General features: G+C 44.9%; 1 protein-coding gene across 2 annotated transcripts; it reads right to left on the bottom strand.

The window, feature by feature from the left end:
• Positions 1-5,474: 5,474 nt before the first annotated feature.
• Positions 5,475-19,788, bottom strand: LOC311310317 (synaptobrevin homolog YKT6-like). 2 transcript variants are annotated; one of them, XM_084439751.1, is made up of 8 exons: positions 19,748-19,788; positions 19,092-19,273; positions 18,527-18,609; positions 17,946-18,046; positions 17,142-17,246; positions 16,903-16,968; positions 5,843-5,944; positions 5,475-5,620 (listed from the first exon to the last, which is right to left on the bottom strand). In XM_084439751.1, the coding sequence occupies exons 2-8, from the start codon at positions 19,193-19,195 to the stop codon at positions 5,585-5,587; spliced, it is 597 nt and encodes a 198-aa protein (XP_084295877.1). In that variant the 5' UTR covers positions 19,196-19,273; positions 19,748-19,788; the 3' UTR covers positions 5,475-5,584. The 2 variants fall into 2 exon arrangements, 1 of the variants encoding a protein (XP_084295877.1); XR_014630492.1 differs by having other exon boundaries at positions 5,480-5,620; positions 5,843-5,939.
• Positions 19,789-59,365: the final 39,577 nt, after the last annotated feature.

The following is a 59,365-nucleotide window of genomic DNA, read 5'->3' as shown; positions in this document are numbered from 1 at the left end:
TCTTATTTTAAAATTTTATTTTATCTTATTTTAACCGTTTTTCAAAAAATTAAAAATGGTGGAAAATCTACATAACCGAAAGTTATGGGTTCTTGAGGCAGATTTGTTCCTCATGAGGAGAGACGTGTGTGTTTCATGCCTGTACGTCAAGCGGGGCATGAGATATGCCTGTTCAAAGTTAGCCATTTCGAAAAAAAGTTGGCCAACGTCATTAAACATTATTTCCCTTAAACTATCCAATCAGAGGCAGAGTAGGGCGGGTCTTCCTATGGTGACGTGTTTTCCGCCGAGTTCGCAGGATTCGTGCCCAGCATCCAAGGTTCATTCACAGCATATTTCTAAAATGGGCTCGATACAGGTATTGGTGGCTTCAAAAAAGAAAATAAAATGGAGGGAAAAGTTAATATTTATTAGATTGGTCTCTGATGCTGAATGATACCCAGAAACATTTTTGTTTTCCTTTTCTAGCCTATCTATTATAATCCACAAATCATTGGAGATAAGGCTTTTGGGCCGCATGCCGTCACGTGACTTGCAATACCGAGCTTGGCCTCAAAGCCCATGATGACTTCAAAGCGCAGAGCTGATCCTGGGGGCTTGGCTGGCTAGCAGGCTAGCATAATTTAAAGGACAATGCTCGTTTTTGACAACCTGGACCTTATTTACGACATATTATAAGACGTTTGACTCACCGAGATAACTTTGGTGTAGTTCGGAGGCATGTAGAAGAAATTTAAAATCCAGCGCGAGCCAGTATATCCATGTAATGGCGGTGGTCGGGGCACTTAGAATGCAGTTTCTAAAAATCTATTTTCTGCCGCGAAACGGTTGTTTTCATCAATCTGTCTTGATGAATCGCTAGTTGTGCTTACATAGAGCATAGGCCTGTTGTGTTGTTTTTCACATGCCTCTGTAATATGATCTTTAGAAACGTCTTTAGACACGAAATAGCTTCCTCACTTGCTCCAGCACGCATGCGCACAGCGTGCTGGAGCAACGATTGCGCGCTGTGCGAATGCGTGCTGGAGCAAGTGAGGAAGCTATTTCGTTTCGAAAGACGTTTCGAAAGATCATGGCATGTGAAAACCACAACAGGCCTATGCTCTATGTAAGCACAACTAGCGATTCATCAAGACAGATTGATGAAAATGTGGTATCTTTCAGTTCTTAACTTTTGGGTCAAAAGTACTTCAGGAGAAAAATGCGGTCAAATCAACAATTTATTGAGCACGCCTCACAGGTCAAATCTTCGGCAATACTAAGTTCTTTTACGAGGTGGCGAGCTTATATCTTGGCTTCAGGCCAAGTATCACATGACAAACAAATTTGCATACAAGGGATGTACATTAACACAGATCTGATCAACTAGTCTTGTAATTGGTCAACAGGTCACTGAGCCCTGCCCCCCTCCGGACATGGGGCAAGTTTGGGTTCTTCCTGTGTCCTCCTAAGATCACGTTACAACTGTAGACTCCCGAGGTGTTATCTTTATTGACCCAGGGACAAAGGAATGTTGACTCAGGACAGGACATATGTTGTCATCTAGATGTTAAACTACTTAAGTTAACAAAGTTCTACCTAAAGTGAAGTTTATTCATTATTCTTAGTAAATTGATTACTACATGAGAGTAATACAAATGTATTGATGTAATACAGTATAATACAGTATAAAAATATACTACAAAAACAACCGTTTCGCGGCAGAAAATAGATTTTTAGAAACTGCATTCTAAGTGCCCCGACCACCGCCATTACATGGATATACTGGCTTGCGCTGGATTTTAAATTTCTTCTACATACCTCCGAACTACACCAAAGTGATCTCGGTGAGTCAAACGTATTAATATGTCGTAAATAAGGTCCAGGTTGTCAAAAACGAGCATTGTCCTTTAAGCACTCGGAGAGCACAGGGATCCGCCCATTAATGCATTTTGCTGGTGAGTAATCGAGTTGAAATGGTTAAACTCAGGATATTCTTGTAGACAACCTGTAGTGACTACAACATTTTAGTTCTTATTGTGCGTAGATCACCCTGGGTCTGGCTGGGTAGGCTATAGTAGACACTTGCAGAAAAACGGAATGTCCAGATGAGGGTTGCAATAAAAATGTTCTTGATTTATTGTTCCAGGTTGATGTTCAAAATGAAAGCATACTGTTCACGTTATGAAAATAATAAGCATATATAACACTGGCAAGCAAGTATTGTATTAACAGCTGCAAGGTCTAAAGACTGTGTGCTTTCCCAACCAAAAGCCACACTACTAGGCCTTGGCACTTCCTTTAAGGGGCATCCTCGCCTGCAGAGGGAGCACACACACTAAACAGAAATTAACGTCACACCAATGAACAATTAACATCACAAAAAGGATAACATAAAGAATTGGCTCCTACACAACCTAATGCAATTCTGTATGTAGTGATGACAAGTTAAGGGGTGTGTGTGTGTGTGTGTGTGTGTGGGGGGGGGGGGGTTATATGTATATGTGGATGTTATATTTTGTATGTTGGTTAAGAAATAATACAAAATTATTAATCATAAAAAAAGAAATGGTTAAACTCGCTTAGGCCTAGCTATCTGGAACAGGCTGTTCAGTATAGCATGTGTGCTTGTAATGTAATCATACAAGGATTTGAATTCAAATTGGTTCTGTCCTTAATCTAATCTGTGCCATTTTCAGGTCTTTGAGATCAGATGCAGGGAGGCACTGATAGAAGATTCCTTCACTAAGGGCAGCTGATCAAGACAACACTTCTGTTGTTACCGGGGAGAAAACAAAACCCATAGCTCCTCTTTGTACCTCCCACAAAATCTCCAAACTTTCTTTTCTTTGTGTACAACTTGAGAAAAATCATATTTTGTTCATGCTTTATTGCGGTCTTCAGTGTTTTATATAGGTGCTTTGCTTTTATCATGTGCATATTCATATCACATACTGTACATTCATATCACATACTGTACATTCATATCACATACTGTACCTCTATCTGGACCCAGGCACATTCACGCACACACATACACCAGTGTTTGCCATGTCTCTCCTATGATGTTTTTAGCCTCTCTTACTCTGAAAATGTAATTTAATGTAATTTATTGCTTTATAAAATGTTCTTAGCCGGTAGACAAACATACTCCAGGAGCTTGCTCGATCGCCTTGTTGAGAGGGGTCAGGGAAGAATTTTTACAGCTCACTTATCTGGCCCCCGTTTTTTTTTGCTTCCCTCTGGAATATGTATGCCCACCTCCCTTGTTCTCTGTAAAGCGCATTGTGTTGCCTCTGGGTATGAAATGCGCTATACAAATAAAGCTTTGATTGATACATTAACTTAGCCATAGTTCTGAGTATCAGAAAAGGACAGCAGATTGACACAGCTACAAAGGTTTTTGATTTTATTTTTCTAGACAAGATTACACGTTTTGTAAACAGTTAGTGTTTCAGCGACAGAAAGTAAAAATAAAATAAAAAGTGAATACATTATGTTCACCATTTGCTTGAAATATTTTACAGTAAAAACAATGAAACAATGAATTCCATTACAGTTCTTTAATCATGATCAACACATTACATCAACATTGTGTGTGTGTGTGTGTGTGTGTGTGAAGGGGGGGGGGGGTGTTTAAACACATTTGTATCTTCAGCACAACACTAAAAATTGAAGAGCAGAACAATGAAGAGCTCCTAGACATAATGTCTCACCCTGATCCATAGGTGAAAGGTCATACTACATTTCCCACTGCTTTCCTCAAATTAACTGACACATCCGATAGAGAACATTATTGCACACACAACACTATTGCACACACACATCAATAACAACTGTTGCCCTCTCCGCACACAGTCAACACACACAACCCACACAGATATTCAACACAAGCTGAGGTCACACACACACACACACACACACACAGCAGAAAAAAAGCAGCGATACATCTAAAATACAAAGGCATCTTCAATAGATGAACAACTCCTGTCCTCTACTGTAGGTGAGGATTATCAATAGATGAACAACTCCTGTCCTCCTTCAGCTGATCAAAACCATCTGGATGTTAGATAATACTGAGAATAAAGAGAGATGACTGAGCTTAGAGAGGTAGCTAACTAACTACCGCTGCAGGGAGAGCTTCTGGCAACTCTGATTACCAACTATAACAGGGGTTGGTGTGTGGGGATTGTGTTCTGCTCGGTGACGGCCGGTGAGAGATTACGTTTGTGTTTATAATCCAGCGCCTCCGCCTTCCATAGCATGTACTGGTGCCACAGGTGGGGAATACAGTCTATAGCCCTGGTCACCTAGACATTGCATATTAGCAACACCCTGCTCCAGTGATGTAGTGGAGGATATACGGAGGTATACAGAGTATACGCCCACAGTATATACCCACTTCTTTATCCATGAGCCCACAGTATACCCACTTCTTTATCCATGAGCCCACAGTATACCCACTTCTTTATCCATGAGCCCACAGTATACCCACTTCTTTATCCATGAGCCCACAGTATACCCACTTCTTTATCCATGAGCCCACAGTATACCCGCTTCTTTAAACAGCACTAAGTGTAACATTTCTGCTACAGTATACCCACTTTAGTCAGAGTACACCCACTACTTAAGTCACCACTACACCCCTCTGTCCTGCTCCATTCTGCATAGACACTAAACCCAACCACCACTATATCAAATAATACATTTTTACCCTGGGAATGTTTAAAGTGTTCACCTGTTCATGAAAATAAAATAATAGTAATAATAATAAAGTTACCTAAGCCACTCCTCGTCAGCCTACTTGGCGGAAACTTTGCATATGAGAATCAGTAGAGGGTTTGACCCAGGAGTACAGTGGTCACAAGCCCAGTCACACAACCGACAAATACAGTACACAGCTTGTTATGCAAGGGAGACATTCCAGTCTGTTGGAACCATTAAATCATTTAAATGCACAATTACACAACCTGGAACTACAAAAGCACCCCCTGGTGGGCAGAATGAGATTACACCACCTTTACTACGGATGGGCACCGTAAGACCAGCTGATATATTTCTCTGTGGGTCTGCAGGGTCCTATACCTGATGCTGCCACCTCCCCCGGACTGGCAGCCTAGAGAGGAGACTGGCACAACCATCTCTCTGCTCAACTTTCCAAACGTACACTAACCCGATCACATTTACATCAGAGTCAAGTCCGATCGCAGGAAATTATAGATTTTAAGACAATTTTTAAAACATAAAACCCAAATCTTCAAAGATACAACGTCACACCATCATGTCCACGGCTGGGTACAACCATGTGCAGTCAAAGCCAGTTACCCCACCGAAATGTAAAACAATGTGAATAAGTGTTTCTTTGTTTCCTGACCAGCCCCTCCTCCAACATGCCCCCCCCCAATCCCCCCTCCAAAGTAGACATATTATGGATGTAGAGACCACCCCCAGAGACCACCCCACCATCCCGCCCCTGTGCCCTCCCCTGGGCTGTCCAGAGGTCATTCTGTTCCGAGAGCCGGACGCTGGTGCATGATGGGAGTTGTAGGAAAACAGCAGAAAGGCAAAGAGAGGCGAGTCCAGCAGAGATGGCAGTGCAGCGACGTCACATGATCTCACAGCATGAATTCTGCTTCCGCGCCTGTGGGATTCAAAACAGAGAAAAAAAACACGCACACACACACGCGCGCACACACAGCACACACAAACACGCACGCACGCCGAACACGCGCAAGGGTGTTATGTCCGGGATATAATCCCATGAATATTATAGATGTGTAAACTGTGGAGCAGTCAGTTTAGGTGGGCTCCATTCATTGGCTGGAGGGGAGGGGAGGACTCCATTGATTGGTTGGTCACTCACGGTCTTGTAGAAGGCTTTGGACTGGTTCCCTAGGTGTTCAGACTTCTGGACCAGGTCATCCAGCTTCTCCCCTCTCTCCAGCAGACTCTCCATGGTGCTGTGCTGAGGACAGAGTCGCATCACACCGGTCAGACAAACACGCATCGCACACCCATCTCTCTCTCTCTCTCTCTCTCTCTCTCTCTCTCTCTCTCTCTCTCTCTCTCTCTCTCTCTCTCTCTCTCTCTCTCTCTCTCTCTCTCTCTCTCTCTCTCTCTCTCTCTCTCTCTCTCTCTCTCTCTCTCTCTCTCTCTCTCTCTCTCTCTCTCTCTCTCTCTCTCTCTCTCTCTCTCTCTCTCTCTCTCTCTCTCTCACATCCATGGGGGGGGGGGGGGGGGGGGACTCACTCAACACAACACGCGAGGGGCGAGGGTAACTCATTTTTTTTTTTTTTTTATATATATTTTTATTGAATAACAGGTCTTTGAAAATCAATGTACATTCAGGGTCCACATTTTTCCCCTTTTTCTCCCCCCCCCCCCCCCCCACCCCACCCCGGTCCTACACACAATTTCTAATACATTTACATTGAAAACAGGCATCGAAACAAAGCACAATTATTCACCATCACACATCATAAAAGAAAAAAGACATAAAAAAAAGAAATCAAAGACAGAAGCAACAGCCCTTCCTCAATGTAGTGGAAACAACATTCAGTGTTACAGAAAAAGCGAAACAGCCCTGTAGGTAGCTTGCAGTGTTCAGTGTCATCATCAAATTGGACATTAGAATGAGTACCTTAATTGTCCTGTAGCGTCTTTAGTTTAGTCATGTAATTAGTCACAGGGCCCCATACAGATTCAAATTTCCCTGGTGATCCCCTCAGGTCATACTTAATTTTCTCCAAGTGTAAGAACATCATGAGGTCTTTGAGCCACAGAGCAGCTTTGGGGGCATATGAAGATTTCCAATCTAACAATATTCTTCTACGTGCCAATAGTGATGCGAAGGCAATGCTGTCAGAAGTGTTCCTCCTAGTAGTTAGTTGATGGTCTGGTAATACCCCAAAAATGGCAGTTTCCGCACACGGTTTCAGCACCACACCCAAGGCCTCAGCAAGGTGTTTGAAAATATTTGCCCAATAGCTCCGTAGGTGAGGGCAGGACCAAAACATGTGTGTCATATCTGCGGGAGACATACGACATCTATTACAGGCATCCGTGACATTGGGGTATATTTTAGATAATCTAGAGTTGGTATAATAAATACGATGGACAACCTTAAATTGTATCAAACTGAGCCTGGCACAAGATGTGCTGTTATTCACCCGAGCCAATGCTCGATCCCATACACCCTCATCTATATCTTGACCGAGTTCATCTTCCCAAGCCAGTTTAATTTTATCTAGAGAGTTTCCTGTGAGAGGGGAAATCAAGGTGTATATTTTGGAAACAAGACCTTTTTGGGACGTGGGGATGTCTAAGATTAAATCAACTACCGAGTCAGGGGGTCTATCGGGGAAAGAGGGGTTATTCAGTTTGGCCCAGTTACGTACCTGGAAGTACCGGAATAGCTGTGTTTTGGGGAGACTAAATTTTTCACACAATTGACTGAAGCTACAAAAAACATTATTTATATACAGGTCTTTTAGTCTGACAAGCCCTAACCCCTGCCACATAGAAAATGCTACAGATGTGGGAACATAAGAATGTAACTTGACCCGCGGTATTCTAACAGGCGCTTTACGTCATTCCGCACCACCGCTCGCCTGCCCATAGGGGCGCAGTAATACCACTCATTGACCCATTGCTGGCTCGCACATTAGATGAGCCTACCGTTCTCAAACTCCTTGTTGTCTGTCTGGTTGTAATTTAATTATTACGAACAAAGCCTATCTATTTATAGTTTCTATCTCTGTAACTGTCGCCGGGTCTATATCTGTTAACTGTCGGGACAAGTAGAAGTTTAATACATTAGGCTGAGTGTTCTCATATGGAACATGGCATCAGGACGAGTAAGATGGCTAACGGAGATGACCAGAGATGTGTTTGAAATGGTTCACTCACTCCCTATTCCCTATTACCATGGATGTATTGAGTGCGACTCATAGTGAACTACATGGGGAATGATTTAACAGTTTTGGGACACTACATGGAATATAACTGCGTAAGATATTCATGACTCAAACAAGCAGACGCGCCGATCACTGATGGCAGCAGGTTGAAATATCAGGTAGTATTCAGGTTCCATGTTTAGTTGAATGATAAATCCCATATAAATGGTTGGAATTCTAATGATGTGCAAGTGTGATTTTGTCAACTTAATGCTGTCTGCTAATAGCAGGCTGTGAAGCTGCACGATAAGACCGTGATAGCACGTTAGCTCACGACAGCAGCTTCCATAATATTAACGGTAGCTGTCGGTGGCTAAAAAGCAGATAGCTAACTTTACAACGTTGATTCCTGTAGCTATTTTGATGCTATAAGTTCAACTTCTGTTTCTCGGGCAGGAACGGAGACGAACTCGCATTAGCAAAGCAGCTACAGGAATGATCGCGCGGTCTCTTTAGCCCTGAGACCATCAGGCAGGCAGCAGGAGGTCGTTGAAGGCTTTATATATTATTATGATATTATGTCTAATAATACATTCGTTGAAAGTACACAGGCTGATCTACTATACGGAATTGGACCGAGGAGTGTTCTCATATGGAACTAGGCTGCGCGCCCGCCCGCGACAAGAGCTGAATTGTAGTCAGCTTTCCCCGCTGCGCGCAGGACGCGTGCGTCCCCCGCTGATCCCAGCGAGAACGCAGGCGGAATGTCGCTCCCAGTCTGAAACGGCCTTGACTCCTGGAATCCCAAGGTCTTTCATATTGAAATTCTCTTGATGGCCTGGGGATGCGAGACGTGTTAAGGGAGTGCATCAGTCGTGATCCTTGACAGTAGGCTACCAGCCTGCGCTGCGCTCAGAACAAAGTTGGATGAATGGATGGACTTTTTGGAATCCTGGAAAATGTTTATTGCGCTCTAAAATCATGAAAGCATAAATGTAAAAATGCAGCAACAGAAGTAGTCTAGATGAGATGGTGGTTTAAATGAATGGCAACACATAAATTGAGACATAAATTGAGACTGGTGATAATGCTGATAATCTACAGTAGGGCCTACCTCTGGCTGAGTTCATGCTTACAGCCATTCATCTCTTACACTTGGGCCTATACAATACTTGCACAATCTACTTTGGACGTTAATCCATCAATCTATCAATCAAACTAGCGAATTCAATGGCCTGTCATGGCAAAGCACCCGCTAACGCAGGCTACCCCCCTCCCACGATCCAGGGCTAGGAAACCGGTTCATCCAGTTTATTTGAATATAAAAGAATTTGGGGGGGGGGGTTACAATAGTCTAGTCCAGGTTCGCTGGAGGACCTGTATTTTCAGTGTATGCTGGTAGCGGACTGCATCGATCAATGCAATGACTCTCCATGTTTTCCAGTTTTACCCTTTTCATCAATAAAACATCATTTTTACAACCATGTCTCATTGATTGTGAAGGCATTTAGAGCTGCCGGTCTATTAGCCTACATTCGGACTCAGGATGACTTAACTGTTTATTGAGAAACAATTGGCTATATAAAGAAATACCACAATGCATGTAGTCTAGATATATTACATTATGGTTATACACTTTATGGTAGACTGCCCTCTCGCTCGCTAAGCAGGCTACATTGTGGCTGTTTTGTTCATCGCCTATAGGCTACACATTAGAAAAATGTTTTTTTTTTATATAGACCTAGAAGGAATCAGAATATGTGGAAATTTAACTTTAGCCTATTTTAATACAATTCAAATTCTGCTTAGAGGGAATTATTTTCAACGGACATTATGACCAGAGCATAATTAATAATTATCTAAGTTAATATAGGCCTATGAGAACGCAACGCTTTTTACGATAGGCTAGGCCTATGCGTCTTGTGATTGTACTGTAGCCTAGGCTACAACTTAAGGCTTGCCCTATTGAATTCATTTTATAGCCTACTAGGCTACTCATTATTATCGAATTATCTAGTTGATATATGAATAAAACAATAAGCCGTTTTTAATGGCTATGGGCTACTAGTTGTAGCTATATGATGCGCTCTGCTCTTATACGCACGGTTGAGGCGGCAGCTCAAATACACAGCCAACTGGAGATGTCGCGTCTGGGGAGGCTCTGTGTCTCTCCACCATTCCCCAGCGAGTCCAAGCTCCCTCAATGAATAATACTTAGGCCTATTTATAATAGCCTACATAGCGCGAAACTGTTCATATAATAGGCTGTAGCCAGCGCGAAACTGCGCATTCCCTATAGCCGTTCACTGAACAGCTGGCGGCCGGTATAAATAAATAAAAACATACACGATATTTTGTTATTTGAATGATCTTGAATATATATATTCAAGATCATTCAAATAACAAAATATTGTGTATGTTTTTTTCATTTATAATTTAACAATAGGGGGTGCAACAGAACACAATTTTAGGGAAAGTCATTGACAGGCGGACTTCAATGTTTTATTAAAATATAGTTATGTGCAAATGAAAACCCACAATCGTCCTATGGACCTTACCCCGATTTTGGAAATCAGATAAAGGCGTTCACAAGACCATTTCAATAATCGCATTATTACAATTATCGGTTGATGTCTCACTGTCAAACCTGCCGCTATGCACAAGATAGTTAATGTCCGGATATGATTGGCAATGAGTGATCTTTACTCATGGCGACTATTTCAATTTTGTATGGATCCACACCTCCGATCAAGCTTATTTTTTCTTTGTATCGTGCTGAAGCCATATAGCCTAATGCACTCAGACTTGGCTACATTAGCTGGTGCCCTGTCTTCAAATTTACTTCCGGGGTTTACGAGTAGCCTACCAGTTGAATGCCTTCCAGAAACAAAACGCAAAACCCTCACGTTCACCACATCTTTACTAACAAATATATTTACAATACTGTTATTTTGCGCATTTGACTTAACAGACACCACGTCTTGACCCGACGTCAGTTGCCGAGATAGATAGGCTACTGTAGGCCTAGATATATTATAGGTGTTCGTAATAATTAAATTACATCGAGATGGATAAAACATGTGTTTGAGAACAAGGTAATAATAACAATTAAACGTTATTTGTATAGCCCCTTTCATACAGATACCTTCAGCTCAAAGTGCTTTACAACAGACCATTTAAATTAAAGAATGTGAAATTTAATGATGCTTCATTCGTAGACTATAGGAGAAAAACACTGAGCCCAGCCTGCTAAATCTACTCAAAGACGCCACCTGGCGGTGGTGCATCACTAAAACGAAATAACACCCGTCTGAAATCCCACGAGATTTCCAACGGGATTTCCCTGCCAAATACCGCGACGTGAAATGCTGCAGCAAGTTACATTTCTAACTTCCCACATCTGTATATCAGTATAGGGAGGTAGGAAGAGGTGGTTCTTGCAAATGGGGCTATTAATAGATGGCCCTTGGTATCCATAAGCACGTCTAAATTGGTACCATATTCTTAAACTTGAAACAACAATTGGATTGTTGGAGAATTGAGTAGGTCGAATGGGCAGTTGAGACGAAAGCAACGCCAAAAGAGAGGTAGACGGGCAGGATTTGGCTTCAAGTTCACACCAACTTAGTGTTGGTTCTCTAACCCATAGAATCATTTTGTGGATGTTGGCTGCCCAGTAATAGTTTTGTAAGTGAGGCAACGCCAATCCACCATCAGATCTATGCCTTTGTAGGAACTCTCTCTTTATCCTGGGAGTCTTGCCTTGCCATATGAAAGAGGAGATCAATGAATTAATTGTACAAAAAAATGACTTGGGTAAGAAGACAGGCAGACATTGAAAAAGGTACAAAAAACGGGGAAGCACGTTCATTTTTATGCAATTGACCCTCCCAGCAATTGTTAGATGCAACCTATTCCACCTTTCCAGGTCCACTTTAAGCCTTTCGATCAGGGGCGGGAAGTTGTCCTTGTAAAGATCTGACAATTTTCGACAGATATTCACACCTAGATATTTAAATGTATTCCTCGACAGTTTAAATGGGAAGCTACCTTCAGTGATCCGAAGGGCTAAATTGTTCACAGGAAAGCATTCGCTCTTAGAATAGTTCAATTTATAACCTGAAAAGGTTCCAAATCTATTCAATAATTCAACTGTTTGCGGAATCGTAGTCATGGGATCCGAGACAAGCAACAATAAATCATCCGCGTACAATGAAAGTATGTGTTCTGAGCCATGTCTGATAATTCCACGCCTGAAGCTTGCCGATTTAAGTGCGATTGATAATGGCTCAATTGCTATAGCAAATAATAACGGGCTTAATGGACACCCCTGGCGAGTTCCTCTACCTAGAGTGAAATATTGGGAGTTCATCCCATTAGTATTCACTGAAGCCCTAGGTGAAGAATATAATAATGTTATCCAGGACACAAACTTGGGACCGATGGCAAATCTCTCAAGGACCTCAAACAAATACCCCCACTCCACCCTATCGAATGCCTTTTCTGCATCCAAAGAGACCACCACCTCTGGTGTCTCATCAGACGCAGGGGATAGAAGAACGTTTAGAAGGCGGCGAATGTTAGAGAAGGAGTGTCGGTTTTTCATAAACCCAGTTTGATCCAATGATATAATGTCTGGCACAATCACTTCAAGTCGCGCAGCTAACGTTTTGGCTAGGATCTTATAGTCTGTATTTAAGAGCGAGATGGGGCGATAGGAGCTACAATCAGAACTATCCTTGCCTGGCTTCAAGAGTAAAGTTATCGAAGCTTCTGTAAGTGTTTGGGGCAACGCACCACGTTCCAGGGAGTCACTGAACATTCTTAAAAGGAGGGGGGTTAATTTACCACTAAATTTTTTATAAAACTCTATTGGATAGCCGTCTGGGCCGGGGGCCTTGCCACTTTGTATTAGCTTGATCGAATCCGCAATTTCTTTAGGTTTTAAAGGTTGATCCATCACACTCACTTGAGCAGGTGTAACGGAGGGGAATTCCAAACCATCAAAAAATGTTGTCCTGTCCGCATTATCAGCTGAGGATTGCGAGGCATACAGCCCAGAGTAAAATGTTTTAAATGTGTCATTAATAACCGACGGAATTACTGTGAGTTCGTCTGAAGGGGTCCTAATCTGTTTAATTTGATGGGAGGCCGAATTGATCTTAATTTGGTGCGCCAGAAGGCGGCCCGCCTTCTCCCCATGCTCATAAAATAATCCACGCGATTTTAAAATTAACTTCTCAGTTTCCTCCGTTGAGAGCAGGTTATAGTCCATCTGTAGATTTTGTCTATCCTTCTCTAATTCAGGGGATGGGGATATTGACAGTTTACTGTCTAGATCTGCTATACTACTCAAAAGATGTTCCTGTTTTTGTTTTCTCAGTTTGTTTTGGCTCGCCGAATACGATATAATCTCTCCTCGAACTACTACCTTTAAAGTCTCCCAAAGAAGAGACGGAGAAACATGGTCAGAAGTATTGGTTATTAAGAAATCATCGATCACCCTAGAGATCATTCCACAGAACCCCTCATCCTTTAGCAGTGAACAGTTCAATCTCCAGGGAGAGCGTGTCTTTCTTAAGAGTGTGAAAGAGAGGTCAAGTAACAATGGTGCATGATCCGATAATACTATGGTTGAATATTCTGTGCTTGCGACAGAGGGGAGAAAGTAGCTATCTATAAAAAAGTAATCAATTCGCGAAAATGTTTTATGAACATGGGAGTAAAAAGAAAACTGTTTTGTTTTGGGATAGAGAGAACGCCATGGGTCCACACATCCCGTCTGACTCAGAAATGATGAAAAGGCCTTGGCCATTTTTGAAGGGGCATCTCGTTTTGGGCTGGATTTGTCTAGTAACGGATTCATTGTGCAATTAAGGTCACCACCCAATATCAAGTGGTGAGAGTTCAGATCTGGTAGGAGTGATATTACCTTCCCAACAAATGCTTCATCATCCCAGTTAGGTGCGTAGAGATTTAAAAGAACAACTGTGACACTACTGAGAGAACCTGTGACTATCAAAAAACGTCCATGAGGATCAGCTACAACATTGGTTGGGCTAAACTGTAATTTCTTATGCACTAAGATGGCTGTACCCCTTGCTTTGCTACTAAAATTAGAGTGAAAGGTTTGGCCAACCCACTGAGCTTTGAGTCTATGATGGTCTTTGGTGGTCAGATGAGTCTCTTGTAGAAAAGCAATGTCAGTTTTAAGGTGTTTTAAGTGAGAGAAAATTCTACCTCTTTTGACTGGGCCATTGATCCCCTTAACATTCCACGAAACAAATCTCAGACAAGCTCCACTATTTCCCATTGCATTAGCCATAGACAATATTGTGCATAATGTTGTATGAAGAGGGCCTTCTTGAAGTAAGGTGATGAATAAAATAAAAATGAGATATAAAAGCAGACATGTAGTAGTAGGACCTAACATATAAACCCCCCCTAAACAAAGCTCTCAGAACAGAGAGCGTATAAACATACTCACACACTCCTAGGCTTGTTCTAGGAACGAGAACAAGCAGCAGGACTCCAGAAACTGTGTCACTTCCGTATGACATAGACCTATTAGCTTCTCTAACGTAACTCAGCATCTAGGGCTCCTATCCCTACAAACCTGTCTGTGGTATAAAGTATTGTGCAACTCAATGCCAACTGCACTCCATACAACATAACTTAAAGTAGGCCTAAACAGCGCAATAGTAAGGTAGAACCTAGACAGCGCAACAAAATGGTAAATATAGATGGAGTAGATGGACTACCCACCCACACTATGGGCCATAGATGTTACCCCCAAGTTAGAATTATGATTATTATTATTTTTAATTATTATTTTTTTCTCTCCGTTTCTCCTCCCCTCTCCTACATATGTATATCCTCCCCTTCACTTCTTATAATTAAGTGATTAAAGTTATTTGATTTTTTCCCCTATTCTTAAAGGAAATTCAATTCAGCTAATAAAGTATGGGAGGTTAAGACAATAAATCCAGTGCACAAGCCCTGTTGGCCCACAATTATAATGCAGTAGCCTACCTGAAAAATAAACATACCTCAATCGTTTCCATTAAAAAAAAAAAAAGGGCTACCATGTTATTGAGTTGAAACGAATAAGAGAAGAGAGAAAAACAAACCAAAAAAACAACAAAAACAATGTCTCTAAGGTCCAACTTCCCCGTGGCTGTCACGGGTATCCAGCAGCCGCGCATTCAGTCCAGGCAAGGCCGGTGCTCGTTGATCCGTAGGCGATCCACTAGCCAGTGGAGGCGACGCGCCGGTTGTAAAAGTCTTGAGCGCTTTGCGGGGAGTCAAAGTAGTGTTCCTCGTTTTTGTACGAGACCTGGAGACGGGCTGGATGGAGCAGGCGGAATTTTATTCCTTTTTGATAGAGAGCGCCCTTGACTGGGTTGAATGCAGACCGCTTCTTAGCTAGAGAGGCGCTGATGTCAGGATACACCCTTAACTCCGTTCCGCCGTAATCCATCTTGTTTTGTCTGGCCCATCTTAAGACTGCCTCCTTCTCCTGGAAACGGAGGAACTTGACAATGAAAGCCCGAGGTTTCCTCGCGTTGGCATCCCCAGGTCTGGGGCCGAGGGATCGGTGAGCTCGCTCTATTTCCGGAGCACTGCTGAGAACACCAGGGCCACCTGTTACCTCCATCAGCAAGTCGGACATGAACTTCACCGGGTTTTGGCCTCTCTCGCTCCCCTCGGGTATGTTGATTACTCTCAAGTTTGATCGCCTGGATCTGTTCTCAAGATCATCAACCCGCTCCTGAAGCGTCATGGTCTGGGACTGCAGGGACTCGACCGCGGTTTCCAACTCGGTGAGTTTCCCGAAGTTTTCACCCACCAGCGCTTCAGTTTTAGCCAGACGGCTGTTGAACAGTGCGACTTGCTGTCCCAATGAATCCACCGATACCCTCAGGGACTCAGTTGATTCTTGCATCAAAATAGCCATGTCCGTTTTGAAGCTCTCACGCTGCTTGCCAAGGAGAGCCTCGAGGTCGTTCTTGGTGACCGGGTCAGTGCTCCCGCTGTCAGTGGGTAAACCTTCCTTGCTAGCCAAGGTGGTGGCGGCCATGTTAGCTAGCTTAGCCGAGATGCTGCTAGCTCTGGTTGCTGTCGATGGTTGTCTCTGTTTCAAGTTGCTCATTGCCCCGTAACAACTTTTATAAGTACAATGCGAAACTGTCGTAATTGTACAGACAGATTTGAGAAATGGGAAAGGTAATGAAAAAGTTTTAATGAAAGATTTTGTCGGAGCCCTCCGCGCACCCGTCTGTTCACTGCCCCATCAGACCGGAAGTCCGAGGGTAACTCATTTTGACAGTGTTTGAATATTGGCCAATCACCACCAACTTCACTTCACTTTCACTTGTGGAGAGTGTGATCCTTTCTCCCGCTGTGAGTTTGAGGACGATTGCATTTGGATGAGGTAAATGTCTCTCAGTCATGAGGGTAAACTAGCAAACTTTATGAAATTAGACATTGGATACGATTAAATCAACAAATGAGTTTTTGAATCAGAACGTTTGATGGCTTGCGACTGATTTTTAGCCTACTAGCACAAGTAACTTAGGCCTATTCTTTTCTTATCACCCCGATGTATTGGTCAAGCCCCGCCTTAGCCCCTGGAGAGAAAAAATCCTGGCGCCGTCCATGTTGGCCGTAAATAAATTGTCGCCTATAAATGTTCTGTTATTAATGTAAATAGCTGCATAATTTTTGATAAATAATATTATTTATTAATATTACAATATTCTAACTCTCAAATTTAGGTTTGAACTTCTTTTAAAAAACTTATTCAATTTTTTTTTCTAACTTCAATTTTTTTTTGACAGCCGTAATTAACTCACACTCACTCACTCTCACACACACACACACACACACACACACACACACACACACACACACACACACACACACACACACACACACACACACACACAAACACACACACACACACACACGTCTGACCTCTAGTCAGGGCTGTACTAGCCTAGGAGAGAACAAGTGGAGGTCATCTCACCAGGATGATCTTGGTCTCGTCCAGCTCAGCCTGTACTTTGGTCATAGCATCTGCTTCTCTGGGGTTCTGAGGAGAAACGGAATATCAGACACACCGTCCCTATCAACATGGATACAGAGTTGAGACTAGAGAGACAAAATCTATTCATAATACTGTGACAGAATGTCCCACTTATAAATATTATATTCTTTACTATCTCACATTTGCATAGATTCTTTACCAGTTTAACGCAGGGGTACCTGGTACTTAGCGAGGTGGACGTCCAGAGCTTTGTAGTTGATGGTGTCAGGGTTCCCAGAGGGCCAGTCTATACTGTCCACCTGCCTGGAGAACTCCTCCAGGACCTGCACGGATGAACACCAACTACACGTCACCATACCAACCAGACACACACCAACTACACACGTCACCATACCAACCAGACACACACCAACTACATGTCACCATACCAACCAGACGCACACCAACTACACATGTCACCATACCAACCAGACACACGGCAACTACACACGTCACCATACCAACCAGACACACAGCAACTACACACGTCACCATACCAACTGGACACAACAGCCAAACACATCACCATAGCAACCACCAAACACATAACCAAGGCAGCTGCACACATCCTCACAGTAACCGCACACATCGCCACAGCAACCACACACATCACCATAGCAGCCAGACAGGTTACCCAATAAAAACACCCCAAAAAAGATGTTGCCATCTTTTGAGATCTTCTGTGTTTTTGGGGGTCTGAGGTCTGCGCAGAGTGCAGCCACTCACCTTGTCTAGCAGAGTGAAGCCCTCTCTCATACTAGCCCTACTCACCTTGTCTAGCAGAGTGAAGCCCTCTCTCTAATACTAACCCTACTCACCTTGTCTAGCAGAGTGAATCCCTCTCTCTAATACTAATACTAATACTAGCCCTACTCACCTTGTCTAGCAGAGTGAAGCCCTCTCTCTAATACTAACCCTACTCACCTTGTCTAGCAGAGTGAAGCCCTCTCTCTAATACTAATACTAATACTAACCCTACTCACCTTGTCTAGCAGAGTGAAGCCCACTCTCTGGGGGTACTCGTTGTCTGCTATCAGCACGGCCCCCAGGCTGTCATTCCTCACATACACGTGGCACAGGTATTCTGGAAGGAGAAGAGACCAGGCTCAGGACAAACACACACACATCCCAAACAGCTCCTGCGGACCGATGTACCACAACATGCCAGGTTTGAATAGAAATACACACTTCCCTCTGCCCTGCCCCTCTCTCTTTAAAAGGACGTGTTTGAGCTGAACAGGTCAATTCCAACTAAGGGACAGAATTTAGGTCGGACTTCAGGTCTTAGTCTGAGAGATGAGTAGTGTTAAGGTGTATCACCAGAGGGATACCTATAGTTCACAAACTGAGCTGAGAGAGACCAGAAAAACCCAGCATCTGACCGTCTGGTCTGTCAGCTCCGGACGTCCCCCACCTGGCAACGCCGAAGGTGTAGGACTCCGCAGAGTCAGAGACATCAGCTTGTCTGAGAGTCGAGCTGGTGTAAGACTCTCCGCAGAGTCAGAGACATCACCTTGTCTGACAGTCGAGCTGGTGTAAGACTCTACAGAGTCAGAAACATCACCTTGTTCTTTGACGGAGGCTCGGCTCCCGTGGGCGGTGCGCTCCACTATCAAGGCGCTGGTGAAGGTCATGAACTCCTGGACGCTGCAGGAGCAACACAGCCCACAGACACGTTCACATCGGTAGCACATAACACACGTTTAAACCCGACTCCTATCATACTGTAAGTGGACCTACTATGAAAGAGTGATCACTTCTAGTACTATATACAATCACTAGGGGGAGTCGGTCCACAAGCGCCTTTAAATAGAATAGAAAGTTTATACATATATAACCAGTACAGGTACATTAGAATTATTGTTATTGCTTGTCCTTACAGTATCTTATCAGCACTAATGAATTCCTCCTAAATCTGGCAATTTACTATCTGTAGTCTAACAGTCTATCAAATTGACCCTTATCTACTCATTCCATCCAATCATGGATGACTGTGACTGTAATATAGGCGGTACTATTGTCAGTTGTTATTGTCGGGTTCTATCAGTACACATCTTCTTACCATTTGTAATCTTTTTTATATAGTGTTTTATATGTGCCAAGCTTAAGTAAAGTGGAAGAAGGCCTACCTCGAGCGCTGGAAGAAGCTGAATGAGGAGAGGTCGTATGCAACCTTGAGGAGGTTGGCCCTGGTCGCTCCCTTGTGGAGGATGCTGAGGCTGTACAGCTTCATGGTGACTCGGCGGCGGAGCCTGCAGTCACACTCACGGTAGATGACGTTAGCTACCTAGACGAGATCAGCAGGCCCGATCTGTAAATCAAAATTACCACCAATGAGGACGTCTGACAGCACAATCACACAATCTGAACCACGCGAGCGACAGTAACCGTTACTCAACAAGTTAGGATGACTGTGTCACTGATATCCAACGTTGTTATAAGAATATACTATAGCTAGCTGTTTAACGTTGCTGCTGTTTAACGTTAGATCGAAAGCAACTATCTCGCTGGTTAAAGTTAACTACACACAGTCTAGGAGACCATGAACAGTTTTATCCCGACTATGCTAATTACTAAAGATGAAATCATGCTATCTCTACCGTTAGCTAGCCTGCCTGCTAGACTAGCTAACTAAATGTATTATTAATTCGTTAACTACAAGGCGCATCAATGGGGCTAGGAAGCTGTCAGAGTACCCTTACCTGATAAAAAAAAACCTTACTCAACTGTTGAATATATGTGGATATTAAATCACGGCGACCTATAAATAATCGTTTGAAACTACCTTGTTTCAGAAGCTTAGTTTTGACGTTAGCTATCGGCGTTTCCTCCCTTCACACCACGTCAGCAGTGTGACGCTAGCCGGTAGCGTTCTTGCCAGGGATTTCAAAATAAAGGTCCCGAAAAACAAATGTAGGCCACTTTTTGTGATTTGACTATGAGAACATGTGAGCCCGTCTCTCTCTCGCTCACACACACACACACACACACACACACACACACACACACACACACACACACACACACACACACACACACTCGCTTTCTGATTAAGAATAATGAACTGTAGCCTACTATAAATGAATGTAGTCCATATTTACTGTAAGGAAACGTCTATTGGAAATGTGTTTTTCTATCCTATTTCGTAGACAATAAAATATGAATTATTGATAACGCATCCGAATGGCACTTGTATATTAATTCAGGACTTCTCCCCAATATGCAGATATATATCTGACTTTAACAGTATTCAGGACCTCTCCCTCTGCAAATCCATGCAATACCCCCTGCGGCGGTATTCTTTACGGGCCTGGCTGCAGGCCTGTAACCATAGAATCTTCATTCCCTTTGAAGTAAATTCACCTTATAGCTTTGTCTGTTAGCCTCCAATGTATACTGTAGGTACGGTACTGGAATGTAACTCCAGTTCTATGAATGGAGCGAGATAGCCATTATGTCTCCATCTTCCACCAGTGCCACCAATAGTCTACTACGTAATGAAGGGAACTCATATGCACATGTGCCTCAGTTATTTGTGAATATGATCAAGGCCTACAATGGCAGGTCATGATGTTGCCAAAGTTATGTTTGGATTCCAGGTCCTTCCTCACACACACACACACACACACACACACACACACACACACACACACACACACACACACATACATACATAGGACTGAGGGGTAGGAGCATAGGCAGGACAGAGGGTGCCAGCCTGCCATGTTCGAGTGGTGTTGTAGCAGGAAAAAAGTGTCATACTCTGGCTCCATATAGCCTAGAAAAGCATTTTCTCTTTTAATAGAATTTGTGTTTAAGCCTTCAGGTTCTTCAAAATCAAACACAGTATCTCACAGGCACTGGTCCACAGCCTATAGTAGCACATCTGATGGTGATTAGACAATTAGGGTGAAAATAATTTCAAGAGGCCTTCTTCAGTAGTCACAACTCTTCAACAGTGACAGAACAAATCGCAGACCAGGTCATCCAGGGCTGTCCGATATATAGGGCACCCAACGGAATGCGTGGCCTGACGGTTGTGGATGATGAAACGGTGACATGGCTCCTGGAGGTGTGCCCGGATACATAGCCCGGGTGACCCCCTTACCCAGGCTCAGGGTGGTAAAAGGATAGCTCCTCTGCCCCGAGCCTGGGGGGGAGAGGATATAACATTAAACCCACACGAAGAAGAACAGTGACAGGAACTAAAATCAATCAAATCAGTAAACAAAGTGACAGAAATCACTGTCAATCATATCAACAGACAAGTGAAACATCAGCTCTAGATGAACATCATAAACAACTTGATCTAAATAGCCAATGAAAAGAGGTACAGAAAACACTTTAAGTCATCATTTACATTCAGTCCATAAGGGAACAGAGATCCCAGGCAGTGGATCCAAGTGTTCCCCTTGAACAAGCTTCCAGAAAACTGGAGGTCTGCTGCAACTCTTAGTTCTTTTAAATCAAGGTGAAAGACTTATATTTTTTAACAGGAGGGGATATTATACATGTCTTACAGTATGCATGAGGAGAGGTGATTGTAATTGATGTGGGGATCAGACCTGCTGGGTCAAATACGTTTTTTATTGTATTTCAATTACTTTTAAATGCTTTTATACCACTGGGTCCCTGTAGGAGATGTAGCTAATACCTCATCCACTGTAAGAGCACACATCTTCTTGCTAGGAAGTAACCGCTCAATCAAAGTGTACTGTCCAGGGGTTTAGAAGCAGACCCCCTGGAGTAGGGCCCAGGATGTCACATTCTCAACCATGCAGATCCAGGCCCTGCTCTAGGCCCTGCTCTAGGCCCTGCTCTAGGCCTAGCTCTAGGCCCTGCTTTAGGCCCTGCACTAGGCCCTGCTCTAGGCCCTGGTCTAGGCCTAGCTCTAGGCCCTGGTCTAGGCTCTGCTCTAGGCCCTGCCCCAGTGCTGACTAGAGCCTCAGCACCCAGGGTTGTTACATGTTTAGGTCACTGGGTGGTGCTCTAGAAACCACATTTGTAGTAACAACTGTAAGCATTTTAAAGGCGGGATATGATTTTGGCAGCCCCCCAATAACAATGGTGTTGATAAGAGCTTCATTCACAGATATCTAGAGGTCTGCTGCCTCCTGGGATAGAAAGTCCGGACAAGTGTTGCCCCGAAAATGGTGACCCACCGAATTGTGTGACCCTAGAAAGCGCTGTTGCACACTTGTTGCAGGTAGGCTTAAAGCAGAAATGGTGGCCGGTTTGTTGCTGGCTCTCCGATCATCCAGACTATCTGAGAGGATGGGGAATCACCGTAAAACATTGGGTTAGTGTTTGACTTACTGTATGTATTGTGCAGGTAGCCTACAGTGTGTTCACATATCTGACCAGGTCACATATTCTGACCAGTAAGTGAGTCCTAAGTCCCAACTGAATGACGGTCAAGGAGTGGTTATTCTCCGTGCTTATAATGACATTTATGAACTCCAAACTGCCCAAAAGCAGATAAATAGATTCTGTAGGCCGGGGGGAATCTAACGATGTCCACCTCTTGACATTTGGTCGATTTTACTCCCTCTACGGTCACATAATTCGGTGGCCCACCATTCCCGGCGACACCTGTTCTGTAGCAGGACAGCGCAGCCTCCACCGCCCCCTGGGCTCCTGTCCTGCCGCCTGGTGTGACGCTGACACCCGACTGGATTCCTTCCACGCTGTTGTAGCCGACCCCTCCCATCCTGGACACGGTCTCTTTGACCCATTCCCCTCCGACAGGAGACTGCGGTCCATCGGGACCAGGTCCACACGCCACAAAAACAGCTTCTTTCCCACGGTCATCAGACTCATTAACAAGGCTCATATCCCCCCTCCACTGACTCTGTAGCATTCTAAGGGTTAGAACTATGGAAATATGACGACTAGATACAATTCATGATTATACCGCAGTTATCACAAATGTGAAGGAATATGTATTTAATACCTTAAATCCTGCTACAGAATACCTCAGTATATGGGACACCACCCTGTTCTGTTCAGGGAAACAGATAACCTTTATCAAAAATCGAATTTATCAGTCTTAACGAGGAATTCTTGACTCAAGCAAGTAACCTGAAGACCAGTTGGTGACTCTAAAACGACGTGATCAAAGCTTATAACATTTATTGAAGTTATAGGCTACTAGTCAATTATCAAAATAATATGAAAACAATTCAATAATAGATGGACAAACAAATGTGGCAGTATGAAAACACAGCAGAAATGAAATGAATGATGTCATAAGATTGCAGCCTGTCCTACATTCTCTAAGCTCAAAACAGCATAGCATCAACAACACCACAGAGAACAGCTGGGTAACAATCTTACTGTGTGAGCACACTGATAATTCACACAATTCCACGAAGACAAAATGACTTGTTTCAATGGCACAACTTACTAACGTTCCAGTAGAAACTCAAGACACAGAGAAAAGGGACTGTAGGGAGTATATCTTGTTAGAAAAGGGGTTGGTCCGATTGGAACAAACACAGTTGATTGGTCACTCATTACAGCCAGGAGCCCCCCACACATACACACCCTCAGGATCAGCGGAGGCCGACCTCCAGTTATCACACTTTCACCCCAGTCAATTTTAATCTCTGAGCATTTGATACCATTCACAACACATTAGGCAGACATCATGGAGGTAGTCATATTCATATACAGTACGTAAGACGGAGTAAATGAAGTCCAAACATGCCACCCTTAATCACACAAGCATGTTGGATTCATAGTGGCTAGTTGCAAAACTAGAATGGTAGTTAAAGTAAGACGCCTCCTTCCCTCCACTAGTCTGGGGGTCCACCTTGGGCAAGTGGTAGTACCCCCTAGCCCCCCTACCTGGGGTTACAGGTAAAAATCCCGATGACGAAACAACCAAAAGGAAGAGAGACCCGGCCCGGAGGAAGCCTGGGGCCCTCGTCTGGAGCCAGGCCCAGACGGAGGGCCCGCCTGCGAGCGCCTGGTGGCCGGGCTTACCATGAAGCCCGGCCGGGCCCAGCCCGAATAAGCAACGTGGAAGCACCATCTCCTCCTCCATCGTCCCGTGGACCCACCACCCGCGGGAGGAATTGTCGGGGTCGGGTGCGCTGCCAACTAGGTGGCGGTGAAGGCGGGGGGCACCGACGGACCAGACCCGGGCTGCAAAGGCTGGCTCTGGGAAATGGAACGTGACCTCGCTGGGGGGGAAGGAGCCAGAGCTTGTGAGGGAGGTGGAGCGATACCAATTACAACTGGTGGGGCTAACCTCCACGCACAGCACCGGCACCGGAACCAAACTCCTGGATAGGGGTTGGACCCTGTTCTTCTCCGGAGTTGCTCACGGTATGAGGCGTAAGGCAGGTGTGGCTATACTAGCTAGCCCCCAGCTGAGCGCCTCTGTGCTGGAGTTCACCCCAGTGGATGAGAGGGTCGCCTCCCTGCGCCTTAGGACTGTGGGGGGGGGGACTCTGACTGTGGTTTGTGCGTATGCACTGAACAGCAGTTCAGAGTACTTGGCTTTCCTGCAGACCCTGAGTGGAGTCCTTTTGGGGGCTCCTGCAGGGAACTCCACTGTCCTACTGGGGGACTTCTATGCACACGTAGGCAATGATTGAGAAACTTGGAGGGGCGTGATTGGGAGGCATGGCCACCACGATCTGAACCCGAGTGGTGTTTTGTTGTTGGACTTCTGTGCTAGTCACGGTTTGTCCATAACAAATACCATGTTCGAACACAAGGATGCCCACAAGTACACCTGGCATCAGAACACCTTAGGCCGAAGGTCGATGATCGATTTCGTTATCGTATCATCTGATCTGAGGCCATGCGTTTTGGACACTCGGGTAAAGAGAGGGGCAGAGCTGTCCACTGATCACCATCTGGTGGTGAGCTGGTTTCGATGGCGGGGGAAGCTTCTGGACAGACCTGGAAAACCCAAGCGTGTAGTGAGGGTGAACTGGGAACGTCTGGAGGAAGAGCCTGTCCGGAGAGATTTCAATTGCCACCTCCGGCGGAGCTTCTCAGGCATCCCTGTGGAGGTTGGGGACATCGAGCATGAGTGGTCGGTGTTCAAAGCCTCCATTGCTGAAGCTGCGGCTGGGAGCTGTGGCCTGAGGGCCATAGGTACCTCAAGGGGCGGTAACCCTCGGACACCGTGGTGGACAGCGGTGGTCAGGGAAGCCGTCCGACTGAAGAAGGAGGCCTTCCGGCATATGTTAGCCCGGGAGACCCCAGAAGCAGTTGCAGGGTATCAAATGGCCCGGAGGGCTGCGGCTTCGGCCGTGACCAAGGCAAAGCAGTGGGTGTGGGAGGAGTTCGGAGAAACCATGGAGAAGGACTTTCGGTCGGCACCAAAGTGTTTCTGGAAGACCATCAGACACCTCAGGAAGGGAAAGCGGGGGACCATCCAAGCTGTATACAGCAAGGAGGGGACACTGCTGACCTCAACTGAGAAGGTTGTTGAGCGTTGGAAGGAGCACTTTGAGGAACTCCTGAACCCGACTAATCCACCCTCTACGATCGAGGCAGAGCCGGAAGATGATGGGGGGTCGTCAATTTCCTTGGAGGAGGTCACTGAGGTAGTCAAACAACTCCACAGTGGCAGAGCCCCAGGGACTGATGAGATCCATCCAGAAATGCTGAAGGCGCTGGGTGTAGAGGGGCTGTCTTAGTTGACACGCCTCTGTAACATTGCGTGGAAGTCTGGGTCAGTGCCGAAGGAGTGGCAGACTGGGGTGGTGGTCCCAATATTCAAAAAAGGGGACCAGAGGGTGTGTGCGAACTATAGAGGCATCACATTACTCAGCCTCCCAGGGAAAGTTTACTCCAAGGTGCTGGAAAGGAGGGTCCGGCCGATAGTCGAACCTCAGATCGAAGAGGAACAATGCGGATTTCGTCCTGGTCGTGGAACTACCGACCAGCTCTTCACTCTCGCAAGGATCTTGGAGGGGGCTTGGGAGTTTGCCCAACCTGTCTACATGTGTTTTGTGGACTTGGAGAAGGCTTACGACCGGGTCCCTCGAGAGGTCTTGTGGAGGGTTATGCGGGAGTATGGGGTGAGGGGGTCCCTACTTAGGGCCATCCAATCCCTATACACCCAGAGCGAGAGCTGTGTCCGGGTCCTCGGCAGTAAGTCGTCTTCCTTTCCGGTGGGGGTTGGCCTCCGCCAGGGCTGCGCTTTGTCACCAATCCTGTTTGTGATTTTCATGGACAGGATATCGAGGCGTAGCCGTGGGGAGGTGGGTTTGCAGTTCGGTGAGCTGGGGATCACGTCGTTGCTTTTTGCAGATGATGTGGTCCTGATGGCATCAGCTGCCTGCGACCTCCAGCACTCTCTGGATAGGTTCGCAACTGAGTGTGAAGCGGCTGGGATGAGAATAAGCACTTCTAAATCTGAGGCCATGGTTCTCAGCAGGAAACCGGTGGCCTGTCCGCTCCGAGTAGGAAATGAGTCCTTACCCCAAGTGAAGGTGTTCAAGTATCTGGGGGTCTTGTTCACGAGTGAGGGAACCATGGAGAGGGAGTTTGGCCGGAGAATCGGAGCAGCTGGTGCGGTTCTGCAGTCGCTTTACCGCACTGTTGTGACGAAAAGAGAGCTGAGCCAAAAGGCAAAGCTCTCGATCTACCGAATGTCTGCTGTGCAACAGTTCTCCATTCTGCAGTGACCCCTGGGGTTCTGGGTCACAGCTCAGGCCTTGATGGCTTGGACTGTCCAGTGTGTGGTTGACAGGATCCTGGGGGTCATGTCCCCTCTGCTACAGTACAACTCTATACCCCTTGCACCACTTCCACACGACCTCTGATTGTTCCACATACCTTAACGGCACACACACTACACTCACTGTATATAACACCGCTCACCCACCACAACATACTCTGCACACACACTGTACACACACTCACCACACCCTATTCTGTATATAGAACACACACTGTACACACACTCACCACACCCCATTCTGTATATGTGACTGCAACTGGAGGTTTGGTCCTGATGTCTGCAATCCTCAAAATGCACTAGAGGGCAAAATGCTTTCTTCTTTTTTTTATTTTTTCCATATTATGAAAATTGAAGTTGCGAGGAACCCACTCAATATAACAAACAACACTTTTAGGATGAGTAAATTTGTCATATTTTGTCGGGAAAATCCATGTCCTGTGAGAAGTGTTAACAGCTCTGAATCTTTGAAGCCCGTTTTCAGATTTCAATCCATATGGTACATCATTTGAAAGCTTACAATTTATACTTTCATAACATGTAAAAAAAAACAAAAAAAAACTCACTCTTATATAGTATGCCATCTATCAGCATTTTCCTTAACCCGCATCAAATTCCTAGTACAGTATGTGTGAACCAAATACATGGCAATAAAGAGATCTTGAATCTTGCATTGAATCATAATGATCTTTATTTTGTACACAGTGTATTTTAATTGAGGCTGTTCCTTCTTCTACTTCCACACATCAGTTGAGGACTTTGAGTTATGGCACAGGCCCTTTTCTGTTGCCTCCACCTCTGCTAATTAGACTGATCATAGCCACCAGTCTTCCTGCGCTCACCTGGCTCCTGTTGGGTAATCATCACGAGTATATCTTACGGTGGCCCTGAAGTGTCACAACACAACACATCAATAAAAGTGACAACGCATCAAAAAAAGTGGCAACGCATCAAAAAAAGTGACAACGCATCAAAAAAAAGTGAGAATGCATTAAAAAAAGTGAGAACGCATCAAAAAGGTGACAACGCAACACAAACCGGCCACAACACAACACAAACCGGCCACAACACAACGGAAGTGAGCCACAACACAACGGAAGTATCCACGCCACGAACCCCACAACTTGGCCTCAGAGTGGGCTAGAGACACACGGTCTTCCCCGGTGGGTGCAGGAGGGTGGCCCAGAGAGAGCTACACGGCTCCTGACTGGCTCTGAACCGAGGGGGCGGAGTCTGGCCAGCACGCCACTATCCACGCCACAATCTCACAACTCGGCCTCAGAGTGGGCTAGAGACACACGGCCTTCACTAGTGGGTGTGGAGGGTGGCCCAGAGAGGGCTACACTGTCCGCGACTGACTCTAAGACTCCGCCCCCTCAGGTCAAAACCATTCAGCGACAGTGTACCACTCACCGGGCCACCCACTGGCAAAGACCGTGTGTCTCTAGCCCACTCTGAGGCCAAGTTGTAGGATTGTGGTGTGGATAGTGGCATTATGGCGAGACTCCGCCCCTTCAGGTTAGAGTCAGTCGCGGACAGTGTAGCCCTCTCTGGGCCACCCTCCTGCACCCACCGGGGTGTGTCTCTAGCCCACTCTGAGGCCGAGTTGTGGGGTTCGTGGCGTGGATAGTGGCGTGCTGGCGAGACTCCGCCCCCCCAGTTGTGGCTCACTTCCATTGTGTTGTGGCTCAATTCCGTTGTGTTGTGGCCGGTTTGTGTTGTGGCCGGTTTGTGTTGTGTTGGGGCCGGTTTGTGTTGTGTTGTGGCCGGTTTGTGTTGTGTTGTGGCCGATTTGTGTTGTTGTCACCTTTTTGAATGCGTTGTCATGTTTTTTGATGCGTTGTCACTATTTTTGAAGCGTTGTCACTATTTTTTAATGCGTTGTCACTTTTTTTTGATGCGTTGTCACTTTTTTTGATGCGTTGTGTTGTGACACTTCAGGGCCACCGTAATATCTGACCTGCATTTCTGCTACTCAGTGCCAGTTTAATGTTAACAAATGTCAGTATGCTACCTGGAGATGCTTTTATTCTCTCAAACCTGTCTAGTGTTTTTTGTTTGTTTTTTTAAACCCTTTGTTCATTCTCTGAAATGCGTTATCATTGAACTGGCACTGAGTAGCAGGAATACAAGTCAGATATACTCATGATGACTGCCCAACAGGAGCCATGTGACCACAGGAAGACAGGTGGCTACGATCAGTCTAATTAGCAGAGGTGGAGGCCACTGGCGGGCCCCTGGGCCTGTGTGGTGGCAGTTTCCTGTTCCTGTGTGGTGGCAGTTTTGTCGTTGTTATTTTTAATATTTGGTAGTAAAAATAATAACACACGAGTGGTCGATTCAAGCTGGTTAAAAACAAAGACAATAGCTTTATTCTCAAATACGTTTGCAAGCGGTCTCTCACACAGGAAGTGATTCCTATAGTCAGAGCCCCGACAGTGAGAAGGGAGAGTCCTTTTAAAGGGGCAGGGGATGAGAGTCGTTGTACCAGTTGGTCTGGCTAAACAGATTAGACTGTGTGAATGGAGTTAACTTCTGCTTTCCACAAACATTGTAAAACAATAAACTCAGAGAAAACAGGAACATCAATTGAGTAAGATAACAGAAAAACTATCTTGGAGTGAACACATGGGTGATGAGTTGAAATTCTTTAACAATTCCCTACTCTTGTGGGTAAAACATCCACAACAATAATAATATAAATGAAAGAATCAACCATGTGGAATCAAATGATAAAATATCATAAAAATAGTCAAACAGATTTGGAAAAAAAAAACTAATTCTACACATATGGAAAGGAAGTAATCTATTCTCCACTAGGTGGAGCATAAAGGATTAATAAACTCAAGGTTATTTAACACACCAAGATTAATTTCTTCCCATATGCAATCACGTACCAAAACTCCTCACTTTAATTTGGCATAAGCAAGGTAAAAAGATAACATGATACTAATCTAATACAGATTTCATATATTCATGAGTGGAAAAAAAAAAAACTCAACTTAACCTTAACTTCAAGTTTCAAAACAATTCAAAATCCTTATTTCCAATGGCACAGACTTGACTAAGTTCTTGAGTTGAATGAAGGTCTAATTCAACTTCTCCTTTGAACATTAATGCAGTAATGGGCATATCTGTAACAGTATTCAAACACTTTCCAATACACTTAAGAACAATGCCAATAATAATAATAATCAAAATAATAATCATAAAAATGATACCTAGAGATCTGAGGATATTTCCAGAACTTGAAAAAGCATTATCGAAAATTCCCCAAGCACTAAACCCATGGACAGTCTTTAAGATCTGAATACCTTTCATGTTTGATTCATGGAACTCTGTTAATGTGGCATTTGGATCCGAGATGAACGAACAGCATTCTGACCCTACAATCGCGCATGTTCCTCCTTTACTAGCAAGAATTATATCTAAGGCAAACCTATTTTGTAGCACAACTTTCTTCATTTCATTCACGTCCTTAGCTAAGGCTGAAATTACTCTGTCAGATGCATACAAGTGATCCGCCAAGACAGCGGAGAGAGTCATGAGTTCAGTTTGGGTGTTATACATGCCATAGTTAGGAAAAAATACACCAAAAATAAATTGAAAGGGTGATATAGCACGACGATGTCTATAATTTGATTGTTGATGAATTACCTGCATTTCAGCGTGATCCACCTTCCTAATCATGGGAATTAAATGAGCAAGATAGCATCTTCCTACACTGTTGATATTTAGGGTTGAATAAGCTGTATCGCCACAGACTAAAAATACACCTTTTGGAAGGCCTATCGCTGAACCTGGATATAAGAATTCGTAGATAGGAGCAACGCAGGAGCTAGTGCCTAGATCATTAATTTGTGTCCTAATTTGTGTGTTGTATCTGAAAAGATCAATACAGGCTGTAACCTGTTGAAGAGGTACTACTTTGAATTGGTCGACTTGATTTTGAGGTTCCATTTCTTGAGGGTGCAATTTTGTTTGTGCTTTAATGATGCAATCGATAATTTGACATTTTAATCCAGAAATGGTAATTGAATTTCGCCAATTAACTGTAGATACAGCTGTGCAAGCTAACCTAGTACTCGGTGCATGATTGTCTATTTGGACTAATATAACTTGAATATTGTGAACCAATCCCTGTCCGGCTATTTCAGAGAAGTGTGTAACCTTGAACAGAATAAGGCGGGAGAAGTTAGAAGGTCTATGATTCTCATTAACCTCTAGTGTTAATTTGCTTAGAATAACCTCTTCAATCCCTGTGTAGGAGTTACCTAGTCTATCTAATCCTACATGAAAATGACAAGCAGAGGATTGTCCAGGAGCAGAGAAAACATGAGTAGCTAAACCCTGCCAGTCATAGTGTGACCATTCTGCTTGGGTTAAAGGAATTGGATAAAATATGGGTGCAGAAGTACTAAGAGGTACATTTTGACAAATCCAACAGTTAGCGTAGTTCATTCTATGTGCAAAGTCTCTGACTATACTAATAGCTTCATTAGGATGCTTCTTTCCCTGTCCAATTGACTTAGCTGATTTGGTTAGGTGCATAGAGCAGTTAAACACAGTACCTTGAGGATAATCTGGAACAGATCTACAAATGTCAACCCCATAATTCTTTGTTCTTGATACTCGCATAACATCTTTAGTTAAAACACACCAATAAGGAGAGTCTTTCTCTACATTAACTTCAGTCACAGTTACAACAGTAGAACCTGGAAATCGTTTGTTACTTTCAAATCTCACATAAGCAGTATGCAGCATCTTCCATCCATCTTCGTCTACCGTATAGACCCAACAGTCAAGTGGAGTGCAACGCTCAATGGGACAAACGAATACTGGGGTGTGTTCTTGTCTTTTCCTTCGTTCAATGGTTTCAGTTTCAGGAGAGAACTGGTCCGAGTTCTCTTTCAAGGGGGGTGCGAGTAGGTGCGTGAGGGGGAGCGTGGTTGGATTATGATTGGGCGTTGCTGGGGCAGTGGTCAAAGTTGTCATCATGACAGCAATGAGGAAAAGATAGGGTGTGTTATCCTTGGTCTGATTCCTCAGATGAGGAGACCAGAGAGTGAGCTTTCGCCCTGGTGGTGACACCGGGTATTGCATCTTGGTTGTTGGAATCTTTTGGCCGGCTGGCCTCGTCCTGGTTTGGAACCAGCCTGCAGTGGCTGGCGTGTACCCAAGACGTCCTCTCAGCTACTTTTATGGCCGTCTGGGTTGTCAGCAGGATCTGGTATGGGCCCAGCCAACGAGCACTATTCCACGCCTTCCGTTTCAGGTCCCGGATCACCACCCATTGGCCTGGCTGGAGGTGATGCAAGAAACCCTCTCTGGCATCCGGGATGGTCGCCTTCACTCTGTTGAAGAGATCTTTTAGAATGTTGTTGAGTGCCAGACAATACTGTACCATGTCCTGTTCACAGGACATCAGAGTCAGCTTGTTCTGGGGAAAAGGTTTGTTAAACATTCTCATAGGTCTACCAGTAATGATTTCATATGGGGAGAGCCCCGTAGTTTGGTGGGGACGGCCCCTCATGAACATCAAAGCTAAAGGTAAAATTTTCATCCATGACAGATTTGTCTCTGCCATCAGTTTGGTGAGCTTAACCTTCAATGTCTGGTTAGCTTTTTCCACAATCCCAGCTGATGCAGCATGGTAACTGCAGTGTGTTCGGAGGTCAATTTGCAAACTCTTACAAATCTCATTAATCACATTATTCACAAAATGGCTTCCTCTATCAGAGGAAAGTTTCAAAGGCAATCCCCATCTGGGGATTATCTCTCAGAGGAGGCTCCTGGCCACAGCGATTGCTGAGGCATGCCTGCAAGGGAAAACTTCAGTCCACTTAGAAAAAACATCAGTTAAGACAAGGCAATATTTATACCCTTCGCATGGTGTAAGTTCAATAAAATCCATCATGACATGTTCCCACGGAGACTCTGGTCTCGGGTGAGCTGACATTTTCATTTTAATACCTTTCCCAATATTGTTTTGCATACAGATGATGCATTTGCCACAACTCTGCTCTGCAAACACAGTGAACCCTGGTGCATACCAATACCTGTTCACGACATCCACAACTCCTATTTTTGAAATATGATCAGGACCATGCGCTAGTTTGAATGCATACTGGAAACAAGAACGAGGTAAGACTGGTTTGTTATTAGGTCCTAGCCATAACCTGCTTTCATCATTGAATGTGCAATTGGTTTTCCACTTCTTCTTCTCATCAGGAGGAGCAGATTCCTGTAGGTCGGCAATGTCCTTCAGAGACATGGGAGGAGAGACCTGTGAATCCACAGATGAGAGACACAGCATAGACAACATAGGAGCGCAAGAGGAGAGCGCCGCCGCGTTAGCAGCTGAGTCAGCAGCCGTATTACCTATGGACACAGGATCAGAGGTTTTAGCATGAGCTTTGCATTTGCATACTGCTAAACTGGATGGCAACAACATTGCTTGCAATAAATGGTTAATCAAAGTATTATGAGCAATGGGTTTACCACTTGAGGTAATGAACCCACGATTCCTCCATAGCATCGCAAAATCATGTGCTAAATCACTGTGCTAAATGCATATGCACTGTCAGTGTGGATAGTAGCAGACTTACCCTTGGCTAAAATACATGCCCTGGTGAGCGCAAATAATTCAGCAGCCTGTGCAGAGAGATGGTTAGGAAGTCTGGCTGATTCCAGCACTGTATCAGCAGTGGTAGCCGCATAGGCAACAACAGGCTCACCAGCTTGTGATCGCTGGGCAGAACCATCCACAAAGAGTTCAAAATCAGGGTTAGACAAAGGATCATCAGTGAGGTCAGGGCGTGGCTTACTGACCAAGTCAATAACAGCCACACAATCATGTGGGTCTCCGTCATCTGGTGTTGGCAACAGTGTTGCTGGATTCAGGACAGTACATCTCTAGAGAGTAACATTAGACATGGTTAGTAACACATTCTGATAGTGTAACAGTCTCGCTGGATGCAGGTGTGAGGTCTTTGCCTGTAAAAGTAAAGCAGAAACAGCATGTGGAACATTCACAATTAGTGGTCGCATGGCTACCACGTCGACACATCCCAATACTGCTTCAGTGGCCGCCGCCACTGATCTTAGACATGGGATTAACCCTCTAACTACACTATCAAGCCTTTTAGAGTAGTATGCTACCGGTCTGTACCGGTCCCCATGCTTTTGGGTTAAAACGGCGGACATATAACCGTCCTTTTCATTTGTGAAAAGGTGGAAAGGCTTGTCATAGTCAGGGAGACCTAAACAAGGGGCTGTAGACAGCCTCTGTTTAAGGGCCGTTAGAGTCAGTCGTGCTTCGTCAGTCCAGGTGATTCGGTCAGAGGGAGAAAGGTTGCGTCCGTGGGCCAGATCGGACATGAAAGGGTGATATAGCACCCGGTGATATAGCACGGTTGTGTGAGCTCAGCGAAATCCGGGACCCAGGCCCGGCAATAGTTTGCAGTTCCTAACAGAGACATCATTTGTTTTTTGGTTGTAGGCATGGGCAGAGCAAGGATAGCCTCTACACGGCTGCTACCTAAAGATTTTCCTTGTTTAGAAATAACGTGACCTAGGTATGTAACCTGTTCACGCACCAGCTGGATTTTGTGTTTGGAAACCTTATGGCCATTCTCTGCTAAATAAAACAACAATGTGTTTGTGTCTTTGATACATGACTCCTTGTCTGAGCTGGCAACAAGCAAATCATCCATATACTGGACAATGGTGCTATTCTGTGGTGGAATAAACCCTTCTAGGCTGCGCGCGAGCTCTGCATTGTAGATAGAAGGACTATCAACAAATCCTTGAGGCATAACATTCCACACATATGTTTTGTTCTTGAACTGGAAAGCAAACCAATATCTGCTATCAGGGTGTACAGGTACAGAAAAAAATGCATTACTGAGATCAATAACACTAAAGAAAGCAGCTGATGAAGGAATGGAGGCAAGGAGGGTTACAGGATTAGGACAAAGAGGAGTCCTAGCAATGACAGCTTCATTAACACAACGCAAATCTTGAACAAAACGCCATTCTCCTGAGGCTTTGCGCACAGGGAGGATTGGAGAATTGACAGGAGAGCTGTCAACCTCAGAAATGGCTCCACGCTCTAACAAAGATGCATGTACCTCTGCAATACCTTCTATAGCCTCTAGAGCACATATGTCAGAGTCAAGGCCCGCGGGCCACATCCGGCCCGCGAGAAGGTTTTTTACGGCCCCTGGGATGATCTTGATTTATTATTAGAACCGGCCCGCAGACCGCAGCAAGCCGGCAGCCCGCAGATCTTTTACACGCACCAATACTACATTTCCCACAATGCAACGGTGACGCACCGAGCAGTAGGCTGCTTCATTTCAATATTTATTGGCACAGCAGTCGTCAGCATCACAGTAAAATTAACTTTCAGATACCCATCAAAAATGGCAAAACGGAAGGTGGACACTGAGAACCGGGGGTTTCAAACAAGGTGGGAGTCGGAGTATATGTTCACGGAGGTAGCTGGAAAACCTGTGTGTCTTCTGTGTGGAGAAAGTGTGGCGGTACTGAAAGAGTATAATCTGAGACGACATTATGAAACGAAACACGCGGACAAAAACAAGAATATGGACATGGAACAAAGGTTACAAAAGGCAGAGGAATTAAAACGAGGCCTCAAATCTCGACAGGCTCTGTTCAAAAAAGCCAAATCACAAGGCCAGGCTGCTGTCAAGGCCAGTTTTATTTTGGCAGAAGAGATCGCTAAATCAGCCCGGCCATTTACGGAGGGGGATTTCATCAAAAACTGCATGATTAAAGTTTGTGACGAAGTTTGCCCAGAAAAAAGGCAACTCTTTTTAAATGTGAGTCTGAGCAGAAACACCATTGCCGAGAGAGTAGACCAGTTGTCCATCAATCTAAAAGAGCAGCTTGTGAAAAAGGGAAAAGATTTCATTGCATATTCCTTGGCTGTGGATGAGAGCACCGACATTTCTGACATTGCCCAGTTGTCAATTTTCATCCGCGGAGTGGACTCCAGCCTAAGCGTGACAGAGGAGTTTTTGGCTTTACGTCCTATGCATGGCACAACTACGGGGCATGATTTGTATGAAGAGGTGTCAAGATGTGTAAATGAGATGGAGCTGCCTTGGGAAAAACTCGTGGGTTTGACAACCGACGGAGCACCTGCGATGTGTGGACACAGGAGCGGACTGGTGGCGAAGATACGGGAAAAGATGCAAGAGGAAAACGCGACAGGTGAGCTGACAGCTTATCATTGTATCATACACCAGGAAGCGTTGTGCGGTAAAGCCTTGAAAATGGAGCATGTAATGAGCATCATCACGCGCACAGTTAACTTTATCAGAGCCAAAGGTTTGAATCACCGCCAGTTCAAGGCATTTCTGACGGAGTTAGAAACGGAGCATGGTGATTTGCCTTATCACACAGAGGTGCGATGGCTAAGCCAGGGAAAGGTGCTTCAAAGATGTTTCGAGCTTCGTGAGGAGATTTGTCTGTTCTTGGACAGCAAAGGGAAAGACACAACACAACTCCGAGACGAAATGTTTCTGTGTGAAATGGCTTTTCTGTGTGACATTACGAGTCATCTGAATGCAATGAACTTGCAGCTGCAGGGTCGGGATCGTGTCATCTCTGATATGTACAGTACAGTGAAGGCATTTAAAACCAAACTGACTCTGTGGGAGACGCAGATGCGGAAAGAAAATTTGAGCCACTTTCCCAGCTGCCAGACCATGAAAGAGAAGCTCTCTACCAGTGCGTTCCCGAGCGCACAGTTGGCTGATAAAATAGGTATGCTTGCCGCTGACTTTCGACGCCGATTTGCTGACTTTGAAGCACAAAAAAGCAGGTTGGAACTGCTCGGTAACCCATTTGCTGTTGACGTGGAAAGCTCACCACCAAACCTCCAAATGGAGTTGATTGACCTCCAATGCAATGATGCACTGAGGGCAAAATATGCGGCAGTGGGTGCTGCGGAGTTCGCCCGTTTCCTCCCCGACACAATGCCCCAGCTGCGCATCCAGGCTGCTCAAACGTTGTCTATGTTTGGCAGCACATACCTGTGTGAACAACTGTTTTCTTTGATGAACCTGAACAAAACATCACACAGAAGTCGACTTACTGCTGAACACCTCCACTCAATTCTGAGGATTTCCTCAGCTCAGAGCCTTACCCCGAACATTGATGAACTTGTGGAAAAGATGGGACACCACCAAGTATCACCCTCAACCTCAAACAAGTGAACATTACTGTGCAATCACATATTTAGAGTTTTTACTCAGTTCAAGTTTAAAAGTTAAAGTTTAATATTTGTTTTCACTGCATGTTACTTCTCCTTAAACAAAGTGTTGTTTTTGATTAATAGATTTTTGCACTTTATTTTATTGTATTTCAATCCAATTATATTTTAAAAATATTTCAGTTGAGTGGATGATAGAAAATTGCTATTATTGTTTTTTTCTTTGAAGTAAATTTAGCCCACTTTTGCTAAAATAGAAAATATAGGCTACTGATGGTGCCTTGAATACCGGTTTCTTTCATTTAATGTTCATGTTATGGGGATTTTTATATAAAGGAAATTTGTCTTTTGTGTCTGTTGAAAATTAAAGATTACTGACAGAGCCATAAGAAAATATTGCTTTATTTATCTGATCATATTGGAATATATTTGTTAGGTTTTCAGTAGGTTCAATTAGGTTCACTAGACTATATGCGTCATTTAAAAAATTTTCAATGAACATTCGAACAGTCCGGCCCTCGGCTTGTAGCTACATTTTTTATTTGGCCCTCCGTCCATTTGACTTTGACACCCCTGCTCTAGAGGGAGCGGGTACTGAGCGCGCTTCGGTCGGAATGAACTTTTAGGGGTAACCACAACAGGATTTACGTTTCGAATTTTCCCTATATCAAATTTTTCCTTTGTCCATAATAAATCTGGAAGTCCTTGTAACACAGATAAATCTTGTGTGTCATCAGATTGTGTCTGGAAGAAACATGATCCTTGGATTCCCCTAGTGACTGGAATAGCCCAGGTGTAAGGAAATGCTCTTACCCCCGTCTTGGCGGAATACCTCATCTGATGAGGATTTCCGACCCAGTCTGTTATTGTCATTATGTCCATCAGCCACGCATCAGCATCCCTCCTATTAACAAACTCAGAAACGGCAAGAGACACATGAGGCACAGAATGACCATCATACAGCTGTTTCTGTGTACCGTCAAGGTCGACAGAAAGAACTGCATGATCCGGTCCAACATACAGATGTGGGAACATAAGAATGTAACTTGACCCGCGGTATTCTAACAGGCGCTTTACGGCATTCCGCACCACCGCTCGCCTGCCCATAGGGGCGCAGTAATACCACTCATTGACCCATTGCTGTAGCTCATCTCGCACATTAGATGAGCCTACCGTTCTCAAACTCCTTGTTCTCTGTCTGGTTGTAATTTAATTATTACGAACAAAGCCTATCTATTTATAGTTTCTATCTCTGTAACTGTCGCCGGGTCTATATCTGTTAACTGTCGGGACAAGTAGAAGTTGAATACATTAGGCTGAGTGTTCTCATATGGAACATGGCATCAGGACGAGTAAGATGGCTAACGGAGATGACCAGAGATGTGTTTGAAATGGTTCACTCACTCCCTGTATTGAGTGCGACTCATAGTGAACTACATGGGGAATGATTTAACAGTTTTGGGACACTACATGGAATGTAACTGCGTAAGATATTCATGACTCAAACAAGCAGACGCGCCGATCACTGATGGCAGCAGGTTGAAATATCAGGTAGTATTCAGGTTCCATGTTTAGTTGAATGATAAATCCCATATAAATGGTTGGAATTCTAATGATGTGCAAGTGTGATTTTGTCAACTTTAGTGCTGTCTGCTAATAGCAGCCTGTGAAGCTGCATGATAAGACCGTGATAGCAAGTTAGCTCACGACAGCAGCTTCCATAATATTAACGGTAGCTGTCGGTGGCTAAAAAGCAGATAGCTAACTTTACAACGATGATTCCTGTAGCTATTTTGATTTTGATGCTATTAGTTCAACTTCTGTTTCTCGGGCAGGAACGGAGACGATCTCGCATTAGCAGCAAAGCAGCTAGAGGAATGATCTTAACATTAGCTAACTGCTTTAGCTACTGCTAGCTACCGTCTTCTTCACTTCTCCTTCGGTAAAACATGACACCGTTGTGTTGTGGTATTGTGGAGGGCTTAGGCAGAAGCAGGAAGAGAAACCACTTTTGCCCCATATAAGTAAAATAATGGTCTCATAAGCATTTTTCGATCTTAAAATTGTGTTCACTTGTTTTAGTTTGCAAACATAGGCAATTTTCTTAGCATTCCCAGCGTTGTATGTAGTTTTAATGTGAAAGATACATCTTGCAGTCAAGACACATTATTTTGCCTCTTAACTTTTGTCAAACCCCCTGGTTCCAGTCAATTGGATTATAGGCTATAGGCTACTTTCGTTTACAATGACGTTACCTTATGAACACAAATAGCTTAACCTATAGGCCTACATAAAAACAATAGCCTAAAACCATGTTTATTTACAATGTATTTTCTTTCATTGATAGCATGCCAATAGTTAGGGTGAGGAACGACGCGCGGTCTCTTTAGCCCTGAGACCATCAGGCAGGCAGCTCGGAGGTCGTTGAAGGCTATATATATTATGATATTATGTCTAATAATACATTCGTTGAAAGTACACAGGCTGATCTACTATACGGAATTGGACCGAGGAGTGTTCTCATATGGAACTAGGCTGCACACGCCCGCCCGCGACAAGAGCTGAATTGTAGTCAGCTTTCCCCGCTGCGCGCAGGACGCGTGCGTCTCCCGCTGATCCGAGCGAGAACGCAGGCGGAATGTCGCTCCCCGTCTAAAACGGCCTTGACTCCCCTACTAACACAGTACGTAAAACTGACGGGACACATTGGTGTAATTGTGGTAACTTTGCGACGTCACCAGCAGCGGACCTAGCTGACACCTAGCTGACACTTGCCTTTTCAGTCGCAAAATAACCAAAATAGCCGTCCTCAAGTACACTGTAAGGGAACGTAGCCGCCACTGCTGCTTAAATCCGTAACTACGATGTAATTAAATAACGTGACAATGTGGTTAGATCACAGTCCCAATCTGACTTTATTGGAAATGTGTCACAGTGGGTCAGAACATTTGTAAATTACTTAGGTTTTAAAATAAATTTTGAAGTCATACAGTTACAGAATTGTAATAATGAGGAGAAATCCTGCATGTCTGTTTTGTGTGTAATTTCTCATTTACAGTTAATATTAACACTAAAGATTTGCAGTCTAGGCCTAATAAAAAGAATGATAAAAAATATGCCTATGAATAAAGTCCTAATTTTGCAACCTAAATGTGAGCAATGAACGCTGAGCATTGAACGTAGAATGCAAGGCATTGGGCTACTTTCTTAGGTGACACAATTGAAGAACTAGACAAACAAGTTACACACTCTGTGCCAGTAGGTGGCTGTATGCACATTAAAGTTGTTTGCGATCCGCCACTAAACCTAGCGAAGGAGAAGAAGAACGAGAACGGTAAACTTCCGCCCCGTTTGAAACAGAAGGAGAAAGACCAACACGCTTTGTCTCCGCGACAACACAGATCCTGTAAGTATCTCAATTTCAATGTATACATTAGTATGTATACATACATACTATGTATTTTGGTATCGTCCCAGATAAAACACCAACGTTATGTGCAAGCTACCCTATTGTAATGATTATCTATATGCAGATGCTCTCTTTCCAATGTTGGCTAACTAGCTAGCCAGCTAACGTGATTAGCCTTTTTCGGGCATGGTGGAGTCTTCTCAAGTCTAGCAGGCTCGCGCGAGCTCCTGCACGTTCGTACTGTTTCATCGCTTGGAATAAAATGCGATAATTAGCTTACTCATTGATTTCGCATTAACCCACGACACCGTTAGTATGTGTTTGTTTTTAGGCATTCATTTTTCCGAAGTTAACGTTAACAGAATACTAGAAGCCCCAACAACGGAGCTAGGCTAGCTAGCAGGATTTGTTATAGCAGCCATCTTGGCTCATTTTGTTACAGCAGCCATCTTGGTGGATTTCATGTTACTCTTAACTGTTGAAATGGTTGCTCATTCTGTCAAACGGGTAAAGAATTGTGTACTACGTTTTCACTCACATACAAATCCAAATTTTGCATAATAGGTACTCATGATGTGGACTACTAATAGAGGCGCTAAGACGGCCCCAGGCGTGGCCAGGGGCAGTCCTGGGACAGCACCACAGGCTCTGTGAGTCTTGTTCAGTTGAATGCCCTCATGAGTATTAACAGAAGAGCACCATATACATATGCACACATACACTCTAACATGTCGCTCTCTCCTCAGCTCAGCCCAATGGTCTCTGATGGTTCTGTCTGGCCAGCCCTTAGGTGGAGAAACACCTGATCATCAATAAAGGCACACGTAAGTACAAATGCACATACGTTTCCATAGACGGGATAAACAAAAGGGAATATTGATATTGAGTTAATGTTAGCGGTAGACATGTGAGATTCATAAGACGCATCACTGACGCCAGTGACGCCACAATATCAGGGAAATTGAGCAATTGCTTCCCTGTAGTGCAAACTTGCAAGATTCGCTCAGTTATTAACCCTTCTTGCCTTTTTTGTTGTTGGTTTTCTCTCTCCTCCTTCCTCTCTGTGCAGTTCTCCTGTGTGCTGAGCCGCTATCCCATGTATTGCCACTGCTGACAGGGTAGAGCTCAGCCCCATGCAGAAGTGAGTGATGAGGAGAGGGAAGATCATTTTCCCGTTTTTTTCCCCTCCAGTTTTAGGAACCGTCTCAAGAATGTGTTCCCCACTTTTATGCCTTTAAATCAGGGTTGGAGTATTCCAGGTGTGTGGCCATGGCCATGAACACCAGTAGAGGAGGGAACCAAGTGTCTCATTCTCTCTCCACAGTTGTGTGGTTGTAACCCCCCACTAGCTACATATTCATTCAATCTTTATTTAACCTCGTGAATCAATTGAGAGTAAGCTCTCATTTACAATGACGTATAATCACTCTATATTTGAACTTGTACTACAGGTGAGATAATCCTTTTTAATGGTCTCTCTCATTCGCTCTCCTAGCTGTGATGTTAGAGTTGTGCAAGACTTGGGTGTTCTCCTGCTCTGAGTGCCCATTCTCCTATACCTCCCAGATCTACCTCCACAAGCACATCAAGAGGAGCCATGACAACCTCTGTCTGCTGAGGAACACACAGAGCATTATGAAGTAGCCAGTGCCTTGGCGAAGGTGTTTGAGCAGCAGTCATCAATGGATTAACTCCCAAGACACAAGGAAGAGACACACGCTATGACTCCAGTGACGAAGGTAATATAATAAAGTGCATTCAACAGTCCCAAAAGAGTACTACTTGAGTTGACTAATCTGAGCTAATTTACCTCTACTATATGTTCCAGTGCCCAGGCAGCCGGTCGGCAGAACTCAGACCAGACCAGCTATGCCAGGTGCCAGAGCCGGAAGGCCTGCTCTGCCAGTTATCAATGCAGGTATCCATGCATGTTTGTGTTGGTGAAATGTCTATGCATATTTGCACACTTAGTTAACTCAGGACTTTCGGAAGACTCATGTACTCAGTTCACTAATTCGCTCATCTCACATCTCACTACTCGGCAGTAGATGTTCGTCCCGGGTCCTTTGAGCCAAGGCGCTGTGAGCCCAGGCCCTTCAGCCCTTCAGACGTCCAGGCACGAGCAGCATGCATCAGCGATTAGCACCCCGGCCAGACCAGGTCAGGGTCTGACATGTCTCATGTCGAGTTGATTCTTCCCCTTATGCCAGAATCACTACGCCGCCAGCACCATAGTTTCCTGCTCATCCCTTTATCCTCTGGTTTTCAGGTAGTTCTCTGATGCCATCGCCTGTGAGACCAACAGCTCCAGCAGTGTTGCCATCAAGCTCTGCAGATGCTGGTATGCTGAATTTTGTGAACTACTTCATGCTGCATGTAGGGATATACTTTGAGCTGAATATCCATTATGGGACCGTACAATTACTTATAGCCACATCTGTGTTTAATATCCAGACTTCCAGAGGATGATGTGTCAGCAGTTCTCCAGCGTCATGCAGAGTCTGAGGGAGATGGCACAGACAATGATGAGACTGGAGCAGAGGCTGGAGCAGAGACTGTCCGGCGAGTCTGCAGACAGCTATCGGGGAGCAGTACTGGATGACCTGCACCCTGCTAAAACGGAGGAGGAGCTGCTGGTCTTGGAGGAGCAGCTGAAGGACAAGGATCATCAAAGGAAGATGGTGAGTAACTTCAGGGCAGAACTTTGTTCCTTATTTTTGCAGGGAAGTGTTAAGGAAATGTAAAAGTAAATGATTGTCTTTATGTTTTGCAGACACGATATCTGAGCTTCATGCCATGTGCATTGAAACCATTCCCTTTTTGGTTAAAAGGTGCAGTTATGGCCTGTTAGCCAATCACCACTGTGACGGAGGTGTCTGCCCAGCTGCAGGAGATGCTGAAACATGCCCCTGCTCGATTCAAAAAGGTATGTGATGTCAGGCAGTTAATTTTCTCGTATCCAGTGACATGGCACGCTTCCAATGAACGTATGCGACTTGCTTTTACAGCCATTTCATTATGTCCTTAGGCATCTGCTCCAGCCCAGCTGACCTCCCCAGCCCAGCCCCTGACCGCAGCTCCAGCCCTGACCACAGTGGAGTATTCAGATGAGGATGACCTCTTCTGCCCAGACCCTCGATTCAGATGTGGGTGACCCCCAGCCCGTCTCCCTAAACCTGCCTTTCCAGCCTGCAAGGATGGATGCCTTTTTTGTAAATAGTTTTTGTAAATTTTAACCTTTTTTTTGTGGGATACAACGGTCTGTTCCCGGTCTGCCTGCCACAGAATGCGCACTGTTTCATTTTTGTTTTTAGAACTTTTGCAATTGTCAGATAATGGGTTGCTAGCCAGAGCTTGTACATGCTTTTTTTTGCTTTTCTGGCTATGCGTAATGTGACAGACCGTAAACCTCATCCTTGTAAATATGTATACTTTTAATTTGTAATGTACTTTGTGTAATAAAATGTTCTAAACTGTTAATGGTGTTCAGTCTTATATTGGTTTGTATCATAATGCTTGCTGCTATATCCCCATATAGCATTAATTCGTTTTTGTACTGGTAAATGCTAAATATAGCCAGTGGTACTGCAAATGCTAAATATAGCCAGTGGTCAGTAAGTGACCATATTTGCACCGTGCGAAAAAGACGTGCAGACCAAGTCATATAAATACCTGTAAATCTAGTGTCAGCCAAGTGAGTTTATAACGGAGGTTCCTGCCCACGTGATCACGTGCGTTCTTTGCACGCGGCCGCAACTTCTGAATGACGTGTCGTTCTTACGTAGCGTCTACTAAACGGCAGATCTCGCGTTTCCGTAAATGGCCGCGTAATTTCCGCACGCGGCGCAGACGAATCGTCACCTATAGCGGCCGTATGTAGAACGTTTGCGCAACCTGCGTGTGTTAGTAGGGTCCTGGAATCCCAAGGTCTTTCATATTGAAATTCTCTTGATGGTCTGGGGATGCGAGACGTGTTAAGGGAGTGCATCAGTCGTGAGCCTTGACAGTAGGCTACCAGCCTGCGCTGCGCTCAGAACAAAGTTGGATGAATGGATGGACTTTTTGGAATCCTGGAAAATGTTTATTGCGCTCTAAAATCATGAAAGCATAAATGTAAAAATGCAGCAACAGAAGTAGTCTAGATGAGATGGTGGTTTAAATGAATGGCAACACATAAATTGAGACTGGTGATAATGCTGATAATCTACAGTAGGGCCTACCTCTGGCTGAGTTCATGGTTACAGCCATTCATCTCTTACACATGGGCCTATACAATACTTGCACAATCTACTTTGGACGTTAATCCATCCATCTATCAATCAAACTAGCGAATTCAATGGCCGCAAGGGCGGGGTGGCCATCGGGAGGTTGGGGACGACTCCCGAACGGCCGACCCATCCAGGCCGAACCGGCTGGGGAAAAAAAAATAAAAAAAAATCTTTTTTGGGGGGGGGGGGGGGCGGCCGGCCGTATGACCTGCTTTGGGAGGAAGAAAAAAAAAAAGACTATCTCTGATAAAGTTGTTATTTATCAATTTCTCGTGTTAGTATTGGTATAATGGGCCGGCCAGCCTGGCCCTCGCAGACACAGAGCACAGAGCAAAACGCGGCCTGTCAGACAGGGCCTGGGCAAATGTAATACTTTCAATATTGAGGGGGGATACAAGCGGCCCCTCCCAATTTGGACCGATCCTCGTTTTGGTTGAAACCTGATTGGCTCAGTCATTTTTTCCATCAGTGAACTTAAGTTTTTAGCCAAAATGGCGAAAAGAAAGAGAGACGACAAAGAAATGGGTGGCGCACAAAAAAATAAGAGATAAAAAACGAAAGAAGTTACTGCATGATGCAGCTAAATGCGCCAAACTGACGGACCTTTTCCGTGGAGGCGCCAAGGTTGCTGTGGCTGAGCCTGAGGGCACTGATGAGGCAGGAGTCGCGGCTGCGGGACCCAGCCATGATGACACGACAGGGGAGCAATGCATGGTTCAATCTTGTGGGCATAGTAGGCTAGAAAGAAGAGAGCTAGCTAGTTTAGCTACCAGGCCCAGGGTGCGTTGGTAAATAGACACTCCGAGCGCCACAAACTGGAGCAGCGTTAATCCGAACCAGAATCGACAGCAACATGTTGTTCTAAAGTAACCGCTAACCCACCGCTGACTCACCGCTGACCCACCGCCGAATCACCGCTCACTGGGCGCGGTGGGTTTAAGATGTCCCGGTTGGGTTCGGATTCATTATTTTTAATCTTTGTAGAGCGTTAGATTGGATTTACGAACGCACCCTAGTTAAAGGCAGAATATGCAGCATTGTATAAAAACAATGTAGGCTATAGACTCATAAACTATAATCCCTCAAAATCTTCATTTATGACCCACGACTTGGCAGTATTTATCTGCAGAGACCCTGCCCTCAGCCTGTATTTTCTTATTGTTTTGGTTGTCTTGAATCTAATGTTTTGATGTCAAATCTATTTGGCTTTTCTCATGTTGATTTAATTATGTCCTTGTTCTTATGTTGATTTACTGTAATGTTGTCTTTGTGTTTTAATACTTTGCAAACTGATGTACTGCTATATAAATAAAGTTTATTGTTATTATTAGTCAAGGCCAGTGTCAGCAGCGGGCGTGATGCTGAGGGACAGGATGACCTCAGTCATGGTGGTGATGGTGAGGAGGAGAATGGAGCAGGAGCAGGAACCAGCAATAAAACTGTGACAGGTACAGGTAGGTGCAGTGCTGGGTAGGCAATCGTATTATGCATATAATCTATAATTGGATGGAGTCATATGTTTATGCTCCAAGTTCATACAGACATTAGGAGCCTATCCACTAGTGCCTTTATTTTAATGGCCTGCTGAATTATATATCTCTGTTCCTTTCCAATGATAAAATTAGTTAGTGGTAATCTTATTGATTACTGATGTTCTTCTCATGCAGATGTAGCAGTGCAGTCAGCACAGGCAGAGGCAGGGTCCAGCACAGGGGAAGCTGAGCCAGGGATACTCACAGTCACAGATGAAGGCTTTGATTTTTATGCACGCCCGGCCCCCAAAGATTTCGGTCTATTTTTTTCTCACCACCCTCAACAACCCCCCAGAAAAGGCATGAGTATCTATCAAACCAAAGACGGTATTAAGAGAAAGTGGCTCACATACTGTAAGAAAGAAAACTCACTGTACTGCACAGTATGTTTGGCATATGCAAAGCCATCTGCAAGTGACAACGCTTTCATTAAGAGGGGGATGACAGCCTGGAAGCATGTACACCAAAGATTAGAAGAGCATGAAAGAAACCAAGTCCACAGAGAGAGTGCAGAGGCGTATTTTATGAAGGCCAGCCAAGCAGACATAGCAAGCCTACTCGGTGGAAAACAACTCTCTTCACCGTGACCAGGTCAGGAAGAAACGGCAAGTCATGGACCGTGTCATAGAAGTGATAAAAGTCATCGGAAAGTGTGGACTTAGCTATAGAGGCACTAAATATGAAGCTGCATACACCTGGGAGAACATTGCTGTTGATCATGGAAACTTCTTGGAGATGATCATCCTGCTGAGCAAATTTGATGTCTCTCTGCAATGAATGTGTACAAAAAAGCAAAAGCCTACACGAGACTGTGGCTAAAGGCAGAGGATCCTTTGTTACACTGCTCTCTAATACATCTATCAACAAGGTAATTGACGTAATCAGCCACTTAGTCAAAGAAAGCATTTCTAGGGAAGTAAGGGAGGCAGGAATGTTTTCTGTGCAGATCGACACCACACAGGACATTACCTCCACAGACCAGTGTGCTGTTATCCTCAGATATGTAACTGATGTGGTCCATGAGAAGCTCATAGGTGTGGTGGAATGTGAGTACTCAACCGGAGAGTATTTTGTGAGCCTATTTAAAAAAACTCTGGCAGAGGTGGACATTGATATTCGGAATTGTGTTGGCAACTCAACAGATGGAGCCGCAAACATGCAAGGCCAATACAAGGGGTTTTCCACTTTGCTGTCATCAGAGTCACCTGACCAAGTGCACATCTGGTGCTATGCACATGTGCTTAATCTCGTTCTGGGAGACACCACAGGTGTTCTGATAGAAAGTGCATCCCTTTTCTCCATCGTGAATGATGTTGCTGTATTTATCAAGGACTCTTACAAGCGTATGAATCTGTGGGAGAAAGTGAGTGATGACAAGCGTCACAGGCGGCTGTCTCCAATCGGGGAGACTAGGTGGTGGGCAAAGGACCAGGCTCTAAGCAAGATATTTGGCTGTTTTGGTAACCCAGACAATGCTGGTTTGTTGATTTAATCATAACACTCAAAATGATACAGGAAGATAGGGCAATGAAAGCAGATGTCAGAGCAAGAGCTAAGGGGTACATGGAGTCCCTACTGAAGCATGAGACAGTGCTGACAGCACAGATATTCTTGCGGGTCTTTGAGATCACCTCACCACTCTCCAGATACCTCCAGACTAGTGGCATGGACTTAATCACAGCTCATCGGCTAGTAATGGGTGCCCAAGACAGCCTAAACAAATGCACTAGGGACATGGATGCTGTCACGAAAGCTGCTAATGTCTTTGTTCAGTGGGCTAACAATGAGCTGGAGAAGAACGGATCCGAAGAGGTGGTTCAGGCGGCTCTACCTGAAATAAAAATCAGAAAGAAGAAGACCATGCCAGGCGAGGTAGCTGAGGAAAAGCAGTCGTTGAGTGCAGAGGATCGTGTCATGGAATTTAACACACAGTCTCAAGACTATTCAGATGCATATCCTTTCTATTCATCAAGTCCCCTGAAAACCCCTAGGTTTCAATCTCCCTTTATGATTATAAACACCCAACCCTCCCTTTTTGTAATTGTAAACAGACTCCTCTGCCTCGCTCTTCATCCCTTCTTTGTTCAAGTCAGAAAGGCCACACCTTGTCCTTCCTGCCCTGACTCAGACCTTTGTCTATATTCAAAGTATATTCAAAGTGAGTTTTCATCCCCCGCCCACTGGGTGATATCCGACTCAGCCAATCAAATGACACCTACTACCTCGTTGGTTTGAAGCAATATAAGGAGCAGTTTGGCGATCTGACTTTCACTTCTTCTCTGATAGAATCACGCTGTGTTTTTACTATTTGAAGTCCGTTTGCAATCGTATTGTTTCTTAATAAACCTGACTGAACATCTTTTTAAGCGAACCTCAGGCTTTGGCAAATACTTTCTTTTTTAAGCAACTACAATTGGCGACTCGGGACGGGATCGACTGCGGTGAGGTTCGCCTGGAGTGGAACCGAGGGACGCAGACGTGCGGAAGCGGTAGCCGCTTTGGGAAGCTTCTCTCGTTGCGTCTATGCGCATTGCTTTTGGAGACGCCCCGCCGTTGGTTCCACTCGGGTAAAACTCACGGTACGTTGAAAGATCCTTTTATGCTTGTTATTTGCCTTGGTTTCGGTTCAGCTTGTTGGTCTAGATTATTGAAAACAGAAAACCCCAGCGTGGGTATTTTTAGTACTATAAGTTACAGTAATTATCTAAGGAGGTTGTGAACAGCAATAGATTTTATATCGTATTGTCCTTTGACTTCGTCCTTGTTTCGTTACGAGGGTATAAGCAGTGTTCAGAACAGGCTTCCCTTTTGGCCGGTCGCGGATGAGATTAAAACCGCAGAAAAGTAGCTACAGGGAGTGATTGGTGTTTCCAATCCGCGTTTCTTGGAGAAACGTTTTCCCATTTGATCCCGGGTGGTTTGGTAGACCTAACGAGAAGTTAGCTTTGATCAGATTGGTAAACCTAACGAGAAGTTAGCTTTGATCAGATTGGTAAACCTAACGAGAAGTTGGCTTTGACCAGATTGGTAAACCTAACGAGAAGTTAGCTTTGATCAGATTGGTAGACCTAACGAGCGTTAGCTTTGACCAAAGCTGTACAGTATTTTGGTAGGATCCGTGTGTTAAGTCGTCGTTTGGTCGTCTTTTGGTCGGTCTTTGTTTTTGCGTCCCCGTGCGAGTTTGCTGTCTTTTTTATTGTATGTGCACGGGATTGTTAGTCTGCTATGTTTACTGTTTGAACTTCAGCTCTGTCTTGTATGTGTTTGTTTAAGCGCTGTATATATATTTTTTTTTTTCAGGTAACAGTACTGTTTATTTTTTGCCGACACTGTTTTTAAGGGCCGTAAATCGTAACTGCTAGTGAGTAGTCTGAGAGACGTTCATCTCCGTGTTACGAAGGAGTGTAGGAGAGTGTTTTTTTTTGGTTTGTTTTTCCGTAAGCGATTTTGGTGCAAAATGGGTGCCGTTACTAGCTCGCCACTTGATATTCTCAAATTGTCTGGGCCAGCTAAGATTGTTGCGCAAAGGCTTTGGGATGATGCTTGTGTACAGTATTTGATCTGGGCGAAGCATTCTGATTTCCCCCTGTCCGGTACACTCAATATTAGTGAGTTAGCAACTGTTAGGGCTCAGTTACAGGCGTTTGAAATGACTAGGTTAGGAAGGGAGCCTGGAAATGCGATAGATTGGAATGCATTCAGGAAGTGGGAAATACTCGCACACGAGTGTTTTTTCAAGTCAGAAAGAAGCGTAGCTGACGAAGTTAATTAGAGAGATGAATATTCAGAGTCCCTCCCCCCTCCTAGTCATTCCGTTTTGAACTCTATCACGCCGACTCGGCACTCAGAGCTCACACATCTTTCCCGAACTATGTCTGTTTCACTCGCTGTTGTAGCTGCCGCCCCGCCTCCCAACTCTGTCTTTCCGTCTGCTCCCAACCAACAACGACCAGAGGGGCGACAGAGAAACAATAGGAAGCGTTCTGGTAGGGTTAGGCGAGGAAAAAGGTATAATCGAAGTGAAGACAGAGACGTTTCATGTTTTCATTGTGGTAAAATTGGTCACTGGATTAGAGAATGTCACAGCTACCGCAGGCAAATTGAAAGGGAGAATCCTGCAACCTGGGATTCGGCGCCACCTGCTGGAGTGAACAACCCATAACAGTCATGACTAGGCCAGGAGGGACCGTCAGATAGAACAGCTGTGAAAAAGGAACAGAAGGTTCATATTTGTCAGTGTCTTAATCTGCATACAGCATCTCCTAACCCAATTTATATATTTTTAAATGGTTATGTTAAATATCTCATGTTTATAGTTTGAGGCACATTCATCGGGCCTGAGTGTGTTTTTTCTGAGTGGTTTTTTACAGACAACTGTCGTTCCGGGAGTGATGGGTGAATGCCGAACCAGGAGACGGGCACAGGACACCGGAGGTGGAGATGGAGGTTACTGGCCTGTTTCCCTACAGATGGGCGATCTGGGGTTCGTGAGATGCAGACCAACGCCATGTCATCTACTCACTGTGAGCGACAGATAAGTATGAAACGGAGAAGAGACCATTTTGTCCGAAGCAGTGCCCAAATACTCTGTCCTCAAATGCAGAAGAGGGAGGGTTTAGATATACAAATTTTAGCTATACAAATGAAGCTTTGATGGAGTTTTTTGATTAGTTAATTGTAAATAAAGCCAGTTCATTTTAGTGTCATTTTCTTTGCCCCATCTCTATTTTTATCCTGACTTCAGGAAATTTTTGCTTTCACCCTTAAGGGGTGTTGTTTTGTTGAGACGAGAATATGATTATTTTATTTTCATAAAATCGCGAGAGAAATGCTAAGAGCCAAATCCAATTGCCTTGATCATGACTGGGGACTGGGCGTGTTAAAGTCATTCTAACACTGCCCTTGATGTCACTATAGGCTACTGCAGACTGGCTCTAAATGACACTTGAACAGTCACCCTGTTTAAGTTTTCCTGACAGAATAACAACATTTTTTCCCCAAAGCAGGAGCTTGCGCTTAACCATATTTCTAAGTATCTCCTACAGACTGCTGATAACCGTTCCTGACCAAAGAAGGGAACAGGGAGACCAGACCAGAGGACTCTCTTTTTGCTCTTCTGTTTTGTCTCTGTTTGTCTCTCTCATCTGTGGATCCACAGACGGAGCACTTCATCAGCCTGTACTGGGGGACCGGGAGCGCCGAGGTGGCCCTCCAGCAGCACGACCCGGGCCGGCCCTACGTGGAGCAGTACCGTGTGGATCGGGTTCAGCACTCGCCCTGGCTGTGTGGTGTCCCACCGCACCTTCACCCTGCTGAACCAGGACAGGGACTCCCTCCTCACCCTCCGAGAGCTCGCTGGCTGACCGCTCTATGTAGACCTGCCAAATGGGGAGACAAGAGACTACCAGGAGCAAATGAGCAGCCTGAGAACAGGCCAGAAAACATGGAAGAGAAGTAGATGTTGCGGGATGAACCTACCCGTCAAAGAGATGTAGCGGGGTGAACCTACCCGTCAAAGAGATGTAGCGGGGTGAACCTACCCGTCAAAGAGATGTAGCGGGGTGAACCTACCCGTCAGAGAGATGTAGCGGGGTGAACCTACCCGTCAAAGATGGAACAATCAGGACCATGGCATTCTGGCCTGTGTGGAATAGCTGTCAAAAGTAGCTGAGAGGACGGTCCATGCAGCCGAAACCAGAGATCTCAAGGGCAAAGCGGTCACCACCACACTGTCCTCTCCTCTGATAAGCAATCGGAGAGTGACCTTGACGGTCACCGCCACACTGCCCTCTCCTCTGATGAGCAATCGGAGACTGACCTTGCCGGTCACCTCCTTCTCGTGGTTGTTATGACAACGTGGACAAGCTCAACAGCAATGACTGCACCTCTAACCGCACACACTGGAACCTACATTGAACATTCAGAAACGCAAACATGGAAGCTACGATCCAGAAGAAATTACATGCGATTATTCACAACAAGAGTGAATGAACTTTATAATTATCTTGAAAAAATATCATATTTGTTTACAAGAGTTGCAATGGTTGAAACATGAGTTGATAAATAAGTTTGGGTTTTTCCTCTAAATTGACCAAGAGGTTTTTTGCCCTCCTTACACTGCTAACCATTTTATCTTTTTGCCTTATTCAAAATTTAAATCAAGGGTTTTTGGTGAATGGTTGTCCACTCTTAGACTATACATGTTTTTATTTTACCTTGTTTCCTGTCAAATTTCTGTAACAAGGAGTTTTAAAGCGTAATTTGCATTTTTGTTCTTGCTCCACCTAGTGGAGAAATGACTTCCTTTCCACATGTATAGCATAGAGTTTTTGAAATTTGTGTTTATTTTTATTTATTTATTTATTTATTTATTTTTTTGATTATGCTTATTTTTATCTGATGTATATCTTTTATGTGGCTGTTCAGCCACAGATGAGGGAGTTGTCATGGAATTTAACACACAGTCTCAAGACTATTCAGATGCATATCCTTTCTATTCATCAAGTCCCCTGAAAACCCCTAGGTTTCAATCTCCCTTTATGATTATAAACACCCAACCCTCCCTTTTTGTAATTGTAAACAGACTCCTCTGCCTCGCTCTTCATCCCTTCTTTGTTCAAGTCAGAAAGGCCACACCTTGTCCTTCCTGCCCTGACTCAGACCTTTGTCTATATTCAAAGTATATTCAAAGTGAGTTTTCATCCCCCGCCCACTGGGTGATATCCGACTCAGCCAATCAAATGACACCTACTACCTCGTTGGTTTGAAGCAATATAAGGAGCAGTTTGGCGATCTGACTTTCACTTCTTCTCTGATAGAATCACGCTGTGTTTTTACTATTTGAAGTCCGTTTGCAATCGTATTGTTTCTTAATAAACCTGACTGAACATCTTTTTAAGCGAACCTCAGGCTTTGGCAAATACTTTCTTTTTTAAGCAACTACAATCGATACAGGGTCAAGGTACACAATGTCATTTTGGACACAGTGACCCAGAGCATTCAGACCCGCTATTCAGCAAATGGAGCGCTTTATGATGATTTTGCGTGCCTTGACCCAAGGAACTTTGGTACACTGAGAGATAGGGAGCTTCCATCTGAATGTCTCGGACAACTCAGTAAATGCCTCCTTAAGTTTGATGACAGAGCCACACCTGAAAGGCTCAAGGCTGAGCTCTGCAGTCTGGCCAACCAGTGGGAGAGACTTAAGATGCCCCATTTGGAGTCATACACTGTCCAGACTGCAGAAGAGACAGAGGTTGGAGAAGACATGGAGATGACTGACACCAGCTGCACCTCCTGTAAAAACTGTGCAGTTTGCGTTTATCATATCCTCTCCAAATACAACCTACTGACTGATGCCTATCATGTAATTGGATTGGCCTACAAGTTCCTGCTAACATTCTCTTTCAGTCAAGTGGCCTGTGAGAGGACCTTCTCCACACTCAAGTTTGTAAAGAACAGACTGAGGAGCACCCTGACACAGGAGCGTCATGAGGCATTCATGCTAATGTGCACAGAGAAAGAGATCCTGATGACTTTAGACAACGATGGAATCATAGACAGAGTCGCAGAGACTAGTGGACTGCTCCGACGCTTGCTGGTGATGTGAGGTAGGACTACTAGGACAGTCCCCACTTGTTTAGGGGTTTTGAGAAGTTATAGTGTGAATGAATTTCAAGTCTCAACAAAGTGTTCTGTTTTCCCCGTTGACTGTTGTTCTAAACTTTGTAGTTCGTCCTCATTGATCAGTCTGTTAGAACTACAAATTCCTCCCTGTGTGACATCACTTCCCTGTCCTCTTCCCCCTGAAACATAGTCACTTCCTTTTTCACTGTATAACCTAACGACCCCGTCCTCACGTGAACTCACACGAGCCCGGATTCACTTCCTGTGCTCTTGTCCGACTCTGCAGAATCGTAACATAGAATAAACTATTGCCTTTGTTTAAAACCAGCTTGATCGACCACTCAGCGTGTTCTTTGACAATCTAACTAAACCAAGGATAAAAATCCTTAACAATAGGCTTGTATACCTTGGCATGGAGATTGGATGTTTCTGTCTCCAAAATAGACCTATTTGCTTTGATTTTGATAAGCTGCTTGTTTTTATTTATTATCATTATTATTACACACACACACACACACACACTCAGTGGAGACATCACTAGTGTCATTCAGTCCATGTCAGTTTGATAAAGAGGCTTGTTTTTACTTTTTCTTTCCACAGGAGCGGAGGTAGAGAAGGTCGGTGGTGGAGCTACAGAATTCCGCTACCCCATGTCCAGCACATTATGGGGTGAGTTATGAGTTTTGTGATTTGGTTGAAGGTAAAGTTGAACAGGCAGCAGAATAATAACATTTGCCTCTAGACAGTTGAAAATCTAGAAACCGCAAGGCCAACAAATTGTCCATGATCCCTCTGTCACTCTGCCTTTTCCACAGGGACATTTTCTCATTGGGCTTCAGGCCATTTCGCTGGGTGTGTACCTCTGGTGACCCCCAAAACCTGCAACTGTCCTGGCTGGAGGAGATTGGTGCCAATGTGAATGAACGCATCAAACAGCAGTACAATGACAACATCTGCTCGATCTGAGAGTCTGGGAAACGCAGCATGGTCAGTGACTTCCTGGACAGCCTATGCTTGCATTTACTGCCACAATACAAATTGCACAGACAAAACAACATACGTTCTCTGATCACCTCTGCTTATTTTCTGTGTTTAGGTGGTGGGATCCCAAGCCAGAATCCTCTACTCTTACCAGAAAGGCAGAGTCTGCATTGCTTTGGATATCAACCAAGCTGTTGCTGATGGAAGAGTTTCAGTAAGTGTGCAGGCGCTCACATAACGTCGGCTCGTGCCATTCGGGCGCTCGTATAAAAGGCCTCTCCATCTCAAGCTCCCGGGCTGAATTTCAGTCCCAGCACGTCCCTGGACACTGGCGCAGGTAGACAATCACTTCAGTACAGGAAACAAACACACAGAAGCAACCAAGACGGTATACGACTAAAGACAAAAGAAAAAACAAGTAAGTGTAACTGATATAGCCTACTGTACAATAACATTTTATATGTTTTCACAGTCAATTTTGATTCTGTTAAATGTATACCTTCTCACAGGTTTGTTGGTATGTAAAAGGTCAACGTGGGTTGGGGATGGGGGACACTTCCAAGTGCCACTGTAGGTGAGGAGGGTGGAGAGGGTGAGGCCGTGTGAGAGGTGAGGAGGGTGAGGAGGGTGAGGCCGTGTGAGAGGTGAGGAGGGTGAGGCCGTGTGAGAGGTGAGGAGGGTGAAGAGGGTGAGGCCGTGTGAGAGGTGAGGAGGGTGAGGCCGTGTGAGAGGTGAGGAGGGTGAGGAGGGTGAGGCCGTGTGAGAGGTGAGGAGGGTGAGGAGGGTGAGGCCGTGTGAGAGGTGAGGAGGGTGAGGAGGGTGAGGCCGTGTGAGAGGTTAGGAGGGTGAGGCCGTGTGAGAGGTGAGGAGGGTGAAGAGGGTGAGGCCGTGTGAGAGGTGAGGAGGGTGAGGAGGGTGAGGCCGTGTGAGAGGTGAGGAGGGTGAGGAGGGTGAGGCCGTGTGAGAGGTGAGGAGGGTGGAGAGGGTGAGGCCGTGTGAGAGGTGAGGAGGGTGAGGAGGGTGAGGCCGTGTGAGAGGTGAGGAGGGTGAGGCCGTGTGAGAGGTTAGGAGGGTGAAGAGGGTGAGGCCGTGTGAGAGGTGAGGAGGGTGAGGCCGTGTGAGAGGTGAGGAGGGTGAGGAGGGTGAGGCCGTGTGAGAGGTGAGGAGGGTGAGGAGGGTGAGGCCGTGTGAGAGGTGAGGAGGGTGAGGCCGTGTGAGTGGTGAGGAGGGTGAGGCCGTGTGAGAGGTGAGGAGGGTGAGGCCGTGTGAGAGGTGAGGAGGGTGAGGCCGTGTGAGAGGTGAGGAGGGTGAGGCCGTGTGAGTGGTGAGGAGGGTGAGGCCGTGTGAGAGGTGAGGAGGGTGAGGAGGGTGAGGCCGTGTGAGAGGTGAGGAGGGTGAAGAGGGTGAGGCCGTGTGAGAGGTGAGGAGGGTGAGGCCGTGTGAGAGGTGAGGAGGGTGAGGAGGGTGAGGCCGTGTGAGAGGTGAGGAGGGTGAAGAGGGTGAGGCCGTGTGAGAGGTGAGGAGGGTGAAGAGGGTGAGGCCGTGTGAGAGGTGAGGAGGGTGAAGAGGGTGAGGCCGTGTGAGTGGTGAGGAGGGTGAGGAGGGTGAGGCCGTGTGAGAGGTGAGGAGGGTGAGGAGGGTGAGGACGTGTGAGTGGTGAGGAGGGTGAGGAGGGTGAGGCCGTGTGAGAGGTGAGGAGGGTGAGGCCGTGTGAGAGGTGAGGAGGGTGAGGAGGGTGAGGCCGTGTGAGAGGTGAGGAGGGTGAGGCCGTGTGAGAGGTGAGGAGGGTGAGGAGGCTGAGGCCGTGTGAGAGGTGAGGAGGGTGAGGAGGGTGAGGAGGGTGAGGCCGTGTGAGAGGTGAGGAGGGTGAGGAGGGTGAGGCCGTGTGAGAGGTGAGGAGGGTGAGGAGGGTGAGGCCGTGTGAGAGGTGAGGAGGGTGAAGAGGGTGAGGCCGTGTGAGAGGTGAGGAGGGTGAAGAGGGTGAGGCCGTGTGAGAGGTGAGGAGGGTGAGGCCGTGTGAGAGGTGAGGAGGGTGAGGCCGTGTGAGAGGTGAGGAAGGTGAGGAGGGTGAGGCCGTGTGAGAGGGAACAAAACAAATATAAAGGCAACTCAAGTCATTCACAACAGTTTTTGAGCAGTTTTTGAGCACTTGAGTATTTCTCCCGATTGCACTGTACAACATATTTGAGGGGTTATTTTGCAATATCAGATATATTCATTGTTGGTGTCAATTTGTCATGTTCAAATGGTGTCAATTTGTTTCTCGAGTTTCACCTTTATGCCATTCTCCCGTCAAGTTTGGTTTTTATAAATGCCCAGGTTTGCACAGGAAGGTGTGTTTGTGTGCATTGTTATTGTTGTATTATTGTGTTTGTCTGATGATGCAGGCTCTGATGTGTCAGAAGGGTGTGTGCGTTTCTTTTCAGCATGCTTCTCTGACAAAGTGCTGCGTGTTTGTGCTTCCATATATCCTGGTGCCCGTGCAAATAGCAAGACATACAACAAGACATGTTAACTGTTAGTGTACCAAATACATTCACTTGATGGACAACAGTGGTTATATGTTTGAATTTTTAGATAAATAAAACATTTTATTCATGTCTTCTGCATGGCTCTGGGTGTGTGAGTCACAGGCAGACAGGTGACAGGCTGTTACTGTCCTTTGTCCAAGATGATGGCCCATTGTGACAGATCATGGGGTGTGGTAGGGGTGTGGTCTGGGTAATGAATATTCTGATTGGCGGCTAATTAGCCTGCTAAATTTGGGAACTGTTGTGACTAAACTTTTTTTTTTGGAGCTATTTAGATCTAGGATGTTCTAAATATTTTTTACATCATTGCATAACCAAGACTTTGATGAACAACTTTCATTTTGACAAAACAATTCATCACTATCATTTAGGGGGTGTTTTACCAACATTTGTGAGGGCAGAAAAAAATAGTCTTTATAACACTTGTCTTTGTAGATCTATTTATAAGCTGAATGGTAGTGACCAAACTATTGATGGCAAATGTAGCTGCGATTGTCCTTTAACTTAAAATATAAATCACTTCGGAGTAAGTGTGCGTTAAGTTGAGGAAATTTAAATTAAGTGTAGTCCAGTTTAAAAATGCATTCAAGGCAAGGCAAGTTTATTTATATAGCACATTTCAGCCACAGGGCAATTCAAGGTGCTTTACATGAGACATTAAAAGCATTAAAACAAAAAGCAAGACATTATAGACATTTAAAACAAAAGGCAGGACAAATTAGAAGCATTAAAACAAAAAGCAAGTCATTATAGACATTTAAAACAAAAAGCAGGACAAATAGAATACAGGAATAAAAGTTACAGTGCAGTATACTGATAAACATATTAAAACACATTAAAGAATTCATTTGCGCCATACTTTACAAATTTGACAAGGTACACACAAACGGCTGATGTGACTGTGAAGGACACTTGTTGTGTGTTTAACTGGACTGTGTGTTTAACTGGACTGTGTGTTTAACTGGACTGTGTGTTTAACTGGACTGTGTGTTTAACTGGACTGTGTGTTCCTCCGTGCAGGTCAGCGGGCGTCTGGCCATGTTCTACGCGTCGGTCTACGCTCACTATGTGGACAAAGGAGACCCAGGGATGGCCGTCACGCTGACCATCTTCCACAATACGGTGAACGCACGCACACACACACACACTCACGCACGCGCACGCATTCACTCGCTTGCTCACACACACACACTCGCACACCCACGCACACACACCCACGCACGCACACACACACACGCACTCACGCACGCACTCGCACACTCGCACGCACTCACGCACGCACTCTCACGCACTCACTCTCACGCACTCACACACACACACACGCACTCTCACGCACTCACTCTCACGCACTCACACACACACACACTCGCACGCACTCACTCACTCACTCACTCACTCACTCACTCACTCACTCACTCACTCACTCACTCACGCAAGCACTCACTCACTGCCTGACATCTTCTGCCTCTCGTTTGCTCTCTCTCTCTCTCTTTCTCTCTCTCTCTCTCTCTCTCTCTCTTTCTCTCTCTCTCTTTCTCTCTCTCTTTCTCTCTCTTTTTCTCTCTCTTTCTCTCTCTCTATTTCTCTCTCTTTCTCTCTCTGTCTATCTCTCTCTCTTTCTCTCTCTCTCTTGCTCTCTCTCTCTATTTCTCTCTCTCTCTTTATCTCTCTCTTTATCTCTCTGTCTCTTGTCTTATAGCTGCGGTGCTGTGGACTGGTGGGTGCGTTGGACATCCTAGGGAAAAAGACGTGTCCTAACCATAGCTTTCTGGAGACCTTCACCATGCCTGTGAGTATACTAATATGACCTCACTATACCTGTGAGTATAATAATATAATAATATGACCTCACTTCACTATACCTGTGAGTATAATAATATAATAATATGACCTCACTTCACTATACCTGTGAGTATAATAATATAATAATATGACCTCACTTCACTATACCTGTGAGTATAATAATATGACCTCACTTCACTATACCTGTGAGTATAATAATATAAACTCACTTCACTATACCTGTGAGTATAATAATATAAACTCTCTTCACTGTACCTGTGAGTATAATAATATAAACTCTCTTCACTATACCTGTGAGTATAAT

This window comes from Borostomias antarcticus (genome assembly GCF_949987555.1).
Source record: "Borostomias antarcticus genome assembly, chromosome: 6".
NCBI lineage: Eukaryota > Metazoa > Chordata > Actinopteri > Stomiiformes > Stomiidae > Borostomias > Borostomias antarcticus.
Note: the sequence above shows the minus strand (reverse complement) of the source record. Positions and strands in the feature narration are given on the sequence as shown.

Excerpts from the sequence above, each read along its gene's own strand:
- LOC311310317 (XM_084439751.1), bottom strand. The coding sequence starts at position 19,195 with ATGAAGCTGTACAGCCTCAGCATCCTCCACAAGGGAGCGACCAGGGCC. Across the intron at positions 18,610-19,091 it reads AGCTTCTTCCAGCGCTCGAG|CGTCCAGGAGTTCATGACCT; the intron begins GTAGGCCTTCTT and ends TTGCTCCTGCAG. Across the intron at positions 16,969-17,141 it reads TCCACCTCGCTAAGTACCAG|AACCCCAGAGAAGCAGATGC; the intron begins GTACCCCTGCGT and ends GTTTCTCCTCAG.